At 32.7% G+C, this 60,948-nt stretch overlaps 5 protein-coding genes and 3 non-coding genes across 11 annotated transcripts in view; 4 read left to right on the top strand and 4 right to left on the bottom strand.

Moving 5' to 3' along the window:
• The first annotated feature begins 4,713 nt into the window (after positions 1–4,713).
• On the top strand, positions 4,714–4,830 carry LOC112327063 (U5 spliceosomal RNA). Its single transcript, XR_002981139.1, has one exon. It is a non-coding gene; the product is annotated as a U5 spliceosomal RNA (small nuclear RNA).
• Positions 4,831–5,621: 791 nt separating this feature from the next.
• LOC112327064 (U5 spliceosomal RNA) lies at positions 5,622–5,734 on the top strand. The gene has a single exon (XR_002981140.1). It is a non-coding gene; the product is annotated as a U5 spliceosomal RNA (small nuclear RNA).
• Positions 5,735–6,994: 1,260 nt separating this feature from the next.
• Positions 6,995–7,887, bottom strand: LOC7478286 (CLAVATA3/ESR (CLE)-related protein TDIF). The gene has a single exon (XM_052451206.1). The coding sequence runs from the start codon at positions 7,773–7,775 to the stop codon at positions 7,371–7,373; it is 405 nt and encodes a 134-aa protein (XP_052307166.1). The 5' UTR covers positions 7,776–7,887; the 3' UTR covers positions 6,995–7,370.
• Positions 7,888–12,906: 5,019 nt separating this feature from the next.
• On the top strand, positions 12,907–16,924 carry LOC7493205 (uncharacterized). Its single transcript, XM_002304674.4, has 11 exons — positions 12,907–13,079; positions 13,174–13,257; positions 13,628–13,723; positions 13,837–13,906; positions 13,985–14,083; positions 14,211–14,281; positions 14,357–14,464; positions 14,557–14,694; positions 14,995–15,100; positions 15,454–15,662; positions 16,402–16,924. Exons 1-11 carry the CDS (start codon positions 13,011–13,013, stop codon positions 16,468–16,470), a joined length of 1,119 nt encoding a protein of 372 aa, XP_002304710.2. The 5' UTR covers positions 12,907–13,010; the 3' UTR covers positions 16,471–16,924.
• A 3,330-nt stretch (positions 16,925–20,254) lies between these two features.
• On the bottom strand, positions 20,255–30,828 carry LOC7493204 (glutathione reductase, chloroplastic). 2 transcript variants are annotated; one of them, XM_002303790.4, is made up of 17 exons: positions 30,613–30,828; positions 30,012–30,179; positions 29,447–29,511; positions 28,463–28,532; positions 27,863–27,934; positions 27,163–27,366; positions 25,773–25,846; positions 25,594–25,677; positions 25,088–25,175; positions 24,857–24,938; positions 24,108–24,181; positions 23,713–23,820; positions 23,504–23,568; positions 21,981–22,094; positions 21,216–21,315; positions 20,987–21,040; positions 20,255–20,509 (listed from the first exon to the last, which is right to left on the bottom strand). In XM_002303790.4, the coding sequence occupies exons 2-17, from the start codon at positions 30,156–30,158 to the stop codon at positions 20,414–20,416; spliced, it is 1,497 nt and encodes a 498-aa protein (XP_002303826.1). In that variant the 5' UTR covers positions 30,159–30,179; positions 30,613–30,828; the 3' UTR covers positions 20,255–20,413. The 2 variants fall into 2 exon arrangements, with proteins under 2 accessions (XP_002303826.1, XP_024452170.1); XM_024596402.2 differs by lacking the exons at positions 29,447–29,511; positions 30,613–30,828 and having other exon boundaries at positions 30,012–30,157.
• Positions 30,829–34,064: 3,236 nt separating this feature from the next.
• LOC7493203 (uncharacterized) lies at positions 34,065–44,020 on the bottom strand. Of its 2 annotated transcripts, XM_024596315.2 has the most exons (19): positions 43,634–44,019; positions 43,363–43,529; positions 42,580–42,690; positions 42,386–42,442; positions 42,198–42,274; positions 42,009–42,108; positions 41,809–41,882; positions 41,526–41,626; positions 41,332–41,435; positions 40,725–40,778; positions 40,572–40,627; positions 40,447–40,485; positions 38,753–38,894; positions 38,306–38,490; positions 37,536–37,603; positions 37,302–37,374; positions 36,655–36,716; positions 35,167–36,448; positions 34,065–34,650 (listed from the first exon to the last, which is right to left on the bottom strand). In XM_024596315.2, the coding sequence occupies exons 2-19, from the start codon at positions 43,441–43,443 to the stop codon at positions 34,389–34,391; spliced, it is 2,928 nt and encodes a 975-aa protein (XP_024452083.1). In that variant the 5' UTR covers positions 43,444–43,529; positions 43,634–44,019; the 3' UTR covers positions 34,065–34,388. The 2 variants fall into 2 exon arrangements, with proteins under 2 accessions (XP_024452083.1, XP_024452084.1); XM_024596316.2 differs by having other exon boundaries at positions 35,167–36,427; positions 43,363–44,020.
• Positions 44,021–56,846: 12,826 nt separating this feature from the next.
• TRNAM-CAU (transfer RNA methionine (anticodon CAU)) lies at positions 56,847–56,931 on the top strand. Its single transcript is given in 2 exon segments — positions 56,847–56,884; positions 56,896–56,931. It is a non-coding gene; the product is annotated as a tRNA-Met (tRNA).
• An 887-nt stretch (positions 56,932–57,818) lies between these two features.
• The window catches only part of LOC7478285 (uncharacterized), a 3,272-nt gene continuing 142 nt past the window's right edge, over positions 57,819–60,948 (bottom strand). The window contains exons 1-6 of one of the 2 annotated variants that reach the window (XM_024597116.2): positions 60,864–60,948; positions 60,625–60,748; positions 60,053–60,251; positions 59,873–59,950; positions 58,313–58,438; positions 57,819–58,213 (exon numbers count right to left, since the gene is read on the bottom strand). The exon at positions 60,864–60,948 is cut by the window's right edge and continues 142 nt beyond it. In XM_024597116.2, the coding sequence (XP_024452884.1) occupies positions 58,092–58,213; positions 58,313–58,438; positions 59,873–59,950; positions 60,053–60,251; positions 60,625–60,748; positions 60,864–60,943 (729 nt within the window). In that variant the 5' untranslated portion in view covers positions 60,944–60,948 and the 3' untranslated portion in view covers positions 57,819–58,091. Of the gene's footprint in view, positions 58,214–58,312; positions 58,439–59,872; positions 60,252–60,624; positions 60,749–60,863 lie in introns of both variants that reach the window. The other variant, XM_024597114.2, reaches the window with a different exon arrangement.

Below are 60,948 nucleotides of genomic sequence, written 5' to 3'. Positions count from 1 at the left end.
TCAAGTTTATTAAAATAATGAGGAACAAATCTTACAAATTAAAAGGTCGAATGAGAATGAAATTGAAAAAAAATATAATTTCATAAATTATCTCAAATAAAATAAATAATAATCAAAATAATAGAGATCAAATCTAAAAAATAAAAAAAATAAAAGATGAAGAAATTAAAATAATAATAATTAATATTTTATAAATTATTTCAAATAAAATAAGTAACAATTAAAATAATGAGAACCAAATTTGATACATAAAAAATTTCAATAAAAAAATGATAAGGGAAAAGCAAATAACAATTATAAAAATGAGGACCAAAGTTAATATAAAAATTAAATTTTAAGAGATGAAATTGAAAAATAAATATTCAAAACAAAATATATATAACAATCAAAAGTTTGATGACCAAATTTGATATAATCAGCAAATAATATGACATTTCTAAAATTTTAACAACTTCTGGAAAGTGTTTTCCGTCCAAATTTTTCAGGAAAACACTTTTCTGGAAACCAAGCCAAATTTTTCTTTAACTGGAAAGTGTTTTCCGTTGACCAACTTTCCTAACGACAAATAAACACATGAAAGTTTGGAAAGTGGTTTCCCGGAAAGTGAATTCCGGAAAACAAACATAGCAATTTTTCACAACTTCTGGAAAGTGTTTTCCGTCCAAAATAAAAGGAAAACACTTTCCCGGAAACCAAGCCAAATTTTTCTTTGACTGGAAAGTGTTTTCCATTGACCGGAAAGTGTTTTCCGTTGACCAACTTTTATAATGGCAAACAAACACAGAAAAATTTAGAAAATAGTTTCCCGAAAACCATTTCCCGGGAAACAAACACAGCCTAAAGTTAAAACACGAGCCCAAGCAAGCATGTTTATTAGAGCATATTTGAAAATATGGTAAATATTATTTTTTATTTGGAAATTTATTAAAAAAATTATTTTTAAAAAATTCATTTTTGATATCACAACAATCAAAATAATTTAAAAACAAAAAAAATCATTTTTTTCAGAATCACGGTTCAACCGCATTCTCAAACACATCCTTAAAACCTTTTTTTTGTGTTAATTAACTTTGAGATCGTTTGTTTTTCAGCTTAACTGTTTTTTTAAAATAATTTTTTTAAAAAAATTAATTTTCTATATGTTTTTTTTTAACGTTTTTAAATTTTAAAAATTAAAAAACTTCATTTTAATATATTTTTAAATAAACAATATTTAAAAAAAAATATTTATTAAAATACCTAACGCTACCATCACACCTGTCAAAGCACGGTCGCGGGGAGGAGGCCCCCCCCCCCCCCCCTCCCCGCCATGTCTAAACTTTTCACGTGGTGCCTCACAGGCATTTCGCACCTGTACCTATGTCCGATCGTATTGACCCGGACAACAAGGGTTAAATTGTTACGTGTAAATTCATGGTCAGTGTATTTCCTTTTTATTGTACAATAGATACTTGATCAAGTTTTGCACGGATTAGATATTTTTTTCAAATAAAAAAATTATATATATATATATAGGTTTTTTAATATGCCTTTGTATTTAAATTTTTCTTTAGTAAAAATTTAAAAAACTTATAAACGTATATAATCAAATAAATCAATAATTATGTGTTTTAATGAAAAAAAAAAACATAAATGATAACTAAATAGAAAAATAAAAAAAATTAAGAGATAGATATAAATCAAGATATTTAATCTCATAATATGAGATTTTTACTCAATTGTGTTTGCTAAATTTATTTATCAAAATAATATTTGTATTCAAGCAAACGATAATAGAAATAGAGACACAAATTAAATTGATTGAATAAAATAAAATAGGAAAAAAAATACAATGTAAAGCTGCACATATTAGAGATATTGTTTAAAAATATTTTTTTTTTATTTTCAAAAATAAAGTTTATTTACACAAAAAAAAATATAGATGAATCGTAAAAGCTCTTCAAAATTTAAATGTATAATAAAAAAATATAATTATCATTTAAAAGATAATTTCTAAACAAAATAAAAGAGATTAAGAAATCATGAGCAACTAGTCTTAAATTGAATTTGAAAAAAACTAAGACATCAAAATCATATAATTTCTGTTATTTTAAAAGTTAGAGAATTAAAGTGTATATTTCTCAAAACTCATGGGACGTCACTAATGTTTGACGTCTTTTTTATTGTAGTCTTTATTCCCCCAATCCTACCATTGACTAAGAAATCACAAACAATTAACCTTAAATTATGATCAAATTATCTAAATTAAAACTTTAAAAATTAAAATAAATTATCAAAAAATAAACAAGATCATCCACGATATCCTTGAAAAATAAATGGGATTTCTCTAGCATAAAGCTTGACTTAGGCATATTATGGATGATTACACTGCGCCCAAGTCAGTACTTTTATTTTTTTGTCCTTGAAAAATCTTTCAGTCAGGATCCCTGGTTTTTTTTCAATTTTATTATCTCATGAAATGAATTTAAATTCTGTGATTTGTTTTATTTGGTGTGTTATTATATATTCATGTTGTTGAAAAATATCATCCTTGATTCATCCCCTCACATAAATTCATAATAGTTAAATGGTTGAATTTAAGGGTGGCTTATGAATACAATATCGTTGTTTTTTAAAATATTTTTTATTTGCAAATACATTAAAATAATTTTATTTTTTTAAAAAAATTATTTTTAGTATAAACACATTAAAATGATCTGAAAATGTAAAGAAAAATTAATTTCAAGTAAGGAAAAAAATATAAAAAATCAATTTTTTTTAAAAAATTTGAAACACGAAAATAATCATGTCTAAATTGGATTGGAGCAGCCGGTTGAGCTTTTTAGTTCAGGGCTCGCCTCTGGTTTTTTAGAAGAGGTAATATATTCATGTTCAATTAGCTCAGTTGCACTGTCTTTTGAGTCTCAACTTCTAGACAAGTATTACGAAGGTCTTATTGGACCACCCTGTCAATGATGACTTGCACGGGGTCAGGGTATATGTAACTTTTCCATGTTTTAAGAGCAATAAAATGATCCATTTGCCACCCGGATAAAAAAAAATATAAGCTTTTAGTTTAGGGTATTTAGTTATTTTGTATTTTTAATACATTAAAAATACATAATTGTCCTTGAAATTCAAGAATAAATAAATAATTACTTTTTAATACTTCCATAAAAGTTTTTTTATTTTTTTTTATTTTCATAGCTATAAAAAGGACAAATTAGACATTTTAAATTGATCAATTAATATTTTAATTGAAAAAAAATTATTGGCGAGTGATAACCATGCCATGTGCCAAAGCGCTGGAGGCATTTGTGTTCTTTGGACGGAAGTGTAGTGTTTTTTAGTGGTCAAAATTGATATTCTATCATGTTATTGGAAGTATCTTCATGTTCTCTTTGCTTTTAGTATTTCAATTTTTTTATTTTTGTTCTTGGTCTCTTACAAGAGTTTTATTTGTTTTTAATTTAGTCTTTGAATTCCAATTTGACATTGTTATTTTTTTATTTGGTCATTATTCTTTTGAATTTTTATTTTTTTTTCTTAATTCTTTTGTAAAAGTTTTGTTGGTTTTCAATTTTATCGTTCAATCCAAATTTATGATGTGTTTTTTTCAATTTGATTCTTGTTCTTTTGATTTTTTTTATCAAAGTTGTTTTTTCTTTTCAATTTAACCCTTCAATAAAAAATTTTAGAGCCCTCTTATTTGTTTTTTATTTTAATTTTCACCTTCATTCTTTTAATTATATTTTTTTATATCTTTTTGTGTAATTTTTTTTTAGATTCATCCTTCATCGTTTGATTGATGAGGATTGGACTTCGTCGTTTTTGTATGGTCACAAGTTTAAAAAATTAATGCAGGTTGATATTTTTTTTGCTTATTTTTTTTTATTTCAACCTTTTAAATTAGTTTTTTAAAAATGGCCTTCCATAGGGTTAGTCTCGATCTCATGACCAGGGTCACGGGTTCGAAGATGGACGCGAGTTGATTTTTTTTTTTTTAGGTCTTATAAATTTGATTTATTTTTAATTTTGTCATTGAATATTTGATTTTTTTTTCTTAATTGGTCTTCATGCTTTTTTGTGTTTTCGCTTTCTTTCATGTGGGGTTATCCCAATTCTATGTTCATGTTTGCGGGGTTGACATGTTAACCTATGTTGATTCGGATTTTTTTTGAATAATTTTTTTTTAGGTTTACCTTTTAGGCGGTCAATCTTGACCTCACGACCATTATTATGAGTTTCAATGGTTCATAGAAGTTGATTTTGATATTTTTAGGTTATTTTTTAAAATTAATTTATTTTTAAATTTTCTCATTCAATATTTAATTTTTTAGAACTTGATTTCTATGCTTTTCCTTCGCTTTTCTTTCATATTTATTTTTTTATGATATCAAATATTTTAATATTAGTTATTTTTTAATTTTTTAATTAAATACATCTATAAGTATTTCAATTTATAATTTATTTTTTTTTCAAAAAATATAATAAAAAAACCTACATATTTATTTTCTTACGAAATAAAATATCAAACTAATGACAAAGCGCGAGTAATAGCAATGTACAAGAGACGTTCCACCAGTTCATGTAGACTACTAGCCCACCTTTTTTATGCCGAGCTTCATAAATTTGCTTAGTTCCTTGAACGAGAAATCCCACATCGATAAACAGTGCTCCTTAGCAAATGAGAGCTGCTATAAATTTACATGCCTGCTAACTTACAAATTACGCAGCCGTGCGGTAGACACAAAGCGAACTATTCTTTCGCCTTTTACTAAAGAATACCGTGTGTTTGCCGCAAATCACGGCATACGCTAATTTTTGAAGGGGTTCTCCGACGGCGAGCCCTGCATTTCAAGTTAATGTTTGTTAAGTTAATTAGGGTGTGTTTGACAGTTTGGTTGTGGGTGTTTTTTAAATAATTTTTTGTGTTAAAATATATGTAAATGATGTTTTTTTATTTTTTAAAAATTATTTTTAATATCAAACGATTCAAAATTATATTAAATTTTAATAATAAAAAAAAAATAAAATTTTAAGAACGCAGCCAGCTGCGTTCCCAAACATTCCCTTAAACACCAATCCCTACGTAACTTTACAAAATTGACACACCATATTAATTAGTCCTGGTCACAACACAAACCATGGAAGTGAGGCTGGGTGCTGGCAATTCTACACGGTTTCTTTAGGTTCGTACTTGACTAAAAAGAGACAAAATACTAGCACTGGAACATGTTCTTTCCTTTCAAATGAAGGACAAAGCAAGAGCACCAAGTAATTCTAAGAAGAGTAGAAAGAATGATTTCCCTAGCCAGATTAATCTTTTGCCGAGTTGAATTAACATTATTGAACCAACCCATTCCACCTCTGGACTTCTACTCGACCGCGCTGATATTGTAGCTAATGGGTTTCGACTTTTCGACCGTTCTCGATCGTGTTATTATATTAAACCACTTTCTCATGCTCTGGTTATACATCTTGAGACGACCAATCTCTTGTAAGGGAGGCTAATTAGGATATAGGACATGTATGGTGAATGAGGGATCATAACTGATGACTCTTAGAGCAGCAAACCGTTGCTAAAGAGAAATCCCACATCGCTAAAAGCGTTTTGCTATGTAAAGCAGCTTAGATTTCGCAGCCGCGCGGTGAGCACAGAGCGAACTTTTCTTTCGCCTTTTACTAAAGAATACCGTGCGCTCACTGCAAATGGTGGCATACGCCAATTTTTTCAAAGGGCAATCCTCCCGTGGAAAGCCCTGCGTAACGAGTGTAAACTTCAAAGAGTTAATGTTTCTCACCCAAGACAAGAGATCACAAGCTGGTGTCGGTTCACATCTTGCTTGATTCTTTTGATGCAATGCTTGTCGCTATTGAATCAATAAACTCTCTTACTCGTCTGTAAGAGGTTTTTTCCTAAATCCAAACTAAAAAAATTAGAAAAACACTTCTTAACAAACAGAACAAATGCAAAAGTATGCCGTGCATTGAATGGCTGATTATGTTTGACAGTGACAATACAAATAATAGGAAATCAGAGGCCAACATTGCTTTATGTTTGTTTCCACCGAAAAGGGCCACATACCTTAGCTGAATATATCCCTTTTCTACTTTTAAATTACAAATGTGATTCAAATTCACGTGAATCCCAATCCGAATTTCAGCTTCATTTTCATTTAATTTCTTGCTAGGTTACTGACAACTTTTATTCTTGATTTACTGATTTAACAGAATGATTTGGGATTTGATTTAATCACTAAATCCGAAATCGTGTATTATACTATTATCTTGTGTTTTCTCCGTTTCCGATTAAGCATATCGTAGATAATTAAGTAAGAAAATGTAATTTTACTTCGGTCCCATTTCTAAATGAAATGTGAATACATAACTCCTTTTTTCCCTTGGGATTTGAACCAAGTGCAAAAAATTAAATGAATTCAGCAATTGTAAACTTTGTTGGCCTATTTTGCAAAATCTGGGGACATAAATATGCCATATACAGCAAACAATTATCTATAGGAAAGCTTCAATTATAGAGGTTCCTTGCTATCTATGATTATCAAATCATACCAATCGACTTTTTATGGTGTGATGTATCTTGTTTTCTTGTGCTTGTGAAGACAAATGCAAGAACCCAAGGGCTCTTACAATGGCGACAAAGGAAAAAACAAAGAGGACTCAGTGCTGAACAATGTTTTGATGACAAATCTGACACCATTCATGTCTGCCCTTGTGCACAGATACCACACTCTCACAATTTCCATCATTTTTAGGCTCGAACACGAGACCTTTTAGAGAGAGATTCTACTGTCAGTTGAGGTACATCTTCATTGGCTACAATTTGCATCATTAACTGACCAACTCAACTACTAAAACACGGTACCCCTGCAACTAAATCCATCATGGCAACCCATCATGCATTGGTCACATACCAGGCTTTGAATATTTGTCGATTAGAACTAACCAAAACACCCACTACTCATCTGATAAATAATTGTTGAAAAAAGGGAGAAAAGAAAAAGACTACCAGGCCAGGTTATAATTATACTCACATGATGAGCTTGAGCATATCCATCGCATTACATAATTTACTACACATGTAGTACTTACTTATTCTTGTTCTGAGAATGTCTAACATTTTAAGATCAACGGTATAAGCCCCTGCACTCTAACAATTCAACACACACAGAAAAACAGAAACTAATGAAGTATTGCTCGCTAGTTGCTATATATACACAATATCCTAGCACTTCTGTAGGACAAAATAGACAACGAAGATGATGTCGGCAACTGCTTAATGCCTCGCTAATCAAATTTGAGGAAGATCATTATTATAATCATGAAAACAATAATGTCCACAATCAATCATGGTTCCTCTTGCTTACTTGTTAATTGGACTCAGGATTTGGACCACTAGGTACTTCATGGAAAGCTGCTTTAAACTGTTGACGTGAAGCAGAAACAGGAGTGGCAGAAACCGTGGTGGTGGTGCTGCTTGTCACGGCAGCAGCATCATCAGTGGTTCTAGAAGGTGGCGTGTACTTTGATTCTTGTGGATGGATTTCTGTGGTAAAATGTTTTGCTCTTGTAGATGGCGAGGAAGCTGTGAATTTCTTGGATAAATCTATGGGACGAGCAAGAAGAGGAACAATCAAGAGAAGACCAAGAAAAAGCACCATAGCTTGCAATTTTGTCGTGTTTTCACAGACTGATAATTGTCTAGCTGGTGCCATGAAATTAAAATCAGTAATAATGAACCACCCCCCAGTAATCCAGAAGGGATCAATATCCATGAACCACTAAGAACACCAAGACAAGAAATAGAAAAGATGGTGGCAGATGGCAAGGAAGTTGTACAATTCTGAGACCACTTTATTGTTTGATGCTTTAAAGCTAGGAGCCTAGGAGCTTATATATAATAAGCTTATCAATTTATGTACTGTAATAACCTGCTTCGATGATGCCATTTTTACCCCTCGTGCTATCAGTAAATCAATTTCAAGGAAATCTTGATTAATATGAAGAGATTTATTAACAAATATGTTGAGCATTCATGGGATTCAAAAGATTAATGTACCGGTAAGCTGACAACAAATGTTTACATTACCTCTTGGTGCTGAGGTGAACATTTGAACTACATTAATTGGATGCTAAAATTGTGTTCCGAAGAACATCTGCTCAGAGGTCATTATGGTCATATTACGAAAACCACACTTACCATTATGAATTATTCAAACTCTGGGTAGTCTAGGTCATGTACGAAAAAAGAATCTGAAAAGATAAAGACAGCAGAATGAGAGGAGGGCGCCCTTTTTTGTGGCTTGGCTGCTTGCTCTAGAAATCTTTTCCTCTGCTTTGACTTGAAGAGCCCAGCTAAGCCCCTCAAAATTTACAGATCTTGGGTTGTTGTTATGTCTATTTTCTTTTATTTATCAGCACTTTTTTTTTTAATTTATGAAAACTTGAAATAAAGGTTAACACAGAGAGAAAGCAAAGCATCATATCCTCAATCACTGCTTTCTCCGCTTATGAAAATCCAGGACTTGTCTCCACGATCTGATGCATAGCGTCCCCACTTCCTTTATAACCTGTTCAACACAAAGAACTCACAGGTTACGTTAAGGTTATTCTTGTAAATCTAGTTAGACAGAGATGTTCTTAGCTAGGGCAGACGGGATTGCTGTTGCCATGAACTTACAACCCAGCAGCCGCCAAATTATGCAGGAGAAATCTATCGACAATCATCATAGAAAAATTATATGTTTTCGAGCTCACTCTTTTAATTATGCAATATGCAAACTATATTGGTTTTTTATTTCGATTTTTTAGTGATTATTTCCCCAAAGTTTCTTGTGAAGATAAATTTGAACTTTCACACAGGAGAAAACACCATATTATTGAAATATGCTTCTCTTTTAAAACAAGAAAAACCAAATTCACAATTTTTTTTATTTTAAATATCACTCTTTAAGACTGGTAATGAATAATTAATTTGTTAGTTTTCCTTATTAACTAATCATTATTTGAAGTGATGGAAAAACCATTATAGAGTTAAATAATATATTCAAATATTGGAATTGAAAATACCGATCTCGCCACCCTGATTCTTAATTTGTTCATCATGGATATGAAATAAAAAGAGAATTTCATATAATTGGAGTACATGCATGTACATGTATCAGGATAGTGATCACTCACAGTTATTTTAATAAAATAATCCATGTTTTTATCCTTCTTTGTGCCTGCAACAGTTTCTCCTTAACTGGTGGCCAGAAGGAAGGGATTGAAAAATAATAATAATAAAAAATACTACGGGATCCAATGTGGATGTTCGAGATAATTGCAACAGACTTCTTCCTGCCCCAATATCTCCTCATCAATATTCAATTACGTGTTGTCAATTATATATAGAACTCTCTAGTCTTTATTTTGTAGTATACAAGAATGTATGATATCCCAACATTATTATTTTTCTTTCAAGGGATCAAATATAAAAACACATTCGCCAAACACACACACACACACACACATATTCAAAAGCATAGAGTACTGTGGTTGCGGCTTTGAAGTTTGCAGATAATTTGTCCTTAATGGTGGCCGCAACGGCGACCAAAGGAAAAGAAAGCGATTCTTACCTTTATGTTTTGTCCAGTCTCCTCCATGGTGACGTGCCAGGTGATCTCTTCTTTTGAAATGGGAGAAAAGAAAGACAAACGCATGCATGGTTAAAAGCAATTTCCACGTAAAAGTTTTCACACACAGGTGCTCTAATCCAGTCTCCATCAATGTCATCTCTATCTTTTTTCTTCTCTTTTAGCCTTTTAGGTCCAATTCCTATTCTGGAGGTGCTGGCTGAGGTCAGTGATTAAGGTGGTGGCTTTTCACGGTTTATATATTATGAAATTGGACCAAGATCGATGCATATTGAACCATGTTGTGTGTGAAAGTCTTGAAAAAGTAAGTCATCATTTAAGTTGGTATTTATATATTTATGGGGGAGAAAATAGTGCATAGAAAGAACCGTTTGCTTAGTGAGACTAAGTGTATTAATTATAACTCCAAATTTTTTCATGCAAGAGAAAATCATATCATTGACCGACCAAGATAATTCATTGTTTGTGCGACACTGCCATGAGAAGAGAATCATGTGTCTGGTATGCTTGGTGAGAAAGTTAATGTCTCACAGATATGTAACGAGATATATTTATTTCATTGGTTTCATATGAGATGGTAAGTGAAACATATATAGTCATTGGTGATAAAAAACATCTGTCTTTTAAGAAGTTTGTGTGTACTAAAAAAATTGTGCCACGTGTAAAATTGTCAATATTGAGCAAAACAATGTGCGAGAAAAAAATAAAGAATGAGAAAAAATAAAAAGAAAGAGAAAAATGGATTGATTGATGGACCACACTAATTGCCCAAGGCTGGCCTTAATGACTAGCAATAAAGCTATCTGGACCAGCCCCAAAATAACCCAACTTTATATTTTTTATTTTTATTTTTTACCATCAGTTAGCCAACAAAGACTTTGCAGCTGCTTCACCTTGAAATCATGCATATAAATAAAATGTACATGCATATATATATATATATATATATATATATATATATATATATATATATATATATTGATTTAGAGATTAATCGGTATTCTAGTAGTTTAATTATATATTTTTCTTTCAATTACGATGAAAAAATTATTTTATTAATTAAATAGCTTTTATCTTTTGTATTAGGCTAAGAAATAATTGCATTTGAAATCTAATTTTTATAGAAGTTAAAATAATATGTTTTTTATTTATCTAAATATATTTTTTATTTATTTTGCATGCAAAAATCCATCTCAGAGTAATTTTAATCAAACATATTTTTTAAAAACTGTTATTAAAAATATTTTTTAAATCTATATTTTTATATATGCAACTTCAAAAACTACCGCACCTTCCGTGGAATTACCCGTTTCGTTTTCACACAGGATCTTACTGCTTCATGTTTGCCATTATTAGGTCACATGGATGAAAGACGAGCACTGCAAATCTTGATTAGTCTGAAACCCTGATAAATTTCTTCCATGTGTTAGAGAAAGACAACATCTACGAATAAAAAAGATCATTTGATGATGCATAATTAGTCATTCCATGGGCCCTTACTCAAGTAACCTACGGATCATTTTAGTACATAAATATAGGCAACAATATGATATATATATATATATATATATATATATATATATATATATATATATATATATATATATATATATATATATTGTGATTTATGCTAATTGCCTTGATTAATATAACTTAATTAATTATCATGCCGCTTCAAATCAAAATGCTAATAGTTAAACATACATGATTAGTCAAACGTGTAACAATAAAAAGGAAGAAGAAAACAAATTAACCCCGTCCACCAGGCAAAAAGTTAGAATTGTCTTTTGAATGCACGATCTCCACGATTGGTATTGTTGAAACATGACATATACCTAGAAATCATATATATAATTTTATTTTATTTTATTTTTATGAATGAATGATTATCATTGATCAAAGGGGGAAAAAAACCATGCTTTATTTTAAATGCTCTCGGAGCCGAGGGTTTACTGTTCCAATGCATAAACAGTGGTTGCTGGGTGTCTATTGCTACCGATTCCTGCATGTCTAGAGCATGCAAAATATATATGCTACAACAATCTTTCCTCTCATGTTCATGTGGGTTGGTTTCTCTTGTCATAATCTACTTATATGTAAATAAATAAATAAATAAAGAGGACGAAGCAATATATATACATTGAATGGACTGAGTAATTAATTCCTCCTTTTCTTTCAAATACTTGAGTGTAAAACTTGAGCAACTTGATGATGCTGGTGTCTTTATACTATTTTCATGATTTTTAATAGGTCTCAGGGGAGACTTTTTAAGCCGTGTTATTAAATGGACTGATCAGGTGATCCGTTAACTTGGACCGCTTTTTAAATTTAATTAAATAGAGAATTGATCATTTAGTTGAAATCTAATTTAATTTTTTTAAAAAATATCCAAGACATCGTTATTTATTTTTATTTTTAAATACAACCTATGACCTGGACTTTAAACTAATAAAATTTAATAGTTTTGCTTGAAAGGTCTGTTTAGGAGGAGGGGGTATGAATGGGGATCGATGAACGAGGGGATGAGTTCGAAATGTTTCCTTTGTTTGGTATGCTGAATGGATCGAGATGCAAGTAAAGGCAGGAAGGATCCCTCCTATTATTCCTCACTTGCATCAGCACGAGAAAATGGCAGGCCAAAAAGATAAACCATGGATATCTTCGCAGATTTAGCTATCCTTTCTCTAATTTTTTTACTTTATGGTTAATGCTTGTCAATTCATGTAGATTTCTCTTGATCACCTTTTAAAATTGTTATCAAACTTGATTAAGGGATTTGATCCGATACAGATTCCAGGTCATGAATTAAACAAGTTAATCTTGATAGATTGATTTTTAAAAAAAATATCAAAAAAATATTATTTTTTTTAAAATATAAAAATTAAACTGAGTTTTGATCAGGTCGATCTAATTAAATTAAGTTGATTTTTTTATACTAAGTCAAAGAGTAGGTTCTTGGAGTCTTGTATCAAACTATCAAACCAAACCGGGTTTAATAATTATAATCTCAATTTTTTTCTTATTAGGTTAAATCTAGATTTTTCTACCTTCTATTTCCATTAAAGCCTAAACAAATACTCTTATCGAAGTTTCAAAGTAACTATAATTAAGCCTATAGCTATCTTGTAATATTTTTTATGGGCCCATTAGCAATAACTTGGACCGACCATTATTTTCCTAACGAAATTTTACCAGCCCAAACCCCCTTTTATAGCTAACAAAAGCCCAATTCATTTAAAAACAGCCCACATTGACACGACGTCGCTTTTTTTTTTCTCTCTCCAACAAAGGATTAATGAAATTTCGAGACGTTCTTCTCTCCTCTCCTGATTGATCATACCACAGATCTCTCTCCCTCTGTCTGGAGTCTGGACAATGGATTTCCAAATACGCAGCGTTTTGCCTCTGGTCATCATCTCCTCTCTTCTCTACTCACTAGCTAAGGTACATATCTCTCTGTCCATGCTTGATTTGATCTTGGCTAATTTGTGATCATTTGATTCGTTTGGTTAATTTCTCCTCCCTCCCTTCCTTCCAGGCTGAGATTAGCGGTTCGGTTATTTTCATCGATAGCCAGACTCGTCAATATCTGCGCTCTCCATCACCAAATGATGTCGTCCAGGTTTCTTCCATTTCAATACTTCAATTTTTCTGGAACTTCAATTCAAGTTGCCCGATGCAGCATTTTTTGTGTAGTTCATTTATTTCGATTTCTATCAATTAATAATTGTCTTAGGGAAGTGTTCATAGCAAATATATGAGATGATTTAGATTGGCATTAGAAATTAGTCAATTGAACTAGAAAAATCGCAACACATATACTTCATTTCAATTTACACTAGTTATGATACCTGAAAATGAGTTGATCCATCATATTTTACACTTTTTTGTGATGTTTTGCTGAGCTGATGTCGAACAATTATTATTCCTATTCCTGTAAAGTGTGTAATTGTCTGTCTCGCTGTCAATTGACTATATGTCTGATTTTACAGTCTAACTCCATGTCGCTTCAAGAAGTTGGTGCTGCTGTGTCGGTCTTGCTTGGTTTTGTGCCATCGGATGCACTCTCAGCTACTAGTTCATTGAAGGTCATTTGGAATAACATGCTTTGCAGACTTAATCAAACAACAATTATATAGTTTATATTATTGTTTGTGGGAATTGTTGATTCTGATAAATGTTGTTGTTGTTTCTTTTACAGTTGAATGAGGTTCTCTTGCCCAATCCGTTTAACAGGCCTCGTGCTGTTTTCATGCTGGAAGTCACTGGAGGTTAGGGTCTCTGGAATTGGTGTTTGATTTGTTTTCTTTTGTTGACCTAGTACTTGAGCGAATTATCTTTGCATGCAGAGCTTCCGTCTGTGGCTGATCAAGCAAATGTAATGTTCAATGCTGCCTACAAGAGCAAGATTGTTCCTGGTTCAAATAAAGCTGATATTCAACTTCCAGGTACCAAAGCGCTATATAGATGAATAATAGGAAAACTTGTTTTGTTAATGTGACTATTTATTGTTTTTTGAATCAATGGATTGTGAATTTTGATGGTTTTTTTTTCATTTTCCATAATCTGTTTCAGGCGAAGAGGTTTCAGTGGTTTCTCTAGATGAAGAATTTGTGGATTTCACTGACAAGGATATAAGTGATTTTGTAAGTCATTGCCTTTTCGTGTGTTATTGATCATTTTGCTTAAATGTGTCACACTGGTATTATGTGTTTGTTCAGGCATCTTGGTTGGGTGGATCATATGCTGTTGATCCCTTGGAAGCACTGAAGGGAGAATTAGCAATCCCATTGGCTAGTGGTGCCACTATAGATCTTCATATGTCTAAGGTCTTTTATTTGTTATAAATATTGTATTTTAGATCAACCCATTCATTTTATTCAAATTTTTATTGGAAGATTTGCATTTTGACTGTTTGCAGAAAGCAAACAGGGAATTCATAGCAAGTCTTCTAGCTCTGCTCCGCAATAGTAGAAAAGCTGTTGAGATGCATGGAGATTTGTCACTGAGTAATCAACCACCTGCAGAGTTATTGAAGGGCAGTTTTGATGGCCTTAAGGTGATGATATCCACTTATAGTGAATGGAATGAGCTTGATTGCATCCTTTTGAATGATTGCAAGTTGGAACCTCTCACCAACTCATTTCTTTATTCAATGAAATCATATTGCTTATCATGATGGAAAAGTTATACAATTGATTGATTCTGTAATGATTTATTCTTTTTCGGTTTTTATACGATGTTTTGGTTTTGCACCTCCTCTTCCAGGTTATGAAGGCAATTTTTTTGTTGTTCTTTAATACCCCAGTCTAACTACAAAGCAGTAAGCTCATGACTTATTTTATTTATCACACTGCAGGCTTTGCAGGAGCATTATGGACCCGAGGGTGCTGCACAGAAAGGGCTAGAGCTGTTAATTACTATGTTGTCCAAGATGTTTGATTCATTGCAAGCAGCTTACAAAGGTTGGTTGTTTGGTTTTTTGGGAATCACCAACACAATCTTAAGCTGAAATGTTGTAGTTTTCATGCAAATGATAGGTGAAAAGAGTGGCAATCTAATTTATCTGATCAGTGCTCGCAATCATTTGCCCCACTGTAGATTTGTTATTTTGTTTACGTGAACATTGCAGGGTTTTTAAATCAACAAAAATATAGAATTTAAGCTAACTTTGGGGGTCGCGCATTATTGTTTCCAACCTGTATTTGTGATTAACATGTGTTTCATTTTTTTCCTTTTAGTAATTGTTGTTCCCTAGCTTATTGCTGAGCCTGAAAATTTTATGGTTGTGTTACAAAATTGAATGGTAATTGGGCAGGTCAAATTGTTGGAGCAATCCTTTTTAATACAGCACCTGCACCAGAATCAAAAACATTGCTGAATGTCATGTTGACTTCCCGGCCATCTGCACGTTGGTTGGAAGAAACAAAAGAGCCCACTATTGAAGCCATTGCAGTAGTGGCCTTGGTTAGAATAACCCTTGCTTGGATAACTGGAATTGTTCTTATCATTGCTACTCTTTTGGGGGTAAGATTTTGTAATAGCAAAAAACTTGCACCTTTTTTTCCTCTAATTAATTTAGGAACACTGAAAATTTAGATTGTGCTAATTATCGTCTCTGATTGCTCCCTATCCCTGCCCCCTTTTTTCTTTACCTATTCTCTTACATTTTTGTAAGCAGAAAAAATCTCAATCACTAACTAGTAAAATGACGAGTTGCATTGCATGTGACTTCTAGGTTTGGAGAAGGAAAGGGAGGGGAGTGGATTGAATAACTATCCCATCCATGAACCTTTTTATAGAATAATTTACACAGATGATCCATATTTCTTGTGATGTTGCTGAGTTTAGGACTAGATTCTGCATAAGGTGCCTGATTCATGACTCTCATAAGTTACGTGGATAGAACAGTTCATCATGTGAGATAGAACCTAGACAAGCATCCGAAGAAAGTGCCAATTTAAAAGTCTGCTGATCCTTTTTGTTTTTTCAATTTCATCCGTTTTATTAATTTTTCAAATCAATCACAGATAGAATCCTTATCCCTGTAGTTCATAGGCATACCTGTCAAAACAAGGCTTTCAGACAACTCAATGGAAGGAGAACCTTAAAAAATGTGTGTTTAGTTTGCCTAGAATACACATCTTAATTTTCCTTAAAAATTATCAGTTTGCAACTCGGAATTGAGATTTCTGACCATACCTGGGACTAATTTTTTTTTCCCTCAATATAAACAGCGTTTCTTGGTTTGTTCTTTTGGTTGCAGATCTACTTCCTCTTCAGCATGCCACTCACAAAGGACACCCTTTTGTATTCCAACGTCAAGCTGGACTAAGCTGAAAGGAAGCTGATCGATCTTTTGACTGCTGGGAGTGATGCAGGGAGCAGTGGATCCTGCACCCAATGGCTTATTTGTAGATGTCTTGTTGTAAACAAACCTATTCCTTGGTTGCTGTGTTGCATTGAGAAGGTTGCTCGAGCGAATCAGATGCTTGAATCACAGGCATGAATCGCTACTTGACCAAGGGTGAGGCTTACAAGAAAACCCGATGGTCGATGCGAAGTCGTTTCATATACAGTAGTAGGTACCCTGTAAACCGTTTGAGGAGACAAAATGCGGAACAACAATCATTGTGCAATATCTTATGTTTTTCGTCGGTGAAGTTATTTGTCATAATCTGCGTGCATTTGTTGAATAAGGAGGATGCTATCATCAGGATTTGTACTTGTAGTTAATCATTAATATTCTCTCCAGGTTTTGAATAAAGGAAACTTCCCTCGTTTCGGTCCTTGCGTGTTGGAGCATCAAAATACTGTGAGCTCACTTTAGGCAGGAGGAGGAGGAGGAGCCAGCCCTAAGTTGATGGTTTTTAGTTGAACCAAACCACCTGTTTGTTTGTTTGTTGTTCTGATTGAAGAAGAAGCACAAAAGTATCATTTATCCTCTTTCCAGCCTTCATTTCCATTCTCTCTCCCTCTCCTAAATAGATCAGGTAAATAATAATAATAACAACAACGAGAATGTCGTCTTCTTCTGCCTTTCCTCTGCCTCTAAACCCTAAATCTCTCTCTTCACAAACCATCTCGTACTCTCTCCCCGCTCCAATTCTCCAAACACGCAACTGTACTACCTTCTGGCTACCACTACTCTCACGCTATCTTTCAAAATTCATGTGGCTCCTAGAGGAACAGCGGTGGCTGCTCGAAGATAGAAGATAGAATCGCTCCTTGCCGAAATACATTCCTTGAAAGCTTCAAATTGAAGCTGAAGAAGCTCTAGATAATTTCTTCAAGGAGGAGAGAGAGGATAATGATAATAATAATAATAATAATAATAATATTCTTATTTTCAATAAAAGTTTAATGTTTTGTATTTTTGTCTCTAGTCATTAAAAAAAAGTAATTAAATATTGTTGAGTTCGGAAAATATACTCAATCCAACCAAGAATGGTATTGGAGTCTACTTAGTGGTAAATAGTGAGAAAAGTTTATCAGAGTGTACCCGGCAATTTGGTAAGCCAATAATTTTTTGAGGGTGCAACTAAGGTTTCATACCCATTTTGAGCACAAAACGAACCTGTTTTTTTTATTACTTTCATGAAGTTCGTTTTTCATTTTTTTCTCAAGTTTGAGATCAATACAAAGAATAATCCTTCATTATTAATATAAGTTATAAGTTCTCCATATGATAACATTTCAAAAGGTATTTGATTAATTATGCAAATTCTTTGTTCTTGATTTGCTCTATTTTACAAATAGTTTTGGAATTCCAGATAAAAGTATTTCTTTTCAAAAAAGGTGTTGATAATCTTTTCTAATAAAGACTTTTGAAAGCAATGTATCTTGTATCATCTAAAATCTTGAAGTTTAAAATATGTTAAGTTTGAGAGTATTTCAAATGATTTTTCTTAAATTGCTGTGGGTCTCATATAAAGTTTTTGGTGATATAATAGAAAAATCTAATTTTTCTTTACTAATTTGAAATTACCTAGTGAAATTAAGGATAAGACTCAACTTCAAAGGTTTCTTGGATGTTTAAATTATATATTAAATTTTCTTCTAAATCTCATAATAATCTACCAACCTCTCTATAAGTGACTCAGGAAAAATTGTCATGCTTGGAGTCCTCAAATGATCAAAATTGTTAAGTCCCTTGAAAGTCAAGTAAAAAGTCTTCTTTGTCGGTATTCCAGATCTTAAGGCTTTTTTTATTGTCAAAATTAATGCTTTAGATCTAAGTTATGATATGATTCTCAAACATAAATTTAAAATCATGAACAAGTTGTTTGATACTATTTTGGTATATGATCGAGTCCTCAAATAAAATTTTATCAATTGTTTATGCATGCCATCTTTTCAAGAATATTTATTTCTTTTAAAATTTCTTTTAAAAATTGATGGCCAATCAATGAAATATGTCATTGAAAAATATATTCAAAATATTATACAAAACATATTTTTGCTAGATAGCAAGCTGTAATTTTCAAAACTTTGATTTTGAAATTAAATTTATTAAAGGTGACATCAATTCTCTTTCATACTTTTTTTTTTTAGAGAATTTTTACAGGGTTCAAAATAAGTACACTAGTCAAGAAAACTAAAGATTCGTATGCAATAATCTCTTCATGACTAGTTCACTCAACCCCATGTCTTGTTAATTCAACTCAAGTTAGGCCTTCCTCTATGAAACCAACTTTTATCTCAACCAACTAGTTTTCAATCCTATCAAATCCTACTATCTCATCTTCAAACTATGCTCAAACTTTGCAAAACCTGATATAAAGATTCATTTCAAACACCATCAAAATCTTCTAAAAAAAAACTAGTCAACTTGTATAAATCAAGGAACTATTATATGTATATTTGTATAATAAAAATAATAATTTTATAATAAAGATACTAATAAAATCATCCCCTATATTTTTCTTTCTCAATTCCAATTTGTCCTAGAAAATTTACAAAAAACAGAAAAATTTATGAATTCTTCTTGATTGACACAAACTTAGTCGAGATAACTCATAATCATGATACAAATAATTCTTTCAGAATTGCACATTTCAAAATAAAGATTTTAAAGGTCTTAATCTATTAAGATTGTAACCAAAATCTTTTTACATGAAAGAGATTTTATCAAAACTCTCCATCTCCTAGATTCAGTTATCTTGACTATCAACAAGCATGGTTCAATACTCTTTACCTATAAAATTACAATCATTCTTGGTTTATTTATTTTGATAAAAGTTGTACAAAGATTTTTCCAGCATAGTTTTCAAACAAATGGTGGCCATGCTTTTCTTCAACATTTAAAATTCTAACACAAAAGATTTAGGGAATTCTACCACAAAAGATTTAGGAAGCTTTGGATCTATTTGCACAAAAGAAACTTTCAAAACATGTTCTTGCATTCTTACACCACCTTTAGGGTCTTATGGATTTTATGTTGGGACTTATAATAATGCATGATGGAGATAAGAAAATTGTTATTGCTCAAATCTCATGAGAGATATCAAAGGTAAAATGCTGGTCATAATTCAATGCAGACTATGCTCTCAAGCAGTTCAATCATGGATATATATGCTGTTTGAAACCACAATCCACTCCCGCTGTTAAACCGCGTGGAATGGTGACCGTGGATTGCACAGTGATTCTTCTACAGGAACGAGCATGCATGCAGGGCATTTGGACAAGAGCTTTGGAATCCATCCTAATTATGACAAAGGTCTAAATCAATCGGCTAAGCAGTTGTATATCCCACCATAGACATGGATTCTACTAACCAATCACCTCGAGAGTTTCACACGAGACCACCACTCTCATCAGAGTTGATAGCGGCACAACAAAATCAAGTAATTGTCGTAATTTCATGAAACCCAATCCTAGTCAAGCCATCGAAGTAAATCACTCTCTTTTTTTTTTTTCCCGGATGAATCAAGGCATGCAATAGTTGCTTGGACAACTGATCCGGGCAAACTACCCGGGCCACCATTTTAACAAACAGGGGACTTCCTCAATAAACAGCAGCAGAGCTTTTCACAACAACGTAAATGTAAATAAAACGACCTACCTCCTCAAACACTGGTTCTGAGATAGTAGTTCGTATCCACCATAAAGGAAGGGTATGGTGCCAATCCAAAATAAGACATATATTACTTTGGCATTAAATTACTTTTCTGTAATAGAAACAGAGCTACCAGGCTTTCAAAATCCTATAATGACATGAACTTTTATTGGTGATAACTCAATGATTTTCCTGTGATTTTCTTTTTGAACTGATATTTTTACAGATTTGTCTTCGGTTTGCCACTTGCAGTAACACGCCTTGCCACTGAACGCATGGTCACAAATTCCTCAGCAGCAGATGGGTGTATTCCCACCTGTGGCACAAAAAAGAAAAGGAAAAGGAAAAAAACTCATCAGTAATACACAATCCAAAATGAGTACAGCCCAGACATCTAAAGAGCGATAATCCTTTTACACATCACCAGGTGTCTGAACACATGCTACCATAAACAGCAAGGAATATATATATATTGATGCACAGAGATGTCATCGCTTCTACATGTGTGTGTGTGTGTGTGTGTGTGAACCAGTCAAAAAGCGAAAGGGTAATTAAGGGGGAGAGCTAAAAATTCAAGGACATGGCCACCCATAAGCAAAGAGTCTGGGTATATCATGATGTGACTGCAAGCATTTACAATTTGACACCCACATCACCTATATATTATTGATTAGACCACAACATAATCAATTCTATGTTCCTTACAAGAACGTGTCAAGGGATGCTAGGAAAGGAAAGAATCACTAAAATCCTTATCTTTAGCCTCTCTAAGGGAAAGTTAATTAATACTTACAGTACTGTCAAATTGTTGCTTGGTTGCTCCACACTTCAATGCAACAGCAATACCCTGTGAAATCACCAAAGAACAATGATCAGGGCGTGCATGAATAACCAAAACCAAAAAAATGTAGGGACAAAAAAACTGGAATAGGGAAGGGGGTGGTTTCGGCAATGAAATTATGTTAAGCAAATGCAAAGTACTCTCTACACAGGTTATTCATGAAATGAATCGGAAAACACACCTGCATAATTTCAGGTGCATCTGGCCCACACATGGAAGCTCCAAGAACTTTATCCGTCTCAGCATCAACAACAAGCTTCATTACTGTCTTCTCTTGTCGACTAGAAACAAAGATGAGATCGTACATATTAATTAAAAAGCATAGGAAACACAGAGAACACCTCACAATTAAAGTAAAAGGGGGCAGGCTTGAATACTACCCTGAATTATGAAAAACATCCCAAACCATCTATGCTTATGGCTTTCATGGTTTTATCACATCCTTTATCTTAACTCATAAACATGTATTGATCCTTCATTATTTAAGCATTTCCTTTTAAAGGAGGAAACTCTTTTTTCAGACCAGGGAAATTTAGTTAAAAAAGAACAAGGAAAACTGGTTTCACGAAAATGAACAATATGAGGATGCCTTGAGCACTGAAGAAATGTCAGGTGTTGTTAACATGTAATGTAAAGATGGTTCAATCAATCAACAGAAAGACTTCTATCAGAAAGTAAAGATGTTTGAAGTCTATCTGCTTTGGAGATTTAAGGTAGTACAGATACAACAAACTTCCAGGACCTCTTAAGAGATATTCTCTACTTATTGGCCAGTTTAAGTTTACAAATAATTTCTCACTTTTAAGTTTCCAAAGGAAATGTTTTGACCCCTACTTCTTTCATGTCATTTTGCAAGTGATGTTCTAAAGTCTTCCATAATGCTAACTGTTTGTTTGTAACACTACAGACCAATTTAGCAACGTAAGATCTCAAATTCAGTACATACCCAGAGATCGTGTTCTTCATAGGATTAAAGGTAGAAGTGAAAACCAACACATCACCATTTGCTTGGTCTAATGCCTGCTCCTCGCTGAGGCCCACTACAGAGAGAGGAGGAATGCTGCAGAATACCAAATAGCACATTTTATTCACCCATGAAGAGACATGAACACAAACACTAAATTTTCTCACTTAGACTTCTATGTTCAATGTGTATGACTTGGTCACGGTGAAGCAACAATCTAGTGTTACCGTATGTATCAAATGAAGTACCATACAACATTAACCAAATGTTATGTACAAAATATAGGCATTAGATTCCAACAGAGCATTGTATCAGTAAAATACGGAGAGCAGAGATAATATGATCATGGAAACTACATGAATAGACTTGAGGTAATCCCAGTGAAGCAACAAACTGATATGACTACGCATCAAATGGAGTACCAAATAGCATGTAACAAATATAGGTATCGAATCCCAAAACAGAACATGGTATCAGCAAGTTAGGGAGTGAAAAGAGACATATGGTCATGGAAACAACATGCATAGAATAGAGGTATCTCACATAACTAAAATGACAAGCAAATCTCCTTCAATAACCTGTCTACTAAATAACCTCCAACTGTATCACAGATTCACTCTTGGAGACATGAAAAACTGTTGATTGATTGACTAACAAAATATCATCAATCAAAATTCAACAGCACTTTAATCCCAAACTAGTTTGGATAATCTATGTCGAACCTTTCCGTCCAGTCTCTTCTTTTCTTGGACAAACTTTCTATGAGCTCATTTAGCAATATCATTCCTGATTTTGCCCCCCAAATTCAACCCCCACAATTGTTATTCCAAGCTAAACATTATTTATCATAGCCAATAAAAAAATGCAAGGAAATGCAGTTAAATCATAAAGGTATTCTTATGGCCCTCTTCCAATTTTTGTTTGAGAGATTTGTACTTCTTTAGTACCATGTCATATTATCCAAGATTTCAGTTACAAAATCAATTTTCACATTACAAATTTCTGTTAAGAGCTTCCAAATCTCTGTTCTAAAGCACAGGATAATACATCCAAGAGTTCCATGAAATGCTAAAGTACTTTAAAGATACCTGAGTGATTGTATGAGCTGAAACCTTTTCTTTCACTATCATTATGGAATTGACTGAAAGTTTGTTAATATTATCAAAGGTTCCTAGTTGTAGTCACCATGGTGGCATGGTCTACTTTTGGAGATTGTGATGCTCATTCATTATCATGACAACATGATGACTTGTTAGGTTTCAGAGATGCACAAACAATAATGACATCCAACGAAATGTCAAGTTCTAAATACTAGCTCTGGATATAAACAAACTCCATGGGCAGGACAGTTCTTGCTGATATTTGAAGTTCTAAAGCACATATATTTATCACGACTACATCCAGTTTAAGTGCACTTTCATTAAAATCAAACAGCTATTACCATCATATAAAAAAGATGTTGACGAAGAAAAAGAACCATACAAGCAAAATCCAAAAAGAGATACCTAAACACAGCATATGGTATGTGATTGTAGTCTGGTTTGGTAGGTTGCCCTGCGAAAACAGTTTTCTGCAGCCAATACACCAGGAAACAGATTCAATGAATTATCAAATCAATTAAAAAATTTCCAAAAATGGAGGGGGAGGAGCAAAAAAGAAAACTGTTGTGAAAACAAAGAAACAAAACAGAAGGCATATCATAAGAAACACGTACAGCAAAGCATGACCCCTCCATCAAGGCCACGGGAGTAAGATTCATTCGGTTTGTGACATCACCAGCAGCCCATATGCTAGGTATGTTGGTGCGAGAGAACTCGTCAACCTGATCAAGAAAGTAATATCCCTATATCAGCCCAATACAGATGAAGTGGGTATAGACAAAAAGATTACAATAGTAATGAAATGATAATTATACCCACATCAGGGATTTAAGAAAATAAAACACCAAACCACAACCAGTATGTATGGTATATACCCCTCTACAAGGAAAGGAACTTACAAAAAAAACTGCTATAATATTGCTGAAATTGGCATCTGTTTTTTGCGCACTAAAGTAATAACATGAAGCTCAATGCTTAAAACCAATTGAATAACTGAAAAGCTACTGACCTTCACAGCTCCTGTTTTATCAAGCTCAACGCCTGCAGCTTCCAAATTTAATCTCTTCGTATTGGGAGCTCGACCTGTAACAAAGGAATAACAAAGGAATGATGAATATCGATATGGAAGTAATATCAAAACAAAAGGACAAAACATAGAAAATACAAGAAATTAACAAAATTGCAGGAATCTTTTCCATTGTGATGATGAATAGTGGACAAAGTTCCTTGATGAAGCAAATGCTGTTGATTATGTAAAAACAATAATAACAACTATAAGAAAAGGCATCTTATAATTTTGATTGGGGCTCCAAAAACCAATGCCTGCATGTGTCAGGTTTAGATTTGGAATATAAATTATCAAGTCAAAAAGCACTCATGTTCTACACAACTCTATTGCATTCTGCTTGGCAATCCAAAGTCTTGTAACACCTCATAATATAAACCTTCAGTCTCCATACATTTGCATCACAATTTCACAAAAATTCCAACATTGATCTGGCAACACTGCCTTGGAAACGTGGATAACATTATCTAAGCAGATAGTACAGTGAAAAATACTTTGAGCAAGGATAAAAAATAAGCTAGAACGAACATATCCAGTAGAACCCCACATGTAAATTGCAAGTTTACCCTGACTTGTAAGGTTGAATTAAAACAGCAATGCGTGCGTTCTATTTACAGTACAAGCTTACTGCAGCAGCCTATTAAAAAACAGAAACTTCACAATGCAAATAATTTAACTATGATTATAATTACCGGTGGCAAAAAGTACAACATCTGCCAACAGCTCCTCTCCATGATCTGTGCGAACTTTAATTCCATCCTCTGTTTTAGTCAACTGTATTTACAGCTAATATAATTACAATGAGGTTCACTATAAATAACATGGAAAAATCAAAACATAAACTGGAGAGAGGCAGATGAAAAATAACATGAAAAAGCAACACATGTTACATTGACACCAAATCCTAATAAAGGTGAAACTACCTCTGTCAAATTTGTTCTGGGGTGCAAATTAATTCCCCTGCCTTCAAGATTTCTTGCAACCACAGCCCTCATTTCATCATCAAAACCCCTGAAGCAGATAGCTATCAGATATATTGGCATGAGAAACACAACTGCAGTCCAAACCTTCAAAATGATTGAACAAAAAATGCCAGAAATCCTTGGTGAAAATAAGTAACAGATGGTGAATTAAAATCACCATTATTACAGCATAAAAAAATGCATGCAACATACTTGAATGAAAATTGCTACTTCAAATATGAAACACCAAAATTTGCTATCTTCCAGGTTCCAATTCCTGTAGACAACCTAAAGTATTTTGGCCGTGGAATATGCAAACCAGGAAGTAATTATCAAAAAAGGTAACCATGTTGATAACATATTCTTTACACAGTTTACTTGCAAACATAAAATGTGTGGACTACTATATAAGACAAGAACTTGGTTATCCAAAACAGAAAAAACAACATCAAGGCCTTAACCACAACCTTAACGGAAGTTCCCTTCTGAGAAATAGATCCACAGTAGCACCCATGCCACGCCATATCGAAGCAAACTCAACAGCAATGTACCTAAACAAGAAAAAGAATAATTATCCAAAATCATACGCATGCTAGGACATAGGCAAATAAAATAAATAGATAGCAAAGCTTCGCGCAGAGTTTACCCTCCACCAAGCACTACTGCACGCTTTGGTAAATCTTCCAAACTCAATGCCTCATCAGAAGTTATGCCCAACTCCTAAACAATCAGAAAGCAGCAGATAAGGCAGGTATGCAAGATAAAGAAAACAAAAGAAAAACAGCTTCAACAAGAACATATCTTCACCACAGATAATTTGAATCCTGCAATAGGTTTCAGTAAAATCAAACAAATTAAGTTCGACTAGGTAATTACAGCAGTAATTGTGATCAAGAATTAATGCGCAATTGAAAGATGAGCACCATGCATCTGAATGGAGAAACTTTTATAAATGTGGTTGAAAACAAAATTCAAAAGAAACTACAGATAGGAATGTCCATCCAATTGTAAAAGATAAAGATGGCTTAGGTAGTGCCATGATAGGTACACATGAATTCATTAAAAAAAGGTTGATGTTGGAACGGAATATAAAAAATGGACAAGTGAATGAAATATGAAAACCGGATTGTAAAATCCACAATCAACTATTATATGGGGGACGTATTACAATGGACAAGGTGCATTCAAATCAAATGCTATAATAATGCATGGCTCACTATTTCTAGTTGAAATAAAATAAGACATGATAGAATTTCAATAACAAGAACGCTGACAGCCCCATTACATACATAATTACATGGCATATTAAATTATGAATTTCCAGATAACAAAGCAATTTCATGTTGAAGTAGCATCTAAACTCAACTGCAACACATCTCACATGGCATATTGAAATTATGAATTTCCAATTAACAAATCCATGTCATGTTAAAGTAGCATCTGAACTCAACTGCAACACATACTACGAAAGAAAATAAAGAGCACAAATTTGTAATTTACAGGCATGCATCCGCAAGTGGGAACAATACAGAGATGTAAGGCTAAGCAAGGGTGTTTCTGAAGCATTCACTCATCCAATTTCTCCAAACTTCCAACAAATTTCTTTTAAAAATGCCTAAAAATGTCAAGAAGTTTATCTCTATGTTCTATAGAGCAATCCTTCAATTTAATACTCAGAAAAAACTATTAATCACTAACTTTTACTAGTTGACAAGTCAAGATCAAAAGAAAAGGCACGCGTAGAGTACATATCTTATTCTATGTCTGGTGAAATTTTATTTTTTGACAGATCTGCCTGGTATGCTATTTTAGCCAAAACTACAAGAAGTAATGGCCATTAGAGCTTCCATAATCAAAAGGCAATTCAAATTATCTAAAACATTTTACTCAAGAAAAACAGCAGCTCTTCAATAACACACAACAGATGAAAAGGATGTTTACTTTTAAATGACTTAATTGTTGGATTGACAAGGAGACAAAATACCCCATCAGAGACCAATTCCTAAGCATTCAATGAGAAAAAACAGGAAACTAACCTGCCCAGGAATATTGGGACGCTGAGCCTTACTGCCAGTTGCAATCAGGATGTGCTTTGCTGAGTATTTCAATTTAGTGCCATCTAGTTGTGTCAGTTCAACTTCATTAGGACCGGCAACCTTTCCCTCTCCTTCATACAGTTTAACCCCAGCATTAGATAGTAACCTCTTGTAAATTCCATTTAGCCTGACTATTTCATCTGACTGCAATTTTGACCAGAAAAATAGATGAAACAGTATATTCACAAACAGGTGCTTTTGTATTTCAGGGTATGACAAAACTTTAGCAAAAAAAACAAGGAAAGTAGCGAGAATTTCTGAAAGAAAAAAAAAATCTTGAATGCAGGAGAAAAGGAATCTAAATGCTCTAAAAAGTAGATTTCTCCTTAACAGTTACCCCACTGTTTGAACAAAAGATAAGGAAGTAAAATGCAGAGTGATCAATCACTTCAGTCGCTTGGTCAGGCATACAAGGATGGAAGTTAAAAGTGAAAAATCCCCAGCCTGACCACCTGTCACACCCTCCAGAAAAAAAGGTGGAGTGAAAAATGAAATAAAGGATGTGCTTTCCTTCAGAAAAACTCAATTGTCCTCTGAAATTAGTTGCTCAATAAATGACAGACAGCACCAGACTGGGTGCCACATGCATGTTAATAACAAATATCATAAATATAGAAACAAAACTGAAAAGACCACCAACCTTTTTCTGCAACAGTTTTTTCCAGTTGAAGTCCACCTTTTCATTGATTTCCCAACCATAATTCCTGGCGTCCTACAAAAACAAAGCACTCCATTCATGAAACCAACTGCCATTCAATACAGCTTACTTCACCCAAAAAGACATTAAAAGCAACCTGATAAAGGTTCTGCATATGAAAGACAAATTTATTGCATACGAGGCAGCAGTGTCAGACAAATCAAACATATTCACTGCTCAATATTTACACTTTGTATTCTTTTTCACGATGCACATGTATTCTTGCTTTACAGACCAAAAAATTAAAAAAAAATAGAAGTATGAGCATTTCAAATGCAAGATCTCAAATTTCAGTTTAAGGAGAACTTAGTGATTCTGAAATTGATCAATTTCAGAACTGAATAGAATGGAAGCATATTAAAATACAGTCCAACATCCACGTGCTGTCAGATAATCACATAGAACGCTTTCAATTTGTCATTAACTTTCTCCTCACTCCCAACTTTGCAACTTGAAAAAAGGATAGGCTGTCATTTGATCAAGGTTTCTGCTAGCACACTCAGTAAATTAATCATTTCAACCTGGCACATATCTTGTTCTCACCTCAATCTCACCTCCAAAATTTGCTCCATAAACTAAAATCTTCTTGGGAACACAACCGCGAAGAACACACCTACAAAACCAAATGAAGGCATGCCATTGATTATGAGTTAGGTTTCAACATTTCAGTTAATTCAAATTCAGTAGCAATCATCTCAAACCTAAACTAAAAACAAACTTGAAAGTCAACATTCTTTAAGTTTTCAATAATAACAATAAACTTCCTTTACCATGGCACTATAGATTATCAAAAACATGTTTCTCCATTTGAAACTCATCAGAAGTACTTCAATGGGCCATGAAAGTATGAATTCAATAATTCTATTTAATGTCATCAAACACTCATGCGCGATCACTTGAGATTTTTAACTAGTAACTGCCATGCCAAACAAATCTCTTATTCAGTCAGACAAATGACCCTACAGGAAACATTCCTTTAAAGGTCATTTAATGTCAAAAGCAACTTTTCTTTGCTAAATTTCAGCATTATTCCACGACCAGATAAATCTCCCCGCAATAGGAGATACAACAGAAGCATATAGCACCAAATGTTGTTTAACCTCCACTTGTATAAAAACATGGTAAAACTTAATGAACTTAAACACAAAATTCCAACAACCAGTTGAAGTTCATGAAACTGGACATGACTGCAAACAAATCATCCACCATTGCTACAAAATTCAAACACATCAAGTCTCGGGGTCCAGATTTCTTCTATCAGCTCATCCATTGACATTGTAGCCAAAATGCTGAAAAACTAAATCATATATCTAATGGATAGTGGAATATATCTGGAAAAAGTAATGCCAATAAAATAACGATGCAACAACAACAACCAAGCCTCCATCTCAAACTAATTGGGGCTGGCTATATGGATTGTTTTGTGCCATTCTGCATGACCATTATGGCAGCAGTAAGACAACTATGCTGCAACAACTGCAGCAAATGAAACTGAGATGTCTATTTTAGGATTTTAGATGAACTTACGTTCCACCAACCCCTCCATTTACTTCTGAGCTGATAGGATGAAATGGAAGCTCACAAATTCCAACCTTGAAACACAATGTTGGATACCATTAGTGAACAGTTAAACATCATGCTTTCACCAAAAGAATTATATATATTAATATCACCGAAAGCCAAAGTTTCTCACTTCAAAAGAAAAAAGAACTTGCAAATCAGTTTGCACAAAGTCCCCCATCAGAATCAAAATGAGACAAGATTATGTTAATTCCACTATGCAACAGCCTTTATTATTTGCTCTCACAAAATCAAAACCAACTCCCTTTTCTTTATCAATAAAAAAATCATAACCTGATTAAGAAAAAGCCCTCCAAGGTATTTTCTTTTATTCCCCACAAGTGTGATTATAAACCAATTAATACAATATTATATCCATGTAATTGAACTTCATTACATTACAAGTCTTCAACAAAAGTTAAAAAAAAATTGATAAAAAACTTCCTCAAACCACATCAAGAACTCATGATGAATGGTTTTGTTTGTTTATTTATTTTTTAAACTTCCTCAAGATCGGGAACAAATATTATACCTTAGCTCCATAATTAGCAGAAAACCTAGCAGCACGAACACCGCCACTCCCAGCTCCAATAACAAACAGATCAAAATCAAAGTGGGCATCTTCTTCTACTTGGCTAGCTTGGTTCACTTCCCCATCGATAGGCATCTTTCTTGGCATGATTGTAAAATTGAATTTTAACTGCATCCACACATTCACACAAAAAAATGAAAACCAGATCAACAGTAAATTTATTTAAGTTATAAAAAATCGTTAAAAAAACTATCTCAGGTCCTAAACTAAACCACACTGGTCCCTCCAATTTTAAGAGCTATACCATTTAAAATACAGCCAACACAACCATAAAAAAAAATCAAAATAAAGAACCTTAAACGATAAGTAAAATACGCAAGGATGAAAAAGCTAGTAAGCATCTAACAAAACATCAACGCCAGACGAAGGCCAATAGGCAAAAAAACACCGGCTGCAGTAGGCTCGGTTAAGCAAATCTAAAAAAAATTCTTTCTGTAATTAAGAAGAAGAAGAAGATCGACAATTTCGATTTATTTATTTATTATTTTTTTACATTTTGCTTCAATTTTCTAGAGGAGAGGAAAATGAAAAGGATAAATACCTTTATAGAGATTGATTAGCGAAGGAGGAGAAATAAATTGTAGGGAAGTATGGAGGTAGAGGAGAGTTTTCTTTTTATAAGTGATTAAAGGGAACGTCGACCTTTCCACCCACTTAAAGCTTCATGCCGCGATAGAGAGGGAGGAGGAGGAGGAGGTTTTTGATTTGATTTTGGGCACCTGGACACAGTCTTCCTGCCTATATAAAAGAACGGTCAATTTTTATTAAAATATTTATTTAAGTGGAGTATTTATACATTATTATTTTTTTTCCCTTTTCTTCTTCTCTTTTCCGTTCATAAAAGAGATATTTTTTTATATGACAGAAATTCCATTTTTGTTTCTCAAAAAAAAAAAAAAACATTTGTTGCTTAAACCTAAAAATCATCTGATTCGTTCATGAATATATGCTGGGAATAAGTAAGGAGAAAGGAAACGTACTGGAGTCGCATTCCTGTCTATGTCCGACTAATAATGAGTTATAACAAAAGCTAAAAGATGAATTTATCATCTTTTTTGAAAAGGCAAGATGATAAATTCATTGTCTCTGTCACAGTAAATTATATCTAAATGAGCAGTTAATTCACCGCTCATTTAGTTTTTTTTAATTTATTGTTTTTAAATAGAAAATACAAAGATAACTGAGATAAAAATTACATATTTTTCCTGTATTTTTTATTTAAAAAATACAAAATTCCACTCTAAATTATTGAATAGAAATATTCTTCCCGAAACAAGGTTTATTAAACTGATATCAAAATGGTCGGAGAGGAGGAGAAATAAAAATAACTGTAGGGTTATTAGAGCTTGTTAGATAAGACCTGGCGTATCCTTTAATAATGTTATCTCACGATCCAGGCTCCTGGAAAGAGTGGTCCTATTCACATGGTCAAACCTTCTTTCTTTCTTTTTTTGGTCGGGGCCGCCATCATTTTTTTGACGATTTTGACAGGATGAGATCTTTAACTTTTGATTCTGTTTGTTTGTTGAAATTTTAAAAATAAATTTTTAAAAATAAATTATTTTTTAGTATTCGGTTATGTCATGAAAAATGAGCTGAAAAATAACTTATTAATATTTTATTTTTCTTAAGTTTATTAAAATAATAAGGAACAAATCTTACAAATTAAAAAGTTGAATGAGAATGAAATTGAAAAAAATATTGTTTCATAAATTATCTCATATAAAATAAATAATAATTAAAATAATAGAGATCAAATCTAAAAAATAAAAAAATAAAAGATGAAGAAATTAAAATAATAATAATTAACATTTCATAAATTATTTCAAATAAAATAAGTAACAATCAAAAGAATGAGGATCAAAATTGATAGATAAAAAATTTCAATAATAAAATGATAAGGGAAAAGCAAATAACAATTATAAAAATAAGGACCAAAGTTAATATAAAAATTAAATTTTAAGAGATGAAATTGAAAAATAAATATTCAAAACAAATATATAAAGCAATCAAAAGTTTGAGGATCAAATTTGATATAATTAGCAAATAATATGATTTTTCTAAATTTTTCACAACTTCTGGAAAATATTTTCCGCCCAAATTTTTTAAGAAAACACTTTCCTGGAAACCAAGCTAATTTTTTTTAACTGGAAAGTGTTTTCCGTTAACCAACTTTTTTAATAGCAAATAAACACATAAAAATTTAAAAAATAATTTCCTCATAAAAAACAATCAGAGACTTTCTCACCATTATTGCTGCGTTGAAGCAGTCAAACCCAAAGTTGAGGGCTTGAGTCTGTTAAATTAACCTAGATAAATCTAAACTTTAACTGTTTTTAATTTTTATTGATATTATCTAAGTCAAAGCTTATCTTGATGGGATCGAGCTGATCCATCCGGATATTAGACATGAGCATGTCGTCTTCCTCCTCTGTTTCTTTTTGTATGTTAGTATGCTTGTTTCTAACAATCCTGCTTTGATTTTTTCTCTATAATAAAAAATTATAAATTAATTTCCTGTTGTATTTCTCGGAGTAAAAAACGAAATTGCTAGTTTATCAGGTTTAACTTTCTTTTAGAAGCCTCGTTGATCACCAATTCTTCGATTTTCCAGTGTTTTAAATAAATAAAAATAAATCTCCAGTGCCCGCTGTTTTCTCTCACGTTCATCAATGAAATTGACAGGAGAATGAATTGCTTTCCCTTAAAAAAAAATTAAATAAAGAACTAGAATGTTATGGAACAAAACATGCCCCGTAGACAATGGCTTTAGGGAGATGCTTTGATTTAAGACAAGACAGTGAACTAGCTGGCTTTAGAAGAAAAAAAAAACCTTTCCAACAGCACCAGCTCATTATCGACTACGACCAGCGTTTTACTAGCACGTCACAATCAAATGATCAGATGGCATAACCTTTTTTACAAATTGCTGAAAGTGAAAAGGCAAAGGAGAAAAGCAAGAATGAGACCACACGAAGTCTCACTTTCCTGGTTGTGAGAAAGTGGGAAAAATCGGCCGAGAACTAGTGGGAATCAGCCTTATTTCTGGACAAATGAAGAATTTTCCGGCGGTTAATGAAGTTGGACGCTGGCTCAAAATACTTGCTCGAAATTTTACCCGAGTTGAATAAAAAAAAACATTTTTTCGGAGTCAGATTAATCTCGATTAATCTAGTCAAACTAGATCCAAAACTGACCAGATGAATACCAAGAAACTTCATAAAATAAACATTAAGAGTTGATTTGATGACAACAATCCAAGCCATTTTCTAGACCCGACAACTATAATGCGCAGGATACACCCACACCAAACTGCGAGAGGAGAACAGGTGAGGTTCAAGTCCATGTAGTAGCTGTTCACAAACCACGTTTATGAAAACTTCCATTCCACTTGATGAATGAACAAAATTTAACAAGGCAGAGAATTAAAAATCGACAAAGAAAAGAGTGAGTCGAGTGCTTCTTGTAAGTCCGGAACTTCTATAGAATCATTGAATGATTTTCCTTACAATTCTTTCAGCATCATTCAAGTGAATTACGCCCCCAGCTAAATGTTTCCGGTTTACACACTCAAATTAAACTTCATTTGGGAATTCGGTTAAACACATCTTTTTAAATTTTGAATTTTTTTTAAATAAAATATATTTTCAGATTTTTTTTGATATGCTAATTTCAAAAATAATTTTTTTTTAAAAAAAAAATATCATTTAAATGCATCTCTAAACAAAAAATACACCTTAAACTGCAACTACTACCACAATCTCATCCACAATCTCAAACTGAATATAAATCTAGTTAGCTTGCTGGCCTAGCATATCCTATTCATACCTGGAAAGTTGCATTGCTTTCCTATGTTTCTGAAAGCAAAACTTTAGAAGAGAATTTGCATATCAAGATTTCAGAGAGTTCTGCACAACAACACATGCCGAGCAGCCTGAAAGAACCGATTTCAATGTCAAGTGGCCTTCCAATGAAACTAGAGCATTCCACATCTTGGCAAGTAACTTGTACTTGATTACATGATATTACATTCTCATACAGATAGAAAAATGAATAAATAAATAAACAAACCATGAGGACCAAACTCGTTGAAATACAAGAAAGTCTATTTAAAGACGGAAAGACTCATCTTTATCATGCAACTAAAATTGGTTACTAAGGTAACAGCCTAGCTTTTTTATTGCCTGTCTAGGAAAGAAAGATTTTCCCAAACTTCTCCCCCTACTTTCCTATGGAAGAGAGTTCAAGAAGGGAAAAGGAAGAAAAAAATATATTGAACATTTTTCTTTACAAAGATTACGAGACTTGTATGTAAGATCAGCATGAACAATGGAAAACTGAATTGCCCAAACAATTAGCTTTAGTTGCAATCTTCTTAACTCCTGTTTCACCTATAAGGGAGAATCTTGTACTAGGAGATAGAAGGCTCCTTTCCATTATGTTGATCTTTGGCGCGTCAAGAATTGCTTTCGGGAGTGATAGTGCCCATTGCATGCCCCAGATTGCAAGGGGTCTCATATAAATAAGGGACCGAAAGTGCCCATCAATCGTCCATGCCTCTGGAGTCTGGAACCAGTATCTGTACTCCGCAGAAAGGAAGATTAACCCACAGTTATTATACATTAAAAAAAAACACATCACAGACAGTACAACAAGGAGAAAGCAAGGACAGGCTCTTCCCAATGGCTAAAATGATGGATTTATCAGAAAGCCCAAACTCAAGTTTCTTTTAGCTGGGAAGCCAACTACATCCATGCATGGATTTGCTTGAACGATGAACAGATCATACTTCTCAAGGTAAAAGTTACACATTGTAGGTTCAATATTGACCAAAAACAGCCGACAGTAAGTCTTCAAGAATAACACTTTTGATTTAATCCTAAAAAGAGTTCAAATTATTTATTTGCTTTTATTTTTATTTAGGGGGGGGTGCACTGTCCTTATTTTTTGTTCAAGAAATAAATGAAACGGCAGTGGGCATGGATGGAAAAGGATATGTATTATTTCCTGCTTAACTGTCAGTAACTTCTATATCTGACTCTTGTTCTGCAAACACACAAAAATAAGAAAACAATATAATATGCACAGAACTTACCCGTAGCCCTCCTCAGACCAGCCTGCAGTGAAAATGCCTTCAGCAGTAGTGAATGCCTTGTCTTCCATTCCAGAGAGAATCATGGTAGCAGCCACAGCATAGGTGACACCGGACCATATTTCACGGGACTGCATACAAGTTTCATCCACCTTTCCATTCGGATGCATTCCATTTACAGCACCCATTTTACCTCCTCGAACTTTCATTACATTGAAATCATATATTTTATTAAGAGCACTTCTGATTTTAACATCATCAAAAAGTGACGGCAAACCTGAAGATGCCATATACCATTCCCCTGCCAGTTGATCTGCCTGTATAGATTTACTGTTATTACTCGAGCCACTGTCATAGTTGAAATATGAACCATTCCATAGTTTTGATTCAAATGCTGATTTTGCCTTTGCAAATTTGCTTTTGCATAATTCAGCAAAATACTTGTCGCCTAGTTGCATGGCCATTGCAGCAGCAGCTTGAAGGGAGGCAAGCCATAAGCAGCCACAGTAAGCACTTACACCATGAACTGTCCACGCATCATATGTTTGATCTGGGAATCCATCATTTTCAACCAGACCATCATCATCCCTGTCAAATTGTTCCATGTATTCCATGGCAGTGCGTACTGCAGGCCACACATCAACTCCAAACGACATATCCCCTGTTGCAGCAAAATCTCTATACACCTGAAGCACAAACTTAGGATTCAGATCCTTCCACTTGCTGGTGTCATGTATATTATATGCATTCATTTCATTCCACGGATCATGTGTCCCAAGATCATGAGGGACAGCTCCTCTAGCCTTGCGAATTCCGACACTACCATCAGCCAGAAACCTTACTTTTCTTCCATCCTCCGATAACACAGCTTTGGCAAAGTCACGTTGAATATTGAGTTCAATTTTGGGAAACAATGCAAGAAGGGCAAAGGATGCATAGAAGTGCACATCATATGTGCACCACATGATATATTCAACTCCTTCCAAGTACAAAAACCTACCAACATCATCGCTCAGAGGATCAAGAAATGTGAAAGGATCTAAAGTGTGGTCAAGGTTCCCCCTTTCCCGAGAGACTGCTGATTCATCTTTGCATATGCACTTTGTATGGAATGCCTTGTTGTTTTCTTTTTGTTCAGAACTAGTGGTGTTATGATGATTAGTTGTAGTATGATCTGGACCTCCATTGCAATTTACTTGGGGTTCAGTTACTTTGATCCCTGTGGTTTCTACTTCTCTTGACCGATGATGACCATTTCTTGTATCTGCACTTGAAAGGGAAGAGTCTGTACAGATTATGCTAATGTTAGTTTCCTTTATGAACCATATCTAGCACCAACAACAACAACAACATATATATATATATATATAAGCAAATAATAACTGACGCCTGAGTGATGAAAACAAAATATGCACTTATGATAAGAGCATCATCAGAAGTAGCTGTAAATATCATGGTAGGAAAGACTTGGCAGTTAGTATAGATGAGTACCAATCCAAACTGTCCCACCAGCAACCAAAAAGTAGAGCTCATTAAACAATGTGAACTTGTACCTGCGATTTTAATTATGGTGTTAAAACAATATAACCCAGAAAACAGGAATATGTATGTGCCCGCAGAAAGTAACAGCATTTAAGCATTTGAAAAGAACATAACCACAAAAGTTAATCTGAGTGGCATTGGTGTCTCTCAAGGCTGACATCAGATATGATGGCACAGTTGGTGCTATTCGGGTGCAGAACATGATTAATAAAAACTTTGTAAGAACTAAAAAGGTGTGACTGGGGCAACAACATGCACAAGTGCATTCACACATCTAAGGCCTCAAAAGATACAAAACAACGCCTATATGCCGGCTTCTTCCCTGCATTAAGATGGTCTTTCTTGCACGGTTTTTTTGACTGATTAAGATCACAAATCCATGTGTACATGCACTCATCTACTGTTTTATTCTTTTGTTTGCACGTATTTTAGCCTCTTGAAGGCAGCTTTAATTAATGTATTGCTCCAAGAAATATGCACCCAACATTAAGTGTAATGGCTCGTCCTCCACATCAAGATGGTTTTTTAAGGTGTTTTTTGCTGTTCAGATTCCGAGATAAGTAATTGGTAGCCATTCTTGTGGTCAAAGGAGTTACCATTCTGGTAGCTTTTCATCCTTGAGGATAGGATCTTGCCATTTCTCAATCTCTTCCTCCCACTGCTTGTAATCTGATCAATATTCAAAAAGTTTAGATTGTCACAAAAACTCTAGAAGCTAAAACTAAACTAAAAATTGCAACCTTAAAGCAAGGGGTTTGTTGGCAGACTGCTTAGCAAACAAGATGGTTATATTAGAAGAATCTAAACAAGTGAAAACCAAACATGCATACTTGTCAGCGCATCATGCACCAAATTCTGAGCCGCTCTTTCAGAAGTGCCATAAAATTTTGTATATCTCCTGCAAAAAAAGAAACATGCCCAGAAATCAATTTTCTCTTCACAGAATAGTGTTCCTGTCATATCTGTGTAAGCAATACAATCAAAAACATGATTCAACCGCACAAAGAGCTAGAGACATGCACTATCCATAATACACCATGAAATACCATGCAAAAGATACAGCCAAATGAAATAACAATCAAACATTACCAGAAAATCAACATCTCAATGGTATATAACCCAGCAGAGAATGTACAGGCAAAAACCAAACCAATATGCTAGATAATTAAATATCAAGGAGGTTAAAATGGGTTTGTTACATCATCATATGACAGTTTTATTTCCTGGCTCGAGGACATAAAGCTCTAATTCTGATCAGCAAGTCTGACAGAATGAAGGTTGAAGTCGTCCAGCCAACAAATGGAAAATAATATTCCATAACTCACATTGATGAGTTATCATTGCACTACAATGCACTTGTAACAATTGGGAGCCTGAAGATGTTTAGGACTTATAATGCTAAGATTTTAGTCAAAGAAAATACAAAGTAGAATTTAAAATCTCAAAAAGAAGATACCAATCACCTAGAAAGAATATAAGACTGCCATAAAAACACTGAACACACGGATACAAGATTTTAGTCGACTTTCAAGCAATACAAATTAAAAACATAGGCAGCAATAAAGAACATGAAAAGGGGAAAGGGTAATCATAGATGTACCTATGGTAGGAGCTTCCCTTCAAAAACTTTATTTTTGGAGATGACCAAGCAAGAGCAAATGCAACAGTGCACTTTCCATGAGGTTCCACCCAGGCAGAAGCTGAAACCGCGGCACACAGTGTCTCTCCAGGTGATGAAGGCATGCTTGGTCCCCAATTAAAGTTCCCCCGATCAAAATGTCCATCCTTGAAATGCAGGAGAACAAGTTCAAATTCAATTCTTTTCCACAAAGCATATAATGTCAGCTGTGGACATCAGATTCGAGAAACAGTACAAGGAATTTGGAAAAAAAGCATTCTTCATATGAAAGCTCAAAAGTAAGATTCCAGGTAAACTATAAGGACAGCAAGGTTCCAGGTATGAATATCAATTAATCAATCATATCTGAGACAAATGCCTTCAAAAGTAGCAAGAAATTGCTGCGATGAAAAGACATGAAACCAGTACCTGCACCATTGTGCCCCACATTGCCTTTGCCGTGGTACAACTTCCTTCAGACAGCCCAAAGCTTGGCAGAACAGTGACACTTACATTCTGAGTTTCACATGCAGCAATTGCAAATGTAACAGGAGGGTTGCCCTTTGCAGTCCTGCAGCATTGTGATAATCATTAGAAATGCTTCAAAAATAGATACTACTAACAATTCAGAATGGAGAACTATAATTTCCATGATACGGAAGATTAAACTAAACTTAAAAAATTCCAAATGTACCAAAAGTTTCAGAAAAGAAGCACCTGTCCAAGGAAAGCAGTGACTTTAATAAGCATGGAAGGGAAGATTAACAATAGATAGATAAAAAGGGGAACCCTGATTTTCCATGACAGGCCTATGCGGGGTGAGATGAAATGAATGACACATCAAAATTTTTGGCACCAGAGATGTTATTAGAAACTCCATAACATCCACCAAATAAATAAATAAATAAAATATTTAAGACAATTAGAAGATTTGAAGCAAGATTTTTCGTTGACAATCATATGCAGCATTCAAATAATAGTGGCACAGAATGGATGTTGAAACTTCAAGGCTGGAACTAAACGTGAAAAAAAGTCCAAAAGTGAAGAAGGGCAGAAAACGCTTAGAAGAATAAGAAGAATGAAACAAGCAGGGATGCTCATAGGAAAAGAGTGGTCAAGTGATCCAATTGCAGCATTTTGCATGCTACCTAGGTTTATATGACCTAAATTAATTGCATCATCAGCTTCTACTACTTTTTTGTGTGAAGGAAGAATGACAGAAAATTCACTCTTCATGACTGAATTTCAAGTCCTTGACAATTTGACACCTAGGAGAATCATGCTTAAGATCGTTCAACATGGTAATAAAAAACACATCAAAAGGAGGGTGGTGGAAGCTGACTTAATGCAAAAGGTCTCAGAAAAGTCACAGGGTTTACATGGATTGATCCATAAACAACTCCATCAGCTTGTTGTTTAATGGTGATTATCAACAAATGAAAGACTTGACTGGTCTCTCTCTCTCTCCACACACACACACACACACAGATGTATATGCCACCACGCACCCTATTCAAGCAAATTCCAAAAATAAGGTAATCTTTTTTTTATATAGATGCATTAAGGCATATTATAACTGACATTAGTACTGTTCCATTTTCATATTGGCAACGTGTCCCAGGCACTGTCATCCAATATTCATTACCAGGTAAAGTGACCATAACAGCCAAAGAAAAGAAAAAAAAGCCAACATCCTGCATGATGCATTGCAGAAAAGCCTTGAAATTCTCGATAAATTATTATATTGGCGTAAGGTTCTGAGGGCTGCAGCCGCTGCACCATACAAATATCCTTAGAGATGTTGATTCTGTCTTTCCACCAGGTGATTTCCATTTTATATTTCTTTGCCTGGGCTAATTACTGCACACCCTTTTTTTCTGTGTGATGGTATGGCCAAATATTTTGTGAGTAATATGCTAGTTCAGCTCATTTGTTTACTCAAAGGGTTAAGGTGCTTTTGTTCTGCCTTGCCTCCACATCATCTTCACTGAAATGTTCATTTTCCTATTTTAAGGAACGGGTGGGGCAAACAGTTTCCTCTGCTTTCACCCCCTGTGACGCATAAAACAGCAAGAGAAATATGCAAACCAACCGTCATAAGCATTTAAGGTTTGATGACTTGCTTGTGATGTAGAAGTACGCCGGAGACTCCATCTTCCCCTCTGTCAAAGTAAAAGAAAAAATTCAAAATATGTTTTGAAACATGAATGAACATAAGGAACATGGAATGAAATGTGCATATACTAACATGAATGGTTCATTCACGTGATCTCCTGACAAGTGTGAAATTCCTCCAATTGAATTCTGCACCAAATCATGCATCAATAGCTTGTCTTATGACTTGCGATATCTTTCAATTGCCCAGAATAGTGAAAAAGAAACATGGTGAAATGAAGCTTACCGCCCATGTAAATAGAAGGCTGACTTTGGCTCTTTCCTTTCCGGTGTTCACCAACTACAGCAGAAACAGATGGAAGCTTCAATAAAAAATATAAACAAGCTTGGTATGCTTTAAAGGATTCAATTATCTCAGTTATGTGATCCATCAAGATCATACAATTCAAAAAAGACCATATGCATCCATATTTCCAAGACAAATGAACCAATACAAATCTACAGTCTCTTGGTTCAAGTCAGTCTCGCAAAACCCATGATGTAATTCTAGATTGAGATAACCTCGTCAAGCTTCATGATAAACTGATCATGCTTTAGCATACCCTGAGTATAATATGGAGACATTGAAGTCCAATAGCTTACCAGGACATAAGAGTAAGTAAAGCCCAAAAGTTTATGGGTCAGCTAAAAATCTGTAATTGTTTTCTTTTCCCCTTGCAGAAGGTTCTTTCTCCAGTTAATACGTAAAATTAAATTCACAATATGTGCACCCAGGTACACATTACCATATGTTGACAGAATGGTGGGTAGCAATAAGATCTGGCCACGTACATAATTAATAATTTCATTTTAACCACATCTGAATTCTGAAATAAAAAGTGAAATGAACATACAGTGTAGACGAAAACAGCAGTAGGAAGACTGCTATCTCTGTAATTATGTGGTATGAATGGTGATATCTGTCTACAGGAGATTTTCAGCTCAGGATCTGGTTCACCTGGAAAACAAGAGTCCCGTCATTAAAATAAGAATTGAAGAGGAAAGCACGACTCTTATAAAAACAGAAAAGGATAGAGTAGAATAATACCATCATATACTGTCCATGCCCTTGGAAATAGAGCGTGGTATGTGGAATGCTGGCCACTCAAGTTCCAACCCCACGATGAAATGCCCTGATCACCAGCTTTCCTGTGACAATATTACAGCAAAATTAGCATATGAATCTCCACTTTAAATACTATAATTTCATTTCCTTCAACACGTTAATGAAAATAGCATAAAAGCTGCCGTTGAAGAAAGTAATATGCCCCAGTCATACAATTTCTTCCTAAGAGAAGCAGCATAAAAGCTGCCATCAAATTTCATCTTACCCTATCCCTTCATGCTGGCCAGGAGCCAAAACTGATGCATAATTTTTGTTCCCTCCATCCCTAGATATAAAAATCTGCAGTACCACCCCAACATGGACACTCATGTCACATAACATCAAAGGAAAAATAGCAACAAACAACTCAAAAGGTCAGAAAGCATGAAGCAAACAGATAATAGGTTGTGAAAGGTAGAGATTTACAGAGAACTGATTTGCCATGACAGGTGAAGATTCACATATACCAGGTACAATTTGCCACTGCCTGAACTCGCCTCTAAAACCTCTGGATATGCTTCCGCTTCTGTAAGAGAAAGCAAGGTTGACCCTATCAGACAGATAAATTAGAAGAGACGTTAGGATGAAATGGAGGATCATATACGGCTCACATACCCCATTCCTCCAAGTGGAACACCCTGAGATGCTGATGGCTTGCAACTTTCTCTGGTGAAGGGATCTATAGGTGCTTTCTACACAAATCAAGGCAGGCCCAACTTTAGTCAAGTAGCTAAAATTTTATTATATACTGTATTTAAAGGATAAATAAAGAGCTTCTGAAATAAGGAAAATGATAGAATTACCCTTCCATGAGATGCTTCCTCCCTGACATAAGACCATAGCCGAATACCCAATCTAACCTAATATTTCAAATTCCAACACCATACAAAAAGTGAGAACCAGCACAGAAATTGAAAACGGAAATCATATATGAAGACTTCTCTGTCCCTTGAACCAGCAAATACGTATTAAAATTTACAAAGATCATATCACACACCATCTGTATCGCTTCCTTAAATGTAACGCTGAATTCCTTAAGAATATTGGCATGGCTGTTTAATCTCCTTCTCCAAGCTTGTTCCGGTGGGGCAGCACTATCAAAATCAAACTACAGTTTGAAGAGGAAAAAAAAAGTATGTTGAGAAGTGTATTTGAAACTGTAGAAAAAATGATCTTGTCTAAACAAAATCTAGTAAAGATACGATTATCACCAAGACCCGGTGTACCATTTTTTGAGGCATGATATTTCGAGTGGGTCTTTAAATCATATATCTGATTTCAAACATCTATATGTAACATGTGGCCTTTTAGAAAGAGCAGCCTGTTGGGAGCCCCAGTCAATCTATACAAACCCCTTACTCGATTGATTGAAAAAATATATCAAGCCACTAAACTTGCATCACTTCTTAACAGAGCAGCCCAGGAATCAATCAAACAGAATAACCACTCATCTAGAAAACCTCATTTCCAAGAAGTCTTCACAACACAATAGCCATAACTAGCAGAGTTAATGCTGCTGTGCATAATTAAGCTACTAGATTTCAAAAACTACACATACAAGAAGCAACTCCAAAGGCCAACAAAGTTTCTGCTGATTCACTAAAGCAATATGTAGCTTAAGGCATGATCCTTTTGTACATCTTAAATAGCAACCTCCAATTTTTATTTTTATTTTATTTTTTACTTGTCATGAATTTTCTCAGAAACCAAACAAACGACCCAAATCAATAACAAAAAAGAAAAAGATTTATAATACCATAGCAAGAGAGGGAGAGGTTACCAATTGTAAGGTGTTTCTGCTGATATACTCCTCGGGAGGCCATGAATGCTTTCTACAGTGAAACAAATTGCTACTCACCATTTCGACTAATTTTAGATTCTAATCTCTCTCTCTCTCACTAAATCTCTCCTTTCTTCTCTGACTGCGAATCCAAAGCTCCAAAATATCTATATAAAGGAGGAACACCAACAAAAAACTTCCTTCAGCTCTAAACAACTATAACATCCAAAATCCAAGCAAACACCAAAACTTCACATCAAACAAAACTTGCCTTTCCTTCCAAGATCCTATCAGTATCAACCTCTCTCTAGAATTGAACTCCGGATGAAAGAAATCAGCGGAGAGCGGACCGAATCAGTTAAAATAGAATTGGATTTCTCGAAATTCGTGATAATGACTTTGATTGGCGAATCACTGTGTGTAATTGTGGCGTGGCGAGCAGAGGATCAGCCACCTTCAACTCTTAGCTCGTACGATCGCCAGGTGGTCCAGGAATAATGCTAACTTGGACTGCCCTTCTTCTTCTTCTTTTTTCCTCTCTCTAAAACAGTAAAATTTGGTGCTTTGCTTTTGATCGTGATTAAGCAAAAACAAGCACGCAGAGAGAAAAGATGAGAGAGGGAGTTTTTTATTGAAAAAATGGTGGTGTGTGGGGATTAATTAGGATGCTTTCCTGTGGACTCTACCGTTCTGGATTTTTTTTATTTTTTATTTTTTTGCGTTTCCTTAATTTATTTATTTATTTTGGAAATAGTCAATCAAATGAATCAATCACTATTTTTAATTATTTTTTTTTTTTTAAATGAAAATAGTGAGCAGTGAAATTCTAGATTCGGTGAGATAGGTGTTTCGTCCATTTATTGGTGGTGGTGCTGAGGGAGCGTCGTAAGCACCCGTGGTTATGTTAGTTAGAGAGCCGGTGTTAGTGTCATTTGGCTCCGCCTGGGTTTTATTCAACAGAGACGGCTATGGAGATTTTTAAATTCCATAAAGACATAGATAGATGGGGCTCAAAAAAAAATTTTGTTTTTTTAAAATTAATATGGATGTTAAAATCAGTTTGTATATACTTTGATTAATTTTATAGGTTCTGAAATTAACAATTATTTAAATCAGTGATCCAGAAATTTATAAAACTCAAACCGATAATTTTAAAAAGAAAATTTGATCTTACCGGTTAATCTTTCTTGTTTTGATATAGCTTCATAAGTTATTATTAACTTCCTTTTCTTAATTTGCAGTTTATTTATTTGAAAGATAATATTATAAATCATTCGGATATTGATCTTTTATTTATATTATATTTGTTATGTTTGTAAATAGTATATTTTAGATTTAGAAATTCAAAAATATTTTTTTATTTGTCTTTAGTTAGAAATTAAAAATATATTATATTATGAGTTAAAAAAAAAAAACTAACTTCGCCTGACTTTACTAGAAATTGAAGCCATCGTGGTGGCGGGGATAGAGCCTTGCAATTTACCTTCGACGGCTATCGAGTGGGGTAGAGGTAAAACTGAATTCGTGGCGGCGATTCTTCACCTTCATGGGGTCTATTATCAATGGAGAATATTTAGTCATATAACAACACGAGACAAAAAATCTCTTATTTACAATAAAATATAAATTTATTTATGATAATTAAAAAAAGAAAAATATCAATTTTAAATTATTTCTTTAATCACTAAGAATTGTTTCTTCGCAAGTAAAGAAAGTGGACTGGACTTTACAGCTCAGTTATACCGCCGAGATCAACATATATATATATTTTTTTTTTTTTGAGTTCTCATCGCTCTCGTGATAACTAGATTTGTTATTCTGAATTAAAAAATAAAAAGGAAACTGAATAAAAGCAATTCATGCAAATTGAATATAATTTTTGTTTGTAATTGGAAAAGACAAGAAATAATGTTTGTACTTGGAGATTTTTTTTCTTTTTTTTACTTTCACATTGGTTTACATGGATTATGAGGGGCATTTTGATATTTTCATGTTGTTTTTTAAATTTTTTAATAAAAAAAATTGTTGACGTATGTTGCGTACCAACGAGGGGGTAATGTTCGCACCATGTAGACTGCGTGTGTGTTGTCATCCATGTTTCTTTTTTTTCCTTTCTTTTCTCTCTCCTGGCAAGTAAAGTGCACAATTGTTCTATTTTTGTTTTCAATTGTAGTCCTCGTACATTTAATTTCTTATTTCGTTCTTATTCCTTCTATAAAAGTTTTGTTCCTTTTCTATTTAGTCATTCGATTACAATTTTTTTGTGTGTTTTATTTTTTATTTTGGTCCTTGTTCTTTTTTTCTTGACTTTTCTATTAAAGTTTTTTTAGCTTTTAATTTCATTATTCGATCAAAGTTTTTTTTTTTCAATTTGACCCTTATTCTTCTGGTTTATTTTTTCTTTTTATTAAAAATATTTTTCAATTCAATTTAACCCTCCAATTAAAAAATTGTGTTTGCCTTCTAATTAATTTTATTTTTATTTTCACCCTTGTTTTTTTAGATCCTTTTGCGCAATTGTTTTTTCATAGTTTTATCTTTCAATATTTTATTTGTTAGAGATTTGGCTTTGTGTGCTTTTATCATTCTGTATTAGTTTTTTTTTAATATTATCTTTGTGATTTTCTTCAATTTATTTTCTACAGATTTATTACAGTCTTATAACCAAGATCACAAGTTTTACATGCCTTTTTTATAATGTAAGTTTTTTAAAAAACAATTGTCTTGTTTATATTTGATTTTTCAAAATATTATTTTAATTCATTTATATATTTTTTTGTTTTATAAAAATGAACTTTATTTTTCAAAATAAAAAATATATTTTTTAAAATAATATTTCTTATGTGTTCAGCCTTGATTAATATTTTTTTAGGGTGTGAGTTTATTAAGTCAATTTTTTCATTCTTTAATCAAATTCTTTATTGTTTTATTTTTTTCAGCTTGACCCTTATTCTTTTACATTTTTTCTCTTTTATTAAAATTGTTTTTTCAATTCAATTCAACCCTCCAGTTAAAAATTCTTGTCCCTCTAATTAATGTTTTTTCTCACCCTCATTTTTTTCGATTCCTTAATGTAATTTTTTTTCTGGTTTCATTTTTTGATATTTAATTTGTGAAGAATTGATTTTATATGATCTTATTGTTCTGCATTAGATTTTTTTTTAATATTGGTTTTGTGATCATCTTTAAGTTTTTTCTATAAACTTATCTCGGTCTCATGGTTTAGATCATGATTTCTGCACGCCTCTTTTTAATATAAATTTTTTTAGTTGTTCTGATTCTATATATTTCATTTCTCAGTGTGTTATTTTAATTCATCAATAATTTTTTTATACAGGTGCCATTTATTTTTTAAAATAAAAAATATTTATTTTTAAATTATATTGCTGATGTGTGCAATCTTGTGTAATATTTTTTAAGACGTGAGTTTATTCAGTCAGTCTCATTTGTATTTATCTTTTAAATCATGAGTTTTTTAAGGTGTGAATTTATATTTTATTTATTTAAATAAATAAGTTTATTAAACACAATAAGATGTAAGTCTCATTTTATATTATAGAATATTTTAATCTTTCTTGTATATGCTTTTCAATTTATATTTTGAATTTTTTTATATAAAAAGCATATGAAAGTACCTTGCATTTCTAGTATTTTTTTTTGAAAAAAATTATAATTTGCATCAAAACACGGGTTAAATTGCTAGTAAATAAACAAAGTGACGTGAATCGAAATGGTATTGAAAGACATTTTTTATATCTTATATTCATACGGAATTAATTTTTACGTGCAAAGGTTTCCATATATACAAGCATGAGAGAAGGTGAACTGTATTTAATAAGATTTGTCTGAATCATGCATGATGGCGTGTTTATTACAGAATAAATTAATCTTATATTTGCCATGTACGGCCTATTTTATCAATTGAAAACAATTACAAGAATTGAAAACCACTAAAATGCCATCCTTGGAAGCAGAGACTGAGGTTCTCTTTAATTTTAAAAAAAAAAGAATTATAATGAAAGCGTTTTCTTTCAAGAAACTCCGAACCACTAAAATGTTTGCTTAGTGTTGTTAATTTTGAACAACATCAAGGGAAACTGTTTATCTAAGTTGATTAGCATTGATACTGACTCGCAATGTATTTGACAACGACGTCAATGGAGAAATAAGCCACGATTGTGGGATGATTCCCACTAAAATACGTAGAAGCATAATATCAGAATGCATAATCAGATATTTTCATGTATTTCAGATGAGCCTCTTGGAAGTGTGGTTGTGGTTGTTTTTTAAAGTATTTTTTTCTCATAAATGTATTAAAATAATTTTTTTATTTTTTTAAAATTATTTTTGATATCAGCGCATCAAAATGATCTACAAACAGTCAAACACCAAAAAAATATTTAAAAAAATAAAAAATTTTAATTTTAATACATTAGAAATTTAATATTTTAGATTTTAAAACACTAAAATTTAGGTTTTTCCTCATAAATGTATTAAAACATTAAGTGTTGTTAATTTTGACAACGACGTCAATGGAGATAAGCCACGATTATGGGATGATTAGAAATATACTAAAACTGTTCAGCATTTCACTGTAGCAATCCACAGTGAAATGCTAAGCTGTTTTTTTTTTTTAAGCTGTTTTTTTAAGCAATTTTTTTTCTTTTTTTTTTCATTTTTTCATTTTTGATGCCTTTAGGTTTTTTTTTTTTGTGCTTCTTTCTATGTTTTTTTCTTTTAATAAATTTTATTTTATTTAATTTAGTTTGTTAATGTTAATATTTTTTTAATTTAGTTATCATACTTTTATGACACTGATCCCGGGTTTAACAGGTTAACTTGATTTCACGAGTTAACCCGGATTTTTATTTTCTTTTTAATTAATTTTTTTCATTTACTTTAATTTGTTAATGTTAAATTTATTTCTATTTAGTTATCAGACTTTCATGACACATATCCCAGATTTCACGGGTTAACCCAGTTAATTCTGGATTAACCCGTCCATTTTTTTTATTTTTTATATTTTTTTCTTTTGTTAATGTTAAATATTTTTTTATTTGGTTATCAGACTTTCATGACAAGGATCCCAGGTTTAACGGGTTAATCTGGTTTGACGAGTTAACCCGAAGTTTTTTATTTTTGCTTTTTTTTTTCTTTTTAATTAATTTTTTTCATTTACTTTAATTTGTTAATGTTAAATTTTTTTCTCTTTAGTTATCAGACTTTCATGACACATATCCCAGGTTTGACGGGTTAACCCAGTTAATTCTGGGTTAACCCGTCCATTTTTTTTTGTTTTTTTCTTTTGTTAATGTTAATTTTTTTTTATTTAGTTATCAAACTTTTATGACATGGATCTCGGGTTTAACGGGTTAGCCTGGTTTGACAAGGTAACCTGAAGTTTTTTTTTCTTTTTAATTAATTTTTTTCGTTTAGTTTAGTTTGTTAATGTTAAATTTCTTTCTATTTAATTATCAGACTTTCATGACACATATCCCAAGTCTGACTGGTTAACCTGGTTTCACGGGTTAACCGAGTTAATTATGGGTTAAACCGTCAACTTTTTTTTTTTATTTAGTTATCAAACTTTCATGACATGAATCTCATGTTTGATGGGTTAACCCAGTTAATTCAGATTTTTTTTTCTTTTTCTTCATGTTGGTTTTTTTTCTTGGTTTTTTTCTTTTTAATCAATTCATTTAATTATCACACTTTTATGACACGATCTTGCAGCCAGACACACATCCAAGGCTCTTGGATCTGAATGAACTAAATATATATATAAAAAATTAAATATTAAATAGAAAAAAAAACTAAATATAAAAACATTAAAAAAACTAAAGGCATTAGTTGATAACTAAATAGGAAAAATTTTAATATTAATGAATTAAATTAAACAAAAAAATATTAATTAAAAAGAAAAAGAAAAAGAAAAAAGATATAATTTGGCAGGTTAACTCAGCTGATTCAGATTATTTTTTTGATTAGTTTTTTTCTTCTAATTTCATATTTTAATATTGTATGCAGTCCACAGTGAAAATGTTGATGTCTTTAGTTTTTTTTTTTTCTTTTTATGCCTTTCATGGTGGACTGCATAGTGGAGTTCACGGTGAAAAGGCTTGATGCCTTCTTTTTTTTTTCTTTTCAATTAATTTTTTTAATTTATTTTGTTGATATTAATTTTTTTCTATTTAGTTATCGGACTTTCAAGACACGGATCTCAAGTTTGACGGGTTAAACCTGTTAATTTATATATTTTTTTCTTCATTAGTTTTTTCTTTTTATAGGTTTTTTTTTCCTTTTCTTTTTAATTAATATTTTTTTGTTTAATTTAGTTCATTAATATTAAATTTTTTTCTATTTAATTATCGATTGATGCCTTTAGTTTTCCTTTTCCTTTTTTTTTTTGTTTTTATGTCTTTGACTCTAAACTGCACAGTGTAATCCACGGTGAAAATGCTAATGTCTTTTGTTTGTTTTTGTTTTTTTAACTTTTGAATTAATTTTTTTCTTTCAATTTGGTTTGTTTATGTTAAATTTTTTTATATTTAGTTATAAGACTTTCATGACATGGATCTCATGTCTGACAGATTAGCTCAGTTAATTCAGTTTTTTTTTTCTTTTTCTTCATTAGTTTTCTTCTTTGTTTTCCCCTTTTTAATTAATTTTTATATATATAATTTAGTTTGTTGATATAAAAATTCTTTCTATTTAGTTATCAAACTTTCATGACACGGATCTCAGGTTTGACGGATTACCCAGTTAATTTAGATTTTTTTTCTTTTTCTTTATTAATTTTTTTCCTATAGGTTTTTTTCTTTTAACCCAATTAGTTTTTTTTTTTTTGCTTTTTGCTTTTTTGCTTTTTTTTATGTCTTTGACTGTAGACTGCACAGTGCAATCCACAGTGAAAAGGCCGATGCCTTTTATTTGTTTTTGGTGTTTTTCCTTTTTAATTAAGTTTTTTCATTTATTTTAGTTTGTTAATGTTAAATTTTTTTCTATTTAGTTATCAAACTTTCATGACACGGATCCCGGGTTTGACGGCTTAACCCGGTTAATTCTGGGGTAACCCGTCAATTTTTTTTTCTATTTAGTTATCAAACTTTCACGACACGAATCCAATGTTTGACGGGTTAACCCAGTTAATTCATTTTTTTTCCTTTTTCTTCATTAGTTATTTTCTTCATGTTGGTTTTTTTTCTATGTTTTTTTCTTTTTACTTAATCTATTTAATTATCATACTTTTTTTATACGACCTTGCGGCCAGACCCACATCCAAGGTTATTGGATCTGGTATTGCAGAAAAACCTAACACTTTTAAATCTTAGCTTTTTTTGATATTTTTTATGCAAAAAAAGATTGACCCGTGGCATCGCGCGGGTCATGTAACTAGTTCCCACTAAAATACATAGAAGCATAATATCACGATGCATAATCAGATATTTTCATGTATATCAGATAAGTGAAGCCTTGTTTAATCTTTATTTTGTTCTTAGATTTTTTATTAAGCATAAATAATTTTTATTTTATAAATTATAATTGTTAAATATATCATATTTATTTTTAAGATTTTTTTTGTTAGATAAAAGCCATAGAGCCTGTTTGGAAGTATGGTCGTGATTGTTTTTTAAAGTGTTTTTTCCTCTGAAATATATTAAAATAATATATTTTTTATTTTTTTAAAATCAATTTTGATATCAACGCATTAAAATGATCTACAAATACCAAAAAAAATATTAATTTGAAGTAAATAAAAAAATAAAAAAAATTTTAAAATGTTTTTTAAACTCAAAAACAAATAGGATATAAGCCGGACACGTTATAAATTTGTTTTTTACTGCAGTGATAATTTTGGGGGAAGGGGGAGATTTTGATCATGCCCACATGCATGGGATCCATATCCAAAAATGAGTGATGGTCTGTCGACCAGATATGAAAATAATACTATTTTTTGGTATGCATATGCAACAGTGTTGGCTGTGGACCAAAAGAGGACTCTTTTCTTTAACTCATTTTCGTGGGAAAAGCACTTTGGCATTGTTCATGCATTAGAGAATTTAGAGTCAGCAGCGCTTATTTTTCACCGCTATCCAATGTGGACTCCAACAACAAAACAAAAGCCACCGACGAAAAAAGTAGAAAAAGGAAGGACGTCGGTTCCTTGCGCACAAGCAGTTGAAAAAACGACAGGCCATTATTGGCTCAGAAGACTTTCGAATGCTATCCGGTTTGGTGTTGAGATGGATTTTTTTTTTAATACATTAAAATAATATATTGTTATAAAATTTTTTTTATGTATTTATATTATTTTGATATATTAATATCAAAAATAAAATTTAAAAAATATTATTTTAATATATTTCAGAGCAAAAAACACTTTGAAAAATAACTTCTAACACAATACAAAATGCTATCTTTTTTTAGGATGTTTTAGTTGTGTTTGAATGCATTTTAAAAATGTATTAAATTAAATTTTTTTTTAAAATTTAATATATTAATATTAAAAATAAAAAATATATATTTTAAAAAGGTACTGTGCACTAAAAAAGGGGAAAAGCTGCACGCAGAAATCTTTGCTCGTTGTAGCCATCAATCATACCTCTCGTCACGACTCGAGTTCTGTCAAATTTAGTTATCTTGCGGATTTTAGTGATTGTACCCGAGAAAACAAAAGTGGGGTTAGCTTGCGTGGCCACTGCCACGCTCATAAAAGGTGCGGGCAACTCATGTAGCCCCCAGCACTCGTGTCTCCTCGACGAATCATTGTTGTAAAACGACCGGACTTGAGGATTCAACCTAGTAATTTATTCACTATTATTTTTAGGTCGTTAAAAAATTCCATTTCTTTTTTATTAAAATAATAATATTTTGATTTTTTTATTAAAATCAAAAGTTGAATTTACCCAAATTAATTTGTAATTCAAAACTGGCAAAAGGTCTTCAAATTTGAAACTTGCACGGATTCACGTCACTTTATATTTGATTTTTATCAAATAAATGAGAATGGTGAGATTCGAACTTGTGACGGCTTGATCATCAAGGTTCTGATACTATATCAATAACAATCTCAACCCAGTATCTTAAACTATTAGATAATATCTCAATATATCATTTATATTATTTTCTAACAAAAACATAATTTATTTTGGATTGAAATAATACTTTGACTATTTTACCTCTCATTTCAAAATTCAGTGATCTCGACAATAAGGGTATTATTGTTATTTTTATGGGTCTCATTAATTATTATCAAATTGATTAAGTTGACTGAAGTAGATCATTCTTTTTCTTTTTTATATACAATTAAATTATCATGGATGCCAAAAAAAAATAAACATGACATGAAGGGTCCTTTTAATATTTTCAATTGTTTTGCATGGTAAATTTACTTTTATTGCCCTCTAACTAAAAAAAAAAAAAACAGTCATGGACTTAGGAGTGTTTTTGTCTTTTATCATGGTTTTCATGCAATTCTCATGTTATATCACGGGCAAAATAGTCATTTCATGAGTATGGAAAATATAAAAAAATAAATAAAGTTAGCGTGTGAACAGTGACCGTCGTATTTGGACAACGCATGCAGCGCCGTCGGGTGGTCAAACACCAGCTTCCAGGGCAACAACCCCATAACTTTTGGGCGGCGCGTGTTGTCAAAGTGTCGTAAGTTTGACAGCGATTGTCTTTTTTTTCTTCTTCCTCTCTCCTTCTTGATTTTGGTGTTGACCCTTCAAATTTCTAGGACAATCCTTTGTTTTGTTTTTTCTTCTAATCTGATCTAAGTTCTTTTGATTTTTTTTTTATTTTGAATAAATTATTAAATTTGATTTTTTTTATATAATTTCATCTCCTTTGATTTTTTCAATTGTCATACTTAACCTCTATTCTTTTGGTTCCTACTTTTTAGGTGGTTTTTAAAATCTTTTTTTTTTTTTACATTTTCATTCCTTTTTAATTTTTTTTTTCTATTAAATTCGATCCTCATTTTTTCTATTTTTCCTTGAAAATCTTTAAAAATTGATATTTTTTTCTTCAAATTCATTCCTCAACATTAAATTAGTTGGGTGTTAAGCTTCTTAATTGAACTCGAGTCTAAGATTTAACAGATTATGGGTTTGAGAGATTAATTCGGGTTTAGAAGGTTCACTTGAATTTGCCTTTTGTTTTTGTTTTTTTTAGCTCACTTTGTTTTCAATTTCTTCATATTTTTAAGCTCATTCTTATATAAATATTGCATGACCCATAGTTTTAAAACTTAGACCAACTCGGTGGGTTGATTTGGAGCTTTTTTTATATGGTGTTTATTTAGTTGAAAATAGGGCTCTATTTTTGTTTTTTAAGTTTCTCGGTGATTTTAAAAATGTCACAGGCTATCACAAGTGTTTTCTCTATCTTTGTTAATTTTTTAAGTGAATCTTGTTTTTGAATTAAATTAAATTAATTAATTGTATATAAGCATTCAATGTTTATTTCGTAGCATTTTGTTTGATTTATTTTCCGGGTCGCTATTTTAATGACATTTATGGTTTCTTTTAATTACTCAGATCAACTCGAAAGGTTGATCTAGACTTTTTTTTCATTCGACGTTTATTTAAATTGGAGATTAGTCGCAATTTGTTTTTTGCTTTATATGAATTTTTTTAGTGATTTAAGAAATGACATGAATTATCTTTGTATTTTTTGTCTGAATATAGTTTTTTTAAAAGAATTTTGTTAATTAAATTAAATTAACTGGTTGAATATAAAAATTAAATGCTCGTTTTAGGATATTTATTTAATTTACTTTCAAAATCGATGCTTTAACAGTGCATACAATTACTTTCTGTTACATAAGTCTTAAATTATTATTACTTATTTAAAAATATCAATGTGACCTGAATATATTTTTTATATTAAAAAAGAAATTGTCCGGCCTGTGGTTTAACACGAATGTAACTATGCGACAAAGCATTAATTGTTGCAAACACTTGTCTGTTGAAGAGTCAAAAAAACTTCATCGGATGGCTGTAAATAACCATGCCGTCCATTCTTCGATAAAAAGCTTTTCTTACTTGTCGAAGACAAAAACTCGTTTGCCATCCACCCTGACAGGTTACAGGACGAGCATGCGAAATTAAGCATTAATTAAAAAAAAAAAAATGCTAGAAAAATATTTTTTTTTAATCCACTTTTCATTTTTTTTTGTGTTCATTTATCATTAATAAAATTGATAAACAGAAACATTTTCTAGTTAAATAAAAATTTAGTTTGATTTCTATAAAAATATTTTTTTTTTATTTTGAGTGGAAAATATTTTTCAAAAATTGTAAAAAATTTAGAAATATCATGTTATTTGTTGATTATATAAAATCTGGTCCTCAAACTTTTGATTGTTATATATTTTATTTTGAATATTTTTATTTTCAATTTAATCTCTTAAAATTTGATTTAATTTGATTTTTATATCAATTTTGATCCTTATTTTTATTATTTGTTTTTATCTTATCATTTTTTTTAATTGAATATTTCTATCTATCAAATTTGGTTCTCATTTTTTTTATCGTTATTTATTTTTTTTGAAATAATTTATAAAATTATATATTTTTTTTTAATTTCATCATCTTTCAACCTTTTTATTTACAATGATTTATTTATTTATTTTGCCCTTATAGGAACAAGTTGAAAATCAATTTAAGTAATTTTTTTAAAAATAACATGATTGAAAGATAGAGAACCAAAGTAAAAAAAAAATGGAAGAAATGGGTGGTAGTTTCAAAATTTTAGCAAAACATTTACTATATTCATCATACTTTCTTAATAATAAATATCAATTAATCCATTTTATTTTAAAAAATTAATAAAATAAATAAATTTTAATTCAAAATTTTATTTTTTAATTTTAGTTTGGAAAAGGAGAGAGAATCCGCAAATGCCCTCGAATTCACTATGACAACTTCCGAACAATTTGATTTCAAATATATGCTTATACGTATTTCAATTAATTATTTAAGGTTTTGAAGTTAATAATCAGATAAATTTTTAATAGCTCATGAGCTATATTACAAGCTTTGGATATTGTCCTCGAATTGTGCGCACAAATCCAACACGAACATGAAGGCCATGTATCTTCCCAAACATGAACAGTTCCTCGACAAACTAGCATCAAAGGTTGAACACTTGAACTCTTAAGACTTTATGTTTGGGAACGCGATGCAAACCGCATTTTAAAAAAATTCAAAAATTTTTCTTTTGCTAAAATTTGATATGTTTTAGATCGTTTTGATGTGTTGATGTCAAAAATAATTTTTAAAAAATAAAAAAATATCATTGGTATGCATTTCAGCATGAAAAATTATTTGAAAAACAACCGCAACCACACTGCTAAATACTCTTATCTGTTTTTTCATAGTTTGGTAAAAGAGTTGGGCTGTAAACTCTAGACATCCCACCTGAATTGTTAAATATTTTCATTAAAGGGAAACTTGTTTTTGAATGAACCGAACTTATCCGTGGGAGGATTTGTTAAATATCCATGTAAAGGATAAAGGGGAAATATTATTTTATGAATTAAAATATGCCAGAATAGTATTTTCCGTATAAAACAAAATGCAAATTCTTCTTTATCTCACCCCCCACATCCGAGTATCAAAGGCCAGTTAAGAATCCATGGCATCTTTTTTTTTTTTTTTTCCTGAAAAGTTACCAAGGAAGCTAGCTAGTGTGGAGAGAGGCATGTGCCATTCCCAGTATACATCCATGAAAACAAGATCACATACGGAAGACCTTTCAATCTCCACCACTTTCTTCCACGAAAGTAATAAATTGGTGATTTGGTATCACTAAAGTGGATATTAATACGTGATGACGACGACGACGACGACGGAGAATTGGCCACTTTGAATTGAAATTTGATTCTACATTGCCTTCTAGAATTTAATTTGAAGCCTGGGATCGACTAATCAAACTCTGTTCATAAACTGTAGGAGAACAACCAAGCAAATGTCCCTCTCACAAATTTTCAATGAATTATTAAACCCACCGGGGGAGACCATTTCTTTGTCAAAGTCATGTAACCTAACTACAGGGCCGTACGCCATCACGCACAACCAGTAGGAATCGAGACTTTTTTTTTTCCAACCTGAATTGACTCTTTGGTTTTGAGCCTTTATCTTCTTGTATTTTAAGCACTGTTAACGTGCAGACGCAATACGATATTGTAAGCTGTAACGTTACGATGATTTGATAGCATGTTTTGACCTGAACTCTCTATGGAGTTTTGTATTTAGGGCTGGATTTTATAAGCTTTTGAAGTAGCATGAAAAGCCCCCGATTAGTTTAACATTTAAATTTGGAACATGGTTTAAGCTGAACGTGCTGAGTTCCTAAGTCAGATAAAAAGAAGTTTAAAAGTCGCTTTGAAAGAGCCAAAAAGTGGTAGAACATGGATTCTATTAGAAAATATTATGTTGTGTTAAGTTTTAGGTAAATCAGCCCCTCTACCAAATGGGGTGGTGGCGCAGTTGGCTAGCGCGTAGGTCTCATAGCTTCTGAGTTATCCTGAGGTCGAGAGTTCGAGCCTCTCTCACCCCAAGTGTGATTTTTTTCATTTTTTTTCTTCATATAGGGAAAGGGAACAATTACTAGCTAGCTCTCCTCTCCTCTCCCCTTCTCTTTTCATATTCTTCCCTTTTCTTTTAAAGCAGAAATACAAATCATCGACAATGGAAAAACTTGAGTTGGGACCAGCTGGCTATGTGCATATATACGAATATTGGAGACCTTTCTTTGGTTGTCGCATGTGTACTTTCCTTGAGACTTAGGCCTTTGGCATCGAGTAAAAATGAAATGCTCGCACTACTGATGTGATGAACATGGAGCCGTTCCAGAATATGGCATCCAATCTATATTATAGGACAAGACATCGTGTTTCCACAGAAGCATTTTGAGAAGTGAGGGATCACTAAGATCTATCTCATCATGATGACGATAAGAGGGTGAGCTAATTCTCTTCAGTCATCCTGATTTGCACGAGTTATAGAACAATCTGATTAACATAGATTGATCTAAACATAACTAAAAACATTCCGAGAAGGCATTTTCCTGTAAGTGAGCATACTTTTACAAACCACCGAATTAATGCCCACTATATTCCTCCAAATGTTGTGGAGCCTACCCTTCCCGTATTTCACCAAAGCCTACTTCCTTTGAGTCGACACCTTCCATGTCACTCCCACCAGCCAGAACCATTTGCATCTGTCAGCAGTAAAATGAATCACTACGTCTCAGTACAGAAGAAACCATATAATCTCAACAGAAAAGAAACTCCAAAGACTCCAGACAGAAATAATGAAGATCTCTTCTTTGGTCTTCGCATGTGTAACAGAAATAATGAAGATCTCTTCTTTGGTCTTCGCATGTGTACTTAGGACTTTGGTCTTCCGCATTGAGCAAAAATGAAATGCTTGCCATATTCGATGTAATAAGACAGGTTCCAATCTATATTCCAGAATATGGCATCCGATTTATATTCTACAACAAGACATAATGTTTCTACAAAACCATTTTGAGAAGTGGAGCAATCACTGGGATGTCATCAGGATGACGATATAAGAGGGTGAGCTAATTCTCCAGTCATCCTGATTTGCATGAGTTACAGAATAATCTGATTAACATATGTTAATCTAAACATAATTAAAAACATTCCGAGAAGGTGTTTTCCGCAAGTGAACATGCTTTCACAGACCAATTAATTAATGCCATTCTATTCCTCCAAATGTAGTGGAGCCTACCCCTTCCCATATTTCACCATAGCCTACTTCCTCCGAGTCGACACCTTCCATGTCACAGTCCCACCAGCCAGAACCGTTTGCATCTGTCAGCAATAAAATGAGCCACTACGTCTTAGTGCAAAAGAAAGCATATAATTTCAACAAAAAAAGCTTTTAATTTCTCTTGTAGAAAGCATACTCACAATGATTGTAGAGAGGCCTTTGTTTTTTGTTGCCAATGAAGCTTTCTTTTCTTCCTTTTTGATTGGGACTTGGATGAACTCCCAAAACTAATGAAGGCTTTCGTGCAGTATGGTTCTGGCCACCACCTTGCAAACCCGATATAAAATTCATAAACCATAAAAGGTTCAGTGTATTTGAAAGTGATGGTTGGACTTGCCAGTGATATTTGATTTTTGCAAAAATGGGTTAAGAACCCAACAGATGATTACTGAATGTCAGTATCTTTGGTTTTAGATTTTTCATGCTCATTTCTTTTTCTGCCACTCTGCTCGGAAATCTTCATGTACTAGGATAGCATCAACTATGAGTCATGTTTTCAAAATCAAACAAATACTCCTTAGAATTTGAATATTCTACAATTCAGTTGCCCTTCTTTATTGACATGGGGAAATTTCTTCCATTTTCTTGGCATAATAATGTTTATGGCATTACTTCATTAATGATCAAGATTTTTAAGGTTTAAGGAATACAAGTCCAAGATGTAGTTTGATAAATCAAGCATAACTCTTAATCCAATCATTAGATCGAGCTGAAATTTTGATAGAAGATTTTGAAGGTCATGTTTCTTTTTGAGTTAAAATTTCATGAAGATTAGTGATCAAAAGGCGTTCAAATAAAGCTTAGAAGTTACCATGCGGAAATATTTTTATTTACCTTGTTGTATTTGAATTTGTTTTCCTATTTAGATTAAGACTTTCAATTTAATTAGTACTATTTAGAAATCTTAATGCTAGATGGATTCTATTAATTAGATAAGTTTTAATTAATAATCATTTTCTATAAAGGATTTTAGTTTTAATTAGAAATCATTTTCTATAAAAAGATTTTATGACTAATATAAATAAGGATGTCTAGTTTATTTTGAGAAAAAAACATTATTATTTAGACTTTTAATAAAACACTGGAGAGTTTTCTCTAAATTTCTCACCAATTTAAATATGTAACCTTTGGGTTTAAGAGCCCTAGCTTTATCCACGTTATACACCGAGTTATTTATCCTGTTTGATGGCAAAGATAGGTCTGGTAATTAGACCCATAACAACATCAAATAAACTATAGAGATGCATATAGATTGGGAAGCTACATATCATGTTCAAGACATGCGTATGATCTATTCTATGCATTATGTATAATAGAAATCTTAAAAGGATTTCCAGAATCCCAAGTATTCTAGCTTATCAGGTTTTCCTAATTTCCTCAACCAACTGTCTGACGTTAACACAAAAAAATGCCTAACAGTGCTACTGATTTCACTGGAACACCTCACGAGAAAAGGAAATATGTAAAAGCTTCTCATTTTGGGGCAGGGATTAAGCATGAGTCCACCTAAATTCACGCACATACTTGAGCCCAAGCTAAGTGTTTTTCTTTTACACGGGAAATCACAGTAGCATAAAACACAACATCAAATTAAATGTTTTTCTGGCAACCAAACAGAAAGAGTAACAATTCCGAATGGCTTGAAGCAAAATATTAAATGAAATAGAGAGTTTGAACTTGCTATATAAGATAAGGCATACCTCCAAATAGGTTCCTCTTTCTGGATCCTGGCACATCATTTACAGTAGAGGTTCCTACTTTACCAACATGACTTGAACCTATAACAGATGAAGTGGTGGAGGTTCCAAAATCACAATCACCAGATGAACCTAAGCCAAATGAAGAGCTAGAAGTTTGTTTTTCACTGAATGGACCCATACCATCTCCTTTTTCACCATCACCGACCGAAATTACATCATCTCCTTTTTCTACTCTAGTAGGCTTAAACTGCTGAAAAACCACATCATCAAGAACAGAACTCCTTTCTTCCTTTTCCTTTTGAACCTCAATTTGGTGACCAGTAAACCCGCCACCATTGCTAGGAGGACCTAACGGCGTCCAGAAAGGCCTTGACTTCCCCTGTAAGAAGATTAAACCATTTTCCTCAAAACCCCCAAATTTAAACGAGATCAATGCATGTTCAATCCGTTCTTCATTCTTTACAGCCTTAATAAAAATCTAAAAACCCACTAAAATAAGCTCAATAAAAAAAGTTACTTCTGTTTGGTATCCAAGAAAATCAAGAACAGAAGATCTAACCATCAAATTTATAGTTGTTTAAAGCTCAAAACTAAACCCTCCATCAAAAGTCATCAATCACAGAGCAGCTAAAATAGGCTTCATAATTGAAAAGGCAAACTGAAAAACAAAAACACATAAGCCTTATTCTGTTTCACGTTTCCCCAATTTTCTCTGCAGCCAAACAGCAGCTACTGAAGAATTAACTAATTACCTTAACTGTTTTGGGTAGGACAGAACTTTTGTGCAACTTCTTGTCAAGGAAATCAGAAAAAGAAATGCGGGGGCTCTTCTTTGAATCTTCTCTTTGCTCGTCTTGATTTGAATCTTTAGCGCTACTGAAAATCAAACAAAAAAAAGCCACAATCTTTAGCACTGATTACGCATAAATCATCCGTTAAAAAAATTAAGAAACAGATGATAATAATAAAATCCCAGGGATGGTTTGGTTACGGATTTGAAGAGCGAAAGATGAAAGATGAAGGAATTGATCGTTGACCCAAAACCCTAATTGTATTTTGCTTTGAATGCATTTCTA

This window comes from Populus trichocarpa, chromosome 3, assembly GCF_000002775.5.
Source record: "Populus trichocarpa isolate Nisqually-1 chromosome 3, P.trichocarpa_v4.1, whole genome shotgun sequence".
In the NCBI taxonomy this organism is placed as follows: domain Eukaryota; kingdom Viridiplantae; phylum Streptophyta; class Magnoliopsida; order Malpighiales; family Salicaceae; genus Populus; species Populus trichocarpa.
This window is presented reverse-complemented; position numbering and strand designations above follow the sequence as displayed.

Coding starts and splice junctions, on each gene's coding strand:
- LOC7493204 (XM_002303790.4), bottom strand. CDS start 30,158: ATGCCAAGAAAGATGCCTATCGATGGGGAAGTGAACCAAGCTAGCCAA. Junction 27,935..28,462: donor ATTTTGGAGGTGAGATTGAG/GTGAGAACAAGA, acceptor TTGTTTTTGTAG/GACGCCAGGAATTATGGTTG. Junction 21,041..21,215: donor ATGCACCTGAAATTATGCAG/GTGTGTTTTCCG, acceptor GTGATTTCACAG/GGTATTGCTGTTGCATTGAA.
- LOC7493203 (XM_024596315.2), bottom strand. CDS start 43,443: ATGGTGAGTAGCAATTTGTTTCACTGTAGAAAGCATTCATGGCCTCCC. Junction 38,895..40,446: donor GGCGTACTTCTACATCACAA/GCAAGTCATCAA, acceptor ACAATGCTGCAG/GACTGCAAAGGGCAACCCTC. Junction 36,449..36,654: donor TGGTGGGACAGTTTGGATTG/GTACTCATCTAT, acceptor TAATCTGTACAG/ACTCTTCCCTTTCAAGTGCA.
- LOC7478286 (XM_052451206.1), bottom strand. CDS start 7,775: ATGGATATTGATCCCTTCTGGATTACTGGGGGGTGGTTCATTATTACT.
- LOC7493205 (XM_002304674.4), top strand. CDS start 13,011: ATGGATTTCCAAATACGCAGCGTTTTGCCTCTGGTCATCATCTCCTCT. Junction 14,084..14,210: donor AGCTGATATTCAACTTCCAG/GTACCAAAGCGC, acceptor AATCTGTTTCAG/GCGAAGAGGTTTCAGTGGTT. Junction 14,282..14,356: donor ACAAGGATATAAGTGATTTT/GTAAGTCATTGC, acceptor GTGTTTGTTCAG/GCATCTTGGTTGGGTGGATC.